At 43.9% G+C, this 72,089-nt stretch overlaps 2 protein-coding genes and 1 long non-coding RNA gene across 8 annotated transcripts in view; all 3 read right to left on the reverse strand.

Annotated features, from left to right (window-relative positions):
* Positions 1-31,445: 31,445 nt before the first annotated feature.
* LOC124035947 (BTB/POZ domain-containing protein 9-like) lies at positions 31,446-44,780 on the reverse strand. 6 transcript variants are annotated; one of them, XM_046349926.1, is made up of 11 exons: positions 44,604-44,780; positions 41,504-41,716; positions 40,451-40,814; positions 39,901-40,171; positions 38,334-38,553; positions 37,862-37,981; positions 37,467-37,576; positions 33,989-34,178; positions 33,722-33,829; positions 32,565-32,670; positions 31,446-31,759 (listed from the first exon to the last, which is right to left on the reverse strand). In XM_046349926.1, the coding sequence occupies exons 2-11, from the start codon at positions 41,686-41,688 to the stop codon at positions 31,586-31,588; spliced, it is 1,848 nt and encodes a 615-aa protein (XP_046205882.1). In that variant the 5' UTR covers positions 41,689-41,716; positions 44,604-44,780; the 3' UTR covers positions 31,446-31,585. The 6 variants fall into 6 exon arrangements, with proteins under 6 accessions (XP_046205882.1, XP_046205880.1, XP_046205884.1 ...); XM_046349924.1 differs by lacking the exon at positions 44,604-44,780 and adding an exon at positions 43,694-44,087; XM_046349928.1 differs by lacking the exon at positions 44,604-44,780 and adding an exon at positions 43,829-44,085.
* Positions 44,781-52,331: 7,551 nt separating this feature from the next.
* On the reverse strand, positions 52,332-55,771 carry LOC124035114. The gene is made up of 3 exons (XR_006838685.1): positions 54,499-55,771; positions 54,167-54,309; positions 52,332-53,813 (listed from the first exon to the last, which is right to left on the reverse strand). It is a non-coding gene; the product is annotated as an uncharacterized LOC124035114 (long non-coding RNA).
* Positions 55,772-61,045: 5,274 nt separating this feature from the next.
* LOC124035949 (lactoylglutathione lyase-like) overlaps positions 61,046-72,089 on the reverse strand; it is a 23,270-nt gene continuing 12,226 nt past the window's right edge. Inside the window, exons 4-6 of the mRNA XM_046349930.1 lie at positions 70,248-70,315; positions 69,747-69,836; positions 61,046-61,488 (exon numbers count right to left, since the gene is read on the reverse strand). Of these exons, the coding sequence (XP_046205886.1) occupies positions 61,397-61,488; positions 69,747-69,836; positions 70,248-70,315 (250 nt within the window). The 3' untranslated portion in view covers positions 61,046-61,396. The remainder of the gene's footprint in view (positions 61,489-69,746; positions 69,837-70,247; positions 70,316-72,089) is intronic.

Raw genomic sequence — 72,089 nt, forward strand, 5'->3', positions numbered from 1 at the left:
TCTGGCATTATTGCATGTCAATTTGCATGTTAATGTACAATCAACGTGTGAAACTTGATGGGAATGAGTCATAAACAGGAAGGAAGCAACTATATTACCTCACTCCTTTTCCCTTACCCTCCTTCCTCAGCCCTCCCTCCTCTTCCTCAGGCTGGATAGGAGTTGGATTTAAGAACTGTTTAGGGCTCTTTCTTAGTTGTCTTTCTTTGAATAATCTAGTCACTTTTTCTTCCTCGCCTCCTTCTCGAAACATATTGGAGGAGAAGATCAAAAGTCCCTCCCCTTCTACTCAATGAGATTTCAGGAGGCAAATAAATAGAATGTAAGTGATGGAGGAAAGATCATTCAGAAATATTTTTAATACTAAAGGGACATAGCCAATTAGGACAACATTGTTATTGTATAAGTAACTGATATACAATACATGACCAAAAGTATGTGGACACATGCTTGTCTAACATCTCATTCCAAAGTCAAGGGGATTAATATAGAGTTGGTCCCCCCTTTACTACTATATAACAGCCTCCACTCTTCTGGGAATGCTTTCAACTAGATGTTGAAACATTGATGCGGTGACTTGCTTCCATTCAGCAACAAGAGCATTAGTGAGGTCGGGCACTGACGTTGTGCAATTACCCCTGGCTCGCAGTTGGCGTTCCAATTCATCCCAAAGGTGTTCGATGGGGGTTGAGGTCAGGGCTCTGTGCAGGTCAGTCAAGTTCTTCTCGACAACCCATTTCTGTATGGACCTTGCTTTGTGCACAGGGGCATTGTCCAAACTGTGCCTTCCCCAAACTGTTGCCACAAAATTGGAAGCACAGAATTGTCTAGACTGTCATTGTATGCTGTAGTGTTAAGATTTCCTTCACTGGAACTAAGGGGCCTAACCCGAACCTTGAAAAACAGCCCCAGACATTATTCCTCCTCCACAAAACTTTACAGTTGGCACAAATAGATTCGGGCAGTTAGCATTCTCCTGGCATCCGCCAAAACCCATATTAGTCTGTCAGACTGCCAGATGGTGAAGCGTGAGTCATCACTCCAGAGAACAGGTTTCAACTGCTCCAGAATCCAATGGTTGCGAGCTTTACTGAAGCTTGGCATTGTGCATGGTGATCTTAGGCTTGTGTGCAGCTGCTCGACCATGGAAAGCCATTGCATGAACCAGAGGCAGTTTGGAACTCGGTAGTGAGTGTTGCAATCAAGGACAGCCGATTTTTATGCTCTTCAGCACTCGGCGGTCCCATTCTGTGAGCTTGTGTGGCCCACTTCGCGGCTGAGCTGTTGTTGCTCCTAGATGTTTTCACTTCACTGTCATGTTTTGTCTTATATTGTCTTGTCATTATGCTTTCCCTTCTGTTCGTTTCCCCCTGCTGGTCTTATTAGGTTCGTTCCCTTTTTCTATCCCTCTCTCTCTCCCTCCCTCTCTCTCCTCTCTCTATCGTTCCGTTCCTGCTCCCAGCTGTTCCTCATTCTCCTACTCACTCATTTAGTCTTTCCACACCTGTTCCATATCTTGCCCTCTGATTAGAGTCCCTATTTCTCCCCTTGTCTTCCGTTTCTGTCCTGTCGGATCCTTGTATATTGTTCGCCGTGCTGTGTCTTGTTTCCCTCAGATGCTGCGTGTGAGCAGGTATCTGAGTCTGCTACGGTCGGTGCCTTCCCGAGGCAACCTACAGTTAATGGTCGAGTCTCCAGTCTGTCCTCGTCACTACAAGTGGATTTTAGTTTTTTATGTTTTGTTTTCTGCTCTGATTGTCCAGGAGTATTGCTTTTATCCTTTACTGGAATAAAGACTCTGTTTTCGCCAAGTCGCTTTTGGGTCCTCATTCACCTGCATAACAGAAGGATCCGACCAAGAATGGACCCAGCGACTATGGATTCTCTCTACTCTACTCTCGAGTTCCAGGGAGCGATGCTCGGCAGACACGAGCAGGAATTGTCTGCTGCTCGGCATGCCGTTGAGACCCTGGCCGCTCAGGTCTCCGACCTCTCAGGACAGTATCAGAGTCTTCGTCTCGTGCCACCAGCTACTTCCGGGTCTTCCGAGCCTCCGGAACCTAGGGTTAATAACCCACCATGTTATTCTGGGCAGCCCACTGAGTGCCGCTCCTTTCTCACCCAGTGTGATATAGTGTTCTCTCTCCAACCCAACACATACTCAAGAGAGAGAGCTCGGATTGCCTACGTCATATCACTCCTTACTGGTCGGGCTCGGCAGTGGGGCACAGCTATCTGGGAGGCAAGCGCTGAGTGTACTAACAATTATCTGAACTTTAAAGAGGAGATGATAAGGGTTTTTGATCGTTCAGTTTTTGGGAAAGAAGCTTCCTGGTCCCTGTCTTCCCTATGTCAAGGTAATCGATCCATAACGGATTACTCTATAGAGTTTCGCACTCTTGCTGCCTCCAGTAACTGGAACGAGCAGGCGTTGCTCGCTCGTTTTCTGGAGGGACTCCACGCTAAGGTTAAGGATGAGATTCTCTCTCGGGAGGTTCCATCCAGCGTGGATTCTTTGATTGAACTCGCTATTCGTATTGAACGACGGGTAGATCTTCGTCACCGAGCTCATAGAAGAGAGCTCGCGTTAACTGTGTCTCCCTCTCTCCGACACTACCATCTTTCCCCACTGACTCAGGTGTTGAGCCCATGCAGCTGGGGGTATTCGCATTTTGACTAAGGAGAGGGAACGGAGAATCACCAACCGCCTCTGTCTCTATTGCGGTTCCGCTGGTCATTTTGTCATTTCATGTCCAGTTAAAGGCCAGAGCTCATCAGTAAGCGGAGGGCGACTGATAAGCGCTACTAGACGGTCCTCTCCGTCAAGTACCTGTACTACCTTACCGGTCCATCTACGCTGGACCGGATCGGCAGCTTCCTGCAGTGCATTAATAGACTCTGGGGCGGAGGGCTGTTTTATGGACGAAGCCTGGGCTCGGGAACATGACATTCCTCTCAGACAGTTAGGGAGCCCACGGTCATGTTTGCCTTGGATGGTAGTCCTCTCCCCAGTATATTATGTGAAACACTACCTTTAACCCTCACTGTATCTGGTAACCATAGTGAGACCATTTCTTTTTTGATTTTTTGTTCACCTTTTACACCTGTTGTTTTGGGTCATCCCTGGCTTGTGTGTCATAATCCTTCTTTTGATTGGTCTAGTAATTCTATCCTTTCCTGGAACGTTTCTTGTCATGTGAAGTGTTTAATGTCTGCTATTTCTCCTGTTTGTTCTGCTCCCTCTTCACAGGAGGAACCTGGTGATTTGACAGGAGTGCCGGAGGAATATCATGGTCTGCGCACGGTCTTCAGTCGGTCCAGAACCAACTCCCTTCCTCCTCACCGGTCGTATGATTGTTGTTCTGATCTCCTCAAGAAGCGTTTTGCATCCGCTCCTATCCTTGTTGCACCTGACGTCACTAAACAGTTTATTGTCGAGGTTGACTCGTCGGGGGTGGGCGTGGGAGCCATTCTGTCCCAGCGCTCCGATACTGACGATGGGGTCCACCCTTGCGCGTATTTTTCTCATCGCCTGTCACCGTCGGAACGTAACTATGATGTGGCTAACCGTGAACTGCTCGCCATCCGTTTAGCCCTAGGCAAATGGCGACAGTGGTTGGAGGGGGCGACCGTTCCTTTTGTCGTTTGGACTGACCAAAGGAACCTTGAGTACATCCGTTCTGCCAAACGACTGAATGCGCGTCATGCTCGTTGGGCGTTGTTTTTCGCTCATTTCGAGTTCGTTATTTCTTATTGCCCGGGTACTAAGAACACCAAGCCTCATGCTTTATCCCGTCTCTTTAGTTCTTCTGTGGCTTCTACTGTTCCCGAGGGGATCCTTCCTGTTGGGCGTGTTGTCGGGTTGACTGTCTGGGGAATTGAGAGACAGGTTAAGCAAGCACTCACGCACACTGCGTCGCCGCGCGCTTGTCCTAGTAACCTTCTTTTCGTTCCTGTTTCTACTCGTCTGGCTGTTCTTCAGTGGGCTCACTCTGCCAAGTTAGCTGGCCATCCCGGCATTCGAGGTACTCTTGCTTCTATTCGCCAGCGCTTTTGGTGGCCTACTCAGGAGCGTGACACGCGCCGTTTCGTGGCTGCGTGTTCGGACTGCGCGCAGAATAAGTCTGGTAATTTTTTTCTGCTTCTGCTCCTGGTCTTGCTGGGTCTCAGTCTGTTCCCTGCCACCGCATCTCTCCTGTTCTTGTTCCTGCCCTTGCTGTGTCTCAGTCTGTCCCTAGTTGTTACTCTCCTGGCCTGTTTGGTCCTGTTTGCTCTAAAGCTTTCAGTTCTCTACCCGTGTCTCATTTTTTTTTTAGAGTAGTACCCTAGTTTCCCTTTTTATCGTTTTCCGTTACGGTCCTGAGGAGAGGAGTTGGGTTCTTTCTCGGGACGTGCTGGACCGTTTGTGATCTATGATTTCCTCCGTTGCCGCCAGTGTTCCTCCTCGAGAGCGCCAGGAGGCGCTCGGTGAGTGGGGGGGTACTGTCATGTTTTGTCTTATATTGTCTTGTCATTATGCTTTCCCTTCTGTTCGTTTCCCCCTGCTGGTCTTATTAGGTTCGTTCCCTTTTTCTATCCCTCTCTCTCCCTCCCTCTCTCTCCTCTCTCTATCGTTCCGTTCCTGCTCCCAGCTGTTCCTCATTCTCCTACTCACTCATTTAGTCTTTCCACACCTGTTCCGTATCTTGCCCTCTGATTAGAGCCCCTATTTCTCCCCTTGTCTTCCGTTTCTGTCCTGTCGGATCCTTGTATATTGTTCGCCGTGCTGTGTCTTGTTTCCCTCAGATGCTGCGTGTGAGCAGGTATCTGAGTCTGCTACGGTCGGTGCCTTCCCGAGGCAACCTACAGTTAATGGTCGAGTCTCCAGTCTGTCCTCGTCACTACGAGTGGATTTTAGTTTTTTATGTTTTGTTTTCTGCTCTGATTGTCCAGGAGTATTGCTTTTATCCTTTACTGGAATAAAGACTCTGTTTTCGCCAAGTCGCTTTTGGGTCCTCATTCACCTGCATAACATTCACAAAAACCAGCACTTACAATTGATCGGGGCAGCTCTAGTTGGGCAGAAATTTGACAAACTGACTTGTTGGAAAGGTGGCATCCTATGAAGGTGCCACATTGAAAGTCACTGAGCTCTTCAGTAAGGCCATTCTACAGTAAAGCCAATATTTGTTTATGGAGATTGCATGACTGGGTGCTTGATTTTATACACCTATCAGCAACGGTTGGTGCTGAAATAGCCAAATACCCTAATTTAAAGGGGTGTTCACATACTTTTGTATATATAGTGTATGTATATACAGTATGTATGCTATAAACAACTGAACACCATGGTTGTGTCATGTTTGTCATTTATTATCATGTCTTGTCCCTGTGCTCCCCATTCTATTCGTTTCCCTCTGCTGGTCTTATTAGGTTCTTTCCCTCTTTCTATCCCTCTCTCTCCCCCTCCCTCTCTCACTCTCTCGCTCTCTCTTCTCTCTATCGTTCCGTTCCTGCTCCCAGCTGTTCCTATTCCCCTAATCATCATTTAGTCTTCCCACACCTGTTCCCGATCCTTTCCCCTGATTAGAGTCCCTATTTCTTCCTTTGTGTTCCGTTCCTGTCCCGTCGGTTCCTTGTTTAGAATTCACCGTGCTGTGATTGTGTATCGCCCTGTCCTGTCGTGTTTTTTGCCTTCATCAGATGCTGCGTGTGAGCAGGTGTCTCTGTCAGCTACGGCCTGCGCCTACCCGAAGCGACCTGCAGTCTGTGGCCGCTTCTCCTGTTATTCCCCTCTACAGACTAGAGGATTTCTGTTATTCCCTGTTTGGACATTTCCTGTTAAGGATTCAGGATTTGTCGTTTTCTGTTTGGACTTGAATAAACTCTGTTTCTGTTAAGTCGCTTTTGGGTCCTCTTTCACCTGCATGACAGAAGGAACCGACCAAGGAATGGACCCAGCGACTTCAGACGCTCGTTACACTGCCGTCAAGATCCAAGGAGCCATGCTCGGCAGACACGAGCAGGAATTGTCTGCTGCTCGCCATGCCGTGGAGAACCTGGCCGCTCAGGTTTCCGACCTCTCTGGACAGTTCCAGAGTCTACGTCTCGTGCCACCTGTTACTTCCTGGCCTGCCGAGCCTCCAGAACCTAGGGTTAATAACCCACCTTGCTACTCCGGGCAGCCCACTGAGTGCCGCTCCTTTCTCACGCAGTGTGAGATTGTGTTCTCTCTCCAACCCAACACATACTCTAGAGAGAGCTCGGGTTGCTTACGTCATTTCACTCCTTACTGGCCGGGCTCGAGAATGGGGCACAGCTATCTGGGAGGCAAGGGCTGATTGCTCTAACAAGTTCCAGAACTTTAAAGAGGAGATGATTCGGGTTTTTGACCGTTCAGTTTTTGGTAGGGAGGCTTCTAGGGCCCTGGCTTCCTTATGCCAAGGTGAACGGTCCATAACGGATTATTCTATTGAGTTTCGCACTCTTGCTGCCTCTAGTGAGTGGAACGAGCCGGCGCTGCTCGCTCGTTTTCTGGAGGGACTCCACGCAGTGGTTAAGGATGAGATTCTCTCCCGGGAGGTTCCTTCAGATGTGGACTCTTTGATTGCTCTCGCCATCCGCATAGAACGACGGGTAGATCTTCGTCACCGGGCTCGTGGAAGAGAGCTCGCATCAACGGTGTTTCCCTGCTCCGCATCGCAACCATCTCCCTCCTCTGGCTTTGAGACTGAGCCCATGCAGCTGGGAGGGATTCGCATCTCGACTAAGGAGAGGGAACGGAGGATCACCAACCGCCTGTGCCTCTATTGCGGAGTTGCTGGACATTTTGTTAATTCATGTCCAGTAAGAGGCCAGAGCCCATCAGTAAGCGGAGGGCTACTGGTGAGCGCTACTACTCAGGTCTCTTCATCTAGATCTTGTACTACTATGTCGGTCCATCTACGCTGGACCGGTTCGGGTGCTACATGCAGTGCCTTGATTGACTCTGGGGCTGAGGGTTGTTTCATGGACGAAGCATGGGTTCGGAAACATAACATTCCTTTCAGACCGTTAGACAAGCCTACGCCCATGTTTGCCTTAGATGGTAGTCATCTTCCCAGTATCAAATTTGAGACACTACCTTTAACTCTCACAGTATCTGGTAACCACAGTGAGACTATTTCTTTTTTGATTTTCCGTTCACCGTTTACACCTGTTGTTTTGGGTCATCCCTGGCTAGTATGTCATAATCCTTCTATTAATTGGTCTAGTAATTCTATCCTATCCTGGAACGTTTCTTGTCATGTGAAGTGTTTAATGTCTGCCATCCCTCCCGTTTCTTCTGTCCCTACTTCTCTGTCATGTTTGTCATTTATTGTCATGTCTTGTCCCTGTGCTCCCCATGCTATTCGTTTCCCTCTGCTGGTCTTGTTTGGTTCTATCCCTCTCTCTCCCCCTCCCTCTCTCACTCTCTCGCTCTCTCTTCTCTCTGTCGTTCCGTTCCTGCTCCCAGCTGTTCCTATTCCCCTAATCATCATTTAGTCTTCCCACACCTGTTCCCGATCCTTTCCCCTGATTAGAGTCCCTATTTATTCCTTTGTGATCCGTTCCTGTTCCGTCGGTTCCTTGTATTGTATTCACCATGCTGTGATTGCGTTTCGCCCTGTCCTGTCGTGTTTTTGCCGTGATTGTGTATCACCCTGTCCTGTCGTGTTTTGTGCCTTCATCAGATGCTGCGTGTGAGCAGGTGTCTCAGTCGACTACGGCCTGCGCCTACCCGAAGCGACCTGCAGTCTGTGGCCGCTTCTCCAGTTGTTTTCCCCTCTACAAATCTAGAGGATTTCTGTTATTCCGTTTTGGACTTTAATAAACTCTGTTTCTGTTAAGTCGCGTTTGGGTCCTCTTTCACCTGCATGACAGAAGGAACCGACCAAGGAATGGACCCAGCGACTTCAGACGCTCGTTACACTGCCGTCGAGATCCAAGGAGCCATGCTCGGCAGACACGAGCAGGAATTGTCTGCTGCTCGCCATGCCGTGGAGAACCTGGCCGCTCAGGTTTCCGACCTCTCTGGACAGTTCCAGAGTCTACGTCTCGTGCCACCTGTTACTCCCTGGCCTGCCGAGCCTCCAGAACCCAGGGTTAATAACCCACCTTGCTACTCCGGGCAGCCCACTGAGTGCCGCTCCTTTCTCACGCAGTGTGAGATTGTGTTCTCTCTCCAACCCCACACATACTCTAGAGAGAGCTCGGGTTGCTTACGTCATTTCACTCCTTACTGGCCGGGCTCGAGAATGGGGCACAGCTATCTGGGAGGCAAGGGCTGATTGCTCTAACAGATTCCAGAACTTTAAAGAGGAGATGATTCGGGTTTTGACCGTTCAGTTTTTGGTGGGGAGGCTTCTAGGGCCCTGGCTTCCTTATGCCAAGGTGAACGGTCCATAACGGATTATTCCATTGAGTTTCGCACTCTTGCTGCCTCTAGTGAGTGGAACGAGCCGGCGCTGCTCGCTCGTTTTCTGGAGGGACTCCACGCAGTGGTTAAGGATGAGATTCTCTCCCGGGAGGTTCCATCAGATGTGGATTCTTTGATTGCTCTCGCCATCCGCATAGAACGACGGGTAGATCTTCGTCACCGGGCTCGTGGAAGAGAGCTCGCATCAACGGTGTTTCCCTGCTCCGCATCGCAACCATCTCCCTCCTCTGGCTTTGAGACTGAGCCCATGCAGCTGGGAGGGATTCGCATCTCGAATAAGGAGAGGGAACGGAGGATCACCAACCGCCTGTGCCTCTATTGCGGAGTTGCTGGACATTTTGTTAATTCATGTCCAGTAAGAGGCCAGAGTCCATCAGTAAGCGGAGGGCTACTGGTGAGCGCTACTACTCAGGTCCCTTCATCTAGATCGTGTACTACTATGTCGGTCCATCTACGCTGGACCGGTTCGGGTGCTACATGCAGTGCTTTGATTGACTCTGGGGCTGAGGGTTGTTTCATGGACGAAGCATGGGTTCGGAAACATAACATTCCTTTCAGACCGTTAGACAGGCCTACGCCCATGTTTGCCTTAGATGGTAGTCATCTTCCCAGTATCAAATTTGAGACACTACCTTTAACTCTCACAGTATCTGGTAACCACAGTGAGACTATTTCTTTTTGATTTTCCGTTCACCGTTTACACCTGTTGTTTTGGGTCATCCCTGGCTAGTATGTCATAATCCTTCTATTAATTGGTCTAGTAATTCTATCCTATCCTGGAACGTTTCTTGTCATGTGAAGTGTTTAATGTCTGCCATCCCTCCCGTTTCTTCTGTTCCTACTTCTCAGGAGGAACCTGGCGATTTGACAGGAGTGCCGGAGGAATATCATGATCTGCGCACGGTCTTCAGTCGGTCCCGAGCCAACTCCCTTCCTCCTCACCGGTCGTATGATTGTAGTATTGATCTCCTTCCGGGGACCACTCCTCCTCGAGGTAGACTATACTCTCTGTCGGCTCCCGAACGTAAGGCTCTCGAGGATTATTTGTCTGTGTCTCTTGACGCCGGTACCATAGTGCCTTCTTCTTCTCCGGCCGGGGCGGGGTTCTTTTTGTTAAAAAGAAGGACGGTACTCTGCGCCCCTGCGTGGATTATCGAGGGCTGAATGACATAACGGTTAAGAATCGTTATCCGCTTCCCCTTATGTCATCAGCCTTCGAGATTCTGCAGGGAGCCAGGTGCTTTACTAAGTTGGACCTTCGTAACGCTTACCATCTCGTGCGCATCAGAGAGGGGGACGAGTGGAAAACGGCGTTTAACACTCCGTTAGGGCATTTTGAGTACCGGGTTCTGCCGTTCGGTCTCGCCAATGCGCCAGCTGTTTTTCAGGCATTAGTTAATGATGTTCTGAGAGACATGCTGAACATTTTTGTTTTTGTCTATCTTGACGATATCCTGATTTTTTCTCCGTCACTCGAGATTCATGTTCAGCACGTTCGACGTGTTCTACAGCGCCTTTTAGAGAATTGTCTCTACGTAAAGGCTGAGAAGTGCTCTTTTCATGTCTCCTCCGTTACTTTTCTCGGTTCCGTTATTTCCGCTGAAGGCATTCAGATGGATTCCGCTAAGGTCCAAGCTGTCAGTGATTGGCCCGTTCCAAGGTCACGTGTCGAGTTGCAGCGCTTTTTAGGTTTCGCTAATTTCTATCGGCGTTTCATTCGTAATTTCGGTCAAGTTGCTGCCCCTCTCACAGCTCTTACTTCTGTTAAGACGTGTTTTAAGTGGTCCGGTTCCGCCCAGGGAGCTTTTGATCTTCTAAAAGAACGTTTTACGTCCGCTCCTATCCTCGTTACTCCTGACGTCACTAGACAATTCATTGTCGAGGTTGACGCTTCAGAGGTAGGCGTGGGAGCCATCCTATCCCAGCGCTTCCAGTCTGACGATAAGGTTCATCCTTGCGCTTATTTTTCTCATCGCCTGTCGCCATCTGAGCGCAACTATGATGTGGGTAACCGTGAACTGCTCGCCATCCGCTTAGCCCTAGGCGAATGGCGACAGTGGTTGGAGGGGGCGACCGTTCCTTTTGTCGTTTGGACAGACCATAAGAACCTTGAGTACATCCGTTCTGCCAAACGACTTAATGCCCGTCAAGCTCGTTGGGCGTTGTTTTTCGCTCGTTTCGAGTTTGTGATTTCTTACCGTCCGGGTAGCAAGAACACCAAGCCTGATGCCTTATCCCGTCTGTTTAGTTCTTCTGTGGCTTCTACTGATCCCGAGGGGATTCTTCCTTATGGGCGTGTTGTCGGGTTAACAGTCTGGGGAATTGAAAGACAGGTTAAGCAAGCACTCACGCACACTGCGTCGCCGCGCGCTTGTCCTAGTAACCTCCTTTTCGTTCCTGTTTCCACTCGTCTGGCTGTTCTTCAGTGGGCTCACTCTGCCAAGTTAGCTGGTCATCCCGGTGTTCGAGGCACTCTTGCGTCTATTCGCCAGCGCTTTTGGTGGCCGACTCAGGAGCGTGACACGCGCCGTTTCGTGGCTGCTTGTTCGGACTGCGCGCAGACTAAGTCGGGTAACTCTCCTCCTGCCGGTCGTCTCAGACCGCTCCCCATTCCTTCTCGACCATGGTCTCACATTGCCTTAGACTTCATTACCGGTCTGCCTTTGTCTGCGGGGAAGACTGTGATTCTGACGGTTGTCGATAGGTTCTCTAAGGCGGCACATTTCATTCCCCTCGCTAAACTTCCTTCCGCTAAGGAGACGGCACAAATCATTATTGAGAATGTATTCAGAATTCATGGCCTCCCGTTAGACGCCGTTTCAGACAGAGGCCCGCAATTCACGTCACAGTTTTGGAGGGAGTTCTGTCGTTTGATTGGTGCGTCCGTCAGTCTCTCTTCCGGGTTTCATCCCCAGTCTAACGGTCAAGCAGAGAGGGCCAATCAGACGATTGGTCGCATACTACGCAGCCTTTCTTTCAGAAACCCTGCGTCTTGGGCAGAACAGCTCCCCTGGGCAGAATACGCTCACAATTCGCTTCCTTCGTCTGCTACCGGGTTATCTCCGTTTCAGAGTAGTCTGGGTTACCAGCCTCCTCTGTTCTCATCCCAGCTTGCCGAGTCCAGCGTTCCCTCCGCTCAAGCGTTTGTCCAACGTTGTGAGCGCACCTGGAGGAGGGTGAGGTCTGCACTTTGCCGTTACAGGGCACAGACGGTGAGAGCCGCCAATAAACGCAGGATTAAGAGTCCAAGGTATTGTTGCGGCCAGAGAGTGTGGCTTTCCACTCGCAACCTTCCTCTTACGACAGCTTCTCGTAAGTTGACTCCGCGGTTCATTGGTCCGTTCCGTGTCTCCCAGGTCGTCAATCCTGTCGCTGTGCGACTGCTTCTTCCGCGACATCTTCGTCGCGTCCATCCTGTCTTCCATGTCTCCTGTGTTAAGCCCTTTCTTCGCACCCCGTTCGTCTTCCCTCCCCCTCCCGTCCTTGTCGAGAGCGCACCTATTTACAAGGTACATAAGATTATGGACATGCGTTCTCGGGGACGGGGTCACCAATACCTAGTGGATTGGGAGGGTTACGGTCCTGAGGAGAGGAGTTGGGTTCCGTCTCGGGACGTGCTGGACCGTTCGCTCATCGATGATTTCCTCCGTTGCCGCCAGGATTCCTCCTCGAGTGCGCCAGGAGGCGCTCGGTGAGTGGGGGGTACTGTCATGTTTGTCATTTATTGTCATGTCTTGTCCCTGTGCTCCCCATGCTATTCGTTTCCCTCTGCTGGTCTTGTTTGGTTCTATCCCTCTCTCTCCCCTCCCTCTCTCACTCTCTCGCTCTCTCTTCTCTCTGTCGTTCCGTTCCTGCTCCCAGCTGTTCCTATTCCCCTAATCATCATTTAGTCTTCCCACACCTGTTCCCGATCCTTTCCCCTGATTAGAGTCCCTATTTATTCCTTTGTGATCCGTTCCTGTTCCGTCGGTTCCTTGTATTGTATTCACCATGCTGTGATTGCGTTTCGCCCTGTCCTGTCGTGTTTTTGCCGTGATTGTGTATCACCCTGTCCTGTCGTGTTTTGTGCCTTCATCAGATGCTGCGTGTGAGCAGGTGTCTCAGTCGACTACGGCCTGCGCCTACCCGGAGCGACCTGCAGTCTGTGGCCGCTTCTCCAGTTGTTTTCCCCTCTACAAATCTAGAGGATTTCTGTTATTCCGTTTTGGACTTTAATAAACTCTGTTTCTGTTAAGTCGCGTTTGGGTCCTCTTTCACCTGCATGACATTCTCAGGAGGAACCTGGCGATTTGACAGGAGTGCCGGAGGAATATCATGATCTGCGCACGGTCTTCAGTCGGTCCCGAGCCAACTCCCTTCCTCCTCACCGGTCGTATGATTGTAGTATTGATCTCCTTCCGGGGACCACTCCTCCTCGAGGTAGACTATACTCTCTGTCGGCTCCCGAACGTAAGGCTCTCGAGGATTATTTGTCTGTGTCTCTTGACGCCGGTACCATAGTGCCTTCTTCTTCTCCGGCCGGGGCGGGGTTCTTTTTTGTTAAGAAGAAGGACGGTACTCTGCACCCCTGCGTGGATTATCGAGGGCTGAATGACATAACGGTTAAGAATCGTTATCCGCTTCCCCTTATGTCATCAGCCTTCGAGATTCTGCAGGGAGCCAGGTGCTTTACTAAGTTGGACCTTCGTAACGCTTACCATCTCGTGCGCATCAGAGAGGGGGACGAGTGGAAAACGGCGTTTAACACTCCGTTAGGGCATTTTGAGTACCGGGTTCTGCCGTTCGGTCTCGCCAATGCGCCAGCTGTTTTTCAGGCATTAGTTAATGATGTTCTGAGAGACATGCTGAACATCTTTGTTTTTGTCTATCTTGACGATATCCTGATTTTTTCTCCGTCACTCGAGATTCATGTTCAGCACGTTCGACGTGTTCTACAGCGCCTTTTAGAGAATTGTCTCTACGTAAAGGCTGAGAAGTGCTCTTTTCATGTCTCCTCCGTTACTTTTCTCGGTTCCGTTATTTCCGCTGAAGGCATTCAGATGGATTCCACTAAGGTCCAAGCTGTCAGTGATTGGCCCGTTCCAAGGTCACGTGTCGAGTTGCAGCGCTTTTTAGGTTTCGCTAATTTCTATCGGCGTTTCATTCGTAATTTCGGTCAAGTTGCTGCCCCTCTCACAGCTCTTACTTCTGTCAAGACGTGTTTTAAGTGGTCCGGTTCCGCCCAGGGAGCTTTTGATCTTCTAAAGGAACGTTTTACGTCCGCTCCTATCCTCGTTACTCCTGACGTCACTAGACAATTCATTGTCGAGGTTGACGCTTCAGAGGTAGGCGTGGGAGCCATTCTATCCCAGCGCTTCCAGTCTGACGATAAGGTTCATCCTTGCGCTTATTTTTCTCATCGCCTGTCGCCATCTGAGCGCAACTATGATGTGGGTAACCGTGAACTGCTCGCCATCCGCTTAGCCCTAGGCGAATGGCGACAGTGGTTGGAGGGGGCGACCGTTCCTTTTGTCGTTTGGACAGACCATAAGAACCTTGAGTACATCCGTTCTGCCAAACGACTTAATGCCCGTCAAGCTCGTTGGGCGTTGTTTTTCGCTCGTTTCGAGTTTGTGATTTCTTACCGTCCGGGTAGCAAGAACACCAAGCCTGATGCCTTATCCCGTCTGTTTAGTTCTTCTGTGGCTTCTACTGATCCCGAGGGGATTCTTCCTTATGGGCGTGTTGTCGGGTTAACAGTCTGGGGAATTGAAAGACAGGTTAAGCAAGCACTCACGCACACTGCGTCGCCGCGCGCTTGTCCTAGTAACCTCCTTTTCGTTCCTGTTTCCACTCGTCTGGCTGTTCTTCAGTGGGCTCACTCTGCCAAGTTAGCTGGTCATCCCGGTGTTCGAGGCACTCTTGCGTCTATTCGCCAGCGCTTTTGGTGGCCGACTCAGGAGCGTGACACGCGCCGTTTCGTGGCTGCTTGTTCGGACTGCGCGCAGACTAAGTCGGGTAACTCTCCTCCTGCCGGTCGTCTCAGACCGCTCCCCATTCCTTCTCGACCATGGTCTCACATCGCCTTAGACTTCATTACCGGTCTGCCTTTGTCTGCGGGGAAGACTATGAGAGCCGCCAATAAACGCAGGATTAAGAGTCCAAGGTATTGTTGCGGCCAGAGAGTGTGGCTTTCCACTCGCAACCTTCCTCTTACGACAGCTTCTCGTAAGTTGACTCCGCGGTTCATTGGTCCGTTCCGTGTCTCCCAGGTCGTCAATCCTGTCGCTGTGCGACTGCTTCTTCCGCGACATCTTCGTCGCGTCCATCCTGTCTTCCATGTCTCCTGTGTTAAGCCCTTTCTTCGCACCCCCGTTCGTCTTCCCTCCCCCTCCCGTCCTTGTCGAGAGCGCACCTATTTACAAGGTACATAAGATCATGGACATGCGTTCTCGGGACGGGGTCACCAATACTTAGTGGATTGGGAGGGTTACGGTCCTGAGGAGAGGAGTTGGGTTCCGTCTCGGGACGTGCTGGACCGTTCACTCATCGATGATTTCCTCCGTTGCCGCCAGGATTCCTCCTCGAGTGCGCCAGGAGGCGCTCGGTGAGTGGGGGGTACTGTCATGTTTGTCATTTATTATCATGTCTTGTCCCTGTGCTCCCCATTCTATTCGTTTCCCTCTGCTGGTCTTATTAGGTTCTTTCCCTCTTTCTATCCCTCTCTCTCCCCCTCCCTCTCTCACTCTCTCGCTCTCTCTTCTCTCTATCGTTCCGTTCCTGCTCCCAGCTGTTCCTATTCCCCTAATCATCATTTAGTCTTCCCACACCTGTTCCCGATCCTTTCCCCTGATTAGAGTCCCTATTTCTTCCTTTGTGTTCCGTTCCTGTCCCGTCGGTTCCTTGTTTAGAATTCACCGTGCTGTGATTGTGTATCGCCCTGTCCTGTCGTGTTTTTTGCCTTCATCAGATGCTGCGTGTGAGCAGGTGTCTCTGTCAGCTACGGCCTGCGCCTACCCGAAGCGACCTGCAGTCTGTGGCCGCTTCTCCTGTTATTCCCCTCTACAGACTAGAGGATTTCTGTTATTCCCTGTTTGGACATTTCCTGTTAAGGATTCAGGATTTGTCGTTTTCTGTTTGGACTTGAATAAACTCTGTTTCTGTTAAGTCGCTTTTGGGTCCTCTTTCACCTGCATGACAGGTTGTGTATGCGAAATAAGAAATTGACTAATAACTGACAAACTGGGCTTACATCCCTGGGTAGATGTTTAATACCACTTGACGAGTGTTATCTGTGAATCATCATGCAGTAATCACCAGTCGAAGATGCGGAAAATACATGGCGTTTATTTTCTTTATTGAAGTATAGAAGGAGAAAAGTGAGGCAAGGGTTTGCTGTAGAGATAGAACAGGCATGGCATCACACTTCTCGGAGAGCTACTAGCTGCCAGATTTTGCTTCAACCCTGTTCTAACATAGATTATTCTACTAATCAGCTGCTCGTCTGTACCTTGATTAGCTAAATCAGGTGTGTTAAAGCAGAGATGGAACAAACCCCTGCAGAACCAGTAGCTAAACAGGAGGTGTGGCCAATGAAATGGCCATCTGGGCCCGTTGTACAACTTAATGCGAAAGACTTTGGTTTTCTGCTCACAACTATTGTCTGAAATAAAGGTACCCATGTATCAGACTCTATCCAGTAGCATCCCCGATTCAAATGGACACAACGCGTCTCAGTGTCAACCAATATACTTGTCAATGACCAAAAGTGCATCAAGATCCTCTCAACATTCCACATGGCAATTGAGACCAAGGAGGAGGACACTGCTAACTCTCTACAGCTGACTGTGTGTGTGTGTGTGTGTGTGTGTGTGTGTGTGTGTGTGTGTGTGTGTGTGTGTGTGTGTGTGTGTGTGTGTGTGTGTGTGTGTGTGTGTGTGTGTGTGTGTGTGTGTGTGTGTGTGTGTGTGTGTGTGTGTGTGTGTGTGTGTGTGTGTGTGTGTGTGTGTGTGTGTGTGTGTGTGTGTGTGTGTGTGTGTGTGTGTGTGTGTGAGAGTGTGAGTGTGTAACTACATTTCTTCAAGTTGGTGTAAAATGGTTGTTCATCATTGGTCCATCAGAAGATTGCATATGGAAAAGTATAGGTCTGTAATTCCATCAGATGCATGACATTGAAAGTGCTACTGAGAGCAAAGTGTGGACCATCGCATTTACCAGTTCTCTCTTGCCGTCTCTCTGTATCAGACCACTACCTGGGGTAACAACTTAGAAACGTTTTCAAACACAGCCTCTCTCTAGCTGCCTCTCAATGCTTATGGCTCCCTTTCCTCCCATGAGTCCCCCCCCCCAACGATAGGTCCCCTGATTACGCTAGCTGTCGGAGACTGGCGGTAATTGCGGCTCTGTGATGGTAGCTGTTTTTGTGTTCTCCTCCATCTTTAATGAAAGTGGCATTATGTTGTCACTCACCAGGCCGCCACGCTTGATTGACGCGCCACCTTATTATTTCCCCCTGGAGATAGGACTTTAATGCCGTGCTCGTTGGTTCCCATCCACTTATAAATCAAAGCTTGTGAAACCGTGGAGATTAAAACTGGTGGGAGACGACCTAAAGTTATGTGTTGTTTTTGATTTCGTGGAGATCTAAAGTTGATTGGGGACTTGAGAAAATGAAAGAGGCTTTAGCTTGTGCACAGCCAGGTGAGAATCTGTTTGTGCCATCTCTTGTTGTCTTGTTGTTGACTTGCTTTGATGATATTGCATGATAATATTGACCGACAAGGTGACAGAAATGGTGATGAGCTGAAGGGGAAGATGTCCTCAACGAAGCTCTATAAGCATTAAAGGGACATTATACTCCAAACTCAAAGTTTTTCAGATATTTTCAGGCTGCAAAAGTAATCTAGATGAGTCAACTGACAGCATCAGTTGTGTAGATCCAGCTATACACCGCAGCTTTGGAAATTATGTCTCGTGGACAGACACAGGTAACTAAATGGATGTGATGACTAATGAGGAACATTGTTCTTGTGAAATGTTTTTCATAACTGATCTGGACCAACATGATTTTGCAGGTGTGTGCATCTTTCGAATTTCGGAAGGGGAGGTGACCTGCTTTCGCTACATCTCTACCCAGAACTTAATTGAGTAGCTGGCGGAAGATTGCAGATCTGGGTTTCCCAGATTTCTTAGTTGTGGAATGACCCTGGGTTTATAAGCGTGGATACCGACTCAGCTGCTCGAGCATGCTTTTGGGGCACAGTCGATAGCGCGCTGGACTTCGGGCTAGAAGGTCGAGGGTTCGAGACCTGCCCCTTGCCTGTTTCATTACATTGGTGTCAGAAGTGATCGGACCTTGCATCCACGACAGTGCGTGTGGTTGGCCAGTGAGCGCGTTCCTATAAGACGTAGTCGCAAGCTAGCGCGAGGACCCGCTCTTTGAAATGACCCTGGGTTTAGCATAGCTAAGGTCGGTCAAAAAATGATCTGTGCTACACCAAACAGTACCTCTCCTATAACTCCCAGTAATGGATAGTAATGGTGAAATCACATTATCTGGTGTAACAATCGGTAGCTAAGAGAACTGGTGATCAGCAGATGATGGGAGAGGTGGTCATTATGAAATTGCCATTCCAAAGAAACAGACAGTAAGTTCAGGGAATACTTGTAAAGCTGTGGGAGGAGTGTTTTGACCAAACTGCCATTTAGCTCCTCATCTTGCTTGAAAACGAGCATAATGTCTAATACTCCGAGAGGGTTACAGTTCAGCTACAATTACACACGCAGAAAGAAATTATATTTTTGTATCCAGAATCCACTCCATGAAGATGTGGATTCTGAACAAAAATTATACTTAGTTTGTACAGTTTGAACAACAGTTGAACCATGCTAGCGAGAGGGATCAACATTAAGTTAGACTAATTGTACATGCATAGAGTGCATTCGGAAAAGTATTCGAGACCCCAGGACTTTTTCAATTTTTTAAGCCATATTCTAAAATTGATTAAATGTATTTTCTTCTCTCATCAATCTACACACAATATTCCATAATGACAAAGTGAAAACAGGTTTACATATAAAAAAAATGTATACCTTATTTACATAATTATTCAGACCCTTTGCTATGAGACTCGAAGTCGAGCTCAGGTGCAGCCGGTTTCCATTGATTGAGACATTTCTAGAACTTGATTGAAGTCCACCTGTGGTAAATTCATTTTTTTTTTACATGATTTGGAAAGGCACACACCTGTCTGTATAAGGTTCTACAGTTGACAGTGCATGTCAGAGCAAACACCAAGCTATAAGGTGGAAGGAATTGTTCCGAGACAGGATTGTGGAAAGGTAGCAAAACATGTATGCAGCATTGAAGGTCCCCAAGAACACAGTGGCCTCCATCATTCTTAAATGGAAGGAGTTTGGAACCACCAAGACTCTTTCTAAAACTGTCCGCCTGGCCAAACTGAGCAATCGAGGGAGAATGACCTTGGTCGGGGAGGTGAGCAAGAACCCGATGGTCACTCTGATAGAGCTCCAAAGTTCCTCTGTGGCGATGGGAGAACCTTCTAGCTGGACAACCATCTCTGCAGCACTCTAACAATTAGGCTTTAATGGTAGAGTGGCCAGACTGAAGCAACTCCTCTGTAAAGGCACATGACAGACTGCTTGGAGTTTGCCAAAATGCACCAAAAGGACTCTCAGACCATGAGAAACAAGATTCTCTTGTATTCTCTTGTATGAAACCAAGCTTTAACTCTTTGGGCTGAATGCCAAGCGTCATGTCTGTAGGAAACCTGGCACCATCCGTACAGTGAAGCATGGTGGTGGCAGCATCATAATGTGGAGATGTTTTTCAGCGGCAGGGACTCAGGATCCTTGATGAAAACCTGCTCCAGAGCACTCAGAACCTTAGACTGGGGGCGAAGATTCACCTTCTAACGGGACAATTAAACTAAGCAACAAAAATGGTTGTGCAGCGACGCTCCCAATCCAACCTGACAGAGCTTGAGAGGATCTGTAGAGAAGAATGGGAGAAACTCCCCAAATACAGGTGTGCCAAGCTTGTAGTGTCATACCCAAGAATGCTGTAATCGCTGCCAAAGGTGCTTCAACAAAGTACTGAGTAAAGGGTCTGAATACTTCTGTAAATGTGATATTTCAGGTTTTTTTTGTTATACAATTGCATCATTATGGGATGTTGTGTGTAGATATAAGTCAGAGAGAAAACAAACATTTAATCAGTTTTAGAATAAGGCTGTAACATAACAAAATGTGGAAAAAGTCAAGAGGTCCAAATGCACTGTACAAGTGCACAGACACAGAGATTACATGTACAACAATATCTAGCCTAATAGAAAGAAATATGGTATAACCCTCGACCTTTGCACAGGGACCAGACCGTACAAATGAGCCTAGGTAGGTACACAGACAGTATCTACCTACAGCCATGTGTCAGGATTTGGCCAGGGTTGTTCCGGATTTTGGTCACTAGATGCCCCCATTGTGCCTTTTGACCTTTTGTTTTCCCTTGATCCCCATTATTATTTGCACCTGTGCCTCGTTTCCCCTGATTGTATTTAAACCCTTTGTTTTCCTCTGTTCTTTGCTCTGTGTTTGTATGTTAGCACCCAGCCCTAGTACTCTTGTTGATCCCGGTGGACTCTCTTGTGGAATTCTGTTTTTTGTTCTTGTTTGTTTGTTTTTTGAGTATCTTTTGAGGCTTTTTGTGCTTTTACCTTCCACCTTGTGGATTTACCTTTTTTGTCTAGGAGGATTACCTTTGTTCTTGTAGGATTCCTTTTGAGGTTGTGGAGTTACATGTTTTCCTGAAGAACTTCACTTTTTACTTCATTAAATACACCGTCTCAAGTACTGCTGTGTCTGCCTCATCTTCTGGGTTCTGCCGACTATTCGTGGCTCAGTTGGTTAAGTGACTGTTTCTCACTCCGGAGACCCGGGTTCGTAACCGGGTCCTGACACCATGTCTATCAGACATGCTTAGGCAAATATTTTTTATAGTAAAACCAGCTCTAATTTTAGAGATTTAGAACAGTAAATTGTTATAGTATTGTTTCACCTCACTATTTGCTAGTAAACTTAGCTAGCTAGCTTGCTGGATATGCAATACTTGTTATTTACATCTGTTTGGAATCTTATCTTGTGTCATGCCTATAATTTTGTGATTGAAATGCATCCAAGTTCATAATCAAAATCAAATCAAATCAAATGTAGTTGTCACATACACAATGGTTAGCAGATGTTAATGCAAGTGTAGCGAAATGCTTGTACTTCTTGTTCCGACCATGCAGTAATATCTAACAAGTAATTTAACCTAACAATTTCACAACAACTACCTCATACACACAAGTGTAAAGGAATGAATACGAATATGTACATAAAAATACATAAATGAGGGATGGCCGAACGGCATAGGCAACTGCAGTAGATGGTATAGAGTACAGTATATACATATGAGATGAGTAATGTAGGGTATGAATACATATAAAGGGGCATTGTTTAAAGTGGCTAGTGATACATTACATCAAGATGGAAAGATGCAGTAGATGTACAGTATATACAGTGCCTTGCGAAAGTATTCGGCCCCCTTGAACTTTGCGACCTTTTGCCACATTTCAGGCTTCAAACATAAAGATATAAAACTGTATTTTTTTGTGAAGAATCATCAACAAGTGGGACACAATCATGAAGTGGAACGACATTTATCAGGATGTATGGTTTCCAGTTTGCATTTACATTTACATTTAAGTCATTTAGCAGACGCTCTTATCCAGAGCGACTTACAAATTGGTGCATTCACCTTATGACATCCAGTGGAACAGTCACTTTACAATAGTGCATCTAAATCTTAAAGGGGGGGGGGGTGAGAGGGATTACTTATCCTATCCTAGGTATTCCTTAAAGAGGTGGGGTTTCAGGTGTCTCCGGAAGGTGGTGATTGACTCCGCTGTCCTGGCATCGTGAGGGAGTTTGTTCCACCATTGGGGGGGCCAGAGCAGCGAACAGTTTTGACTGGGCTGAGCGGGAGCTGTACTTCCTCAGTGGTAGGGAGGCGAGCAGGCCAGAGGTGGATGAACGCAGTGCCCTTGTTTGGGTGTAGGGCCTGATCAGAGCCTGGAGGTACTGAGGTGCCGTTCCCCTCACAGCTCCCGCTCCCCTCACCCCTCACAGTTTGCGTATAGTCCAGTGAAATTCCTTCATGGCCGTCTTGGTGTCTGCTTGAAGGGGACTGTACACAGCTGTGACTATAACTGACGGGAATTCTCGTGGTAGGTAGAATGGCTGACATTTGATTACAAGGAATTCTAGGTTGGGTGAGCAGAAGGACTTTAGTTCTTGTATGTTGTTATTATTACACCAAGAGTTGTTCATCATAAAGCATACACCCCCGCCCTTCCTCTTCCCAGAGAGGTGTTTATCTCTGTGGGCGATGCATGGAGAAGCCCGGTGGCTGAACCGATTCCGACAACACAGCCCGAGGGAGCCATGTTTCCGTGAAACAGAGAATGTTACAATCTCTGATGTCTCTGTGGAAGGAAATCCTTGCTCGAATTTCGTCAACCTTGATGTCAAGAGACTGGACACTGGCGAGAATAATATACTTTGGGAGCAGAGAGCGTGTGCCCGCTTTCGAAGCCTGACCAGAAGACCACTCCGTCTGCCACTTCTGCGTCGCCTTTGTTTTTGGTCAGCTGCTGGGATTAGATCCATTGTCCTGGGTGGTGGTCCGAAGACAGGATTTGCTTCGGGAAAGTTGTATTCCTGGTAGCAATATTCGTTAGTTGCTCTTATATCCAATAGTTCTTCCTGGCTGTATGTAATAAGACTTAAGATTTCCTGGGGTAACAATGTAAGAAATAATACATTAAAAAACTAAATGTTTCCTAAGAACGCGAAGCGAGGCCACCATCTCTGTCGACGCCATCTTTTGACACCTGGGAGACTTGATTAAAAATATTATGTAGAGCAATCATCCTTGAATGTATCAGTCTGAAACGGTTTTATCTTTTACCAGATCTGATGTGTTATATTCTCCTACATTAATTTCACATTTCCACAAACTTCAAAGTGTTTTCTTTCAAATAATATGAAGAATATTCATATTCTTACTTCAGGTCCTGAGCTACAGGCAGTTAGATTTGGGTATGTCATTTTAGGCGGAAATTGAAAAGAAGGGTCCAATTCCTTCCAAAAGAAGGGTCCAATCCTTCATTAAATGCTGCAGAAATGTTTTGGTACTCTTCCCCAGATCAGTGCCTCAACACAATCCTGTCTCGGAGCTCTATGGACAATTCCATTCCTTCTACCTCATGGTTTTTGCTCTCACATGTACTTCTTCTTCTTTGGTATATTGGTGATCGCACAATTGAATGTGCATTCCGCCACCTACTGTGCAGGATGGAAACAGTTTTCCCAAAAAGAGAACAAAATATCAAAACAACTACCAAATTACCAAAATATCAACTAAATCAAACAACTTTTCTGTAAAAAATGTAATAAAACAGATCTCATCAAAAATAGAGGAAGACCAGGACTAAAAACAAACAAAATATAACTATTGTAAAATAGATTGTGTCTGTAAAATATGTATAGTATGTATAAACTGAAGGTAGAAGCCTAAGTGTTATTGTTTATTAGTTTACTCCAATTGGGGGAGGGGTGATAGGGTTTGTGGGGAATAATAAAGTAAGGTATATTCTAGAAAGATGTGTATATATATTTATGTGTATGAGGGATTGGAAATGATTGGAAATGATGCAGACAATTACGTTGATGGAAGCAACAATCTATCAATCTATCTACAATATTAAAGCTGATCCACCCCCTAAAATAAATTGTAGAACATTCTCAAGGATTATCAATGGAAACAGATGCACCTGAGCTCAATTTCGAGTCTCGTAGTAAAGGGTCGGAATACTTATGTAAATAAGATATCCGTTTTTCTTTTGTTTATACATTTTCCAAAAAATCTTCGCTTTGTCATTATGGGGTATTGATGAGAGGAAAAATGTATGTAATCAATTTTAGAATAAGGCTGTAACGTAACAAAATGTGGAAAAAGTGAAGGGGTCTGAATACTTTCCGAATGCACTGTAAGTTCTCAAAGAAGGTGTGGAGTAAGGTAGCATTACCAGTGGATTCTGAAGTGTATAATTGTGAGTAAAAGTTATGAAAGCATGAATTGACCTCTAAATGATCAATACATTTGTTACCCAGCTCAAAATGTATCTCAAGGAATGGTTTGATTTGAGGTTTTCTGACGCAGCTGGTGTGCTAACATTTTCCCTGGTTTCTCGCCATGTTCATCATTTCGGTATCAAGATTTACTAATAAGATTCTCAGCTTGTCGAGTTGAAAGAAGATCAAACTCTGTCTGAAGTGTCAAACGTTGTTTTAGTAGGTCTCCGGATGAAGAGTGTGAATATTCCATATCCAAATCCCAGATTTTATTTGTAAATTCCCCTAGGCGTTGAATACTGCACTTCCTTAATCTTGCACTGTACTAAATAATTTGGCCCCTTAGATAAGCCTTCACTGATTCCCATACTGTTGTAGGAGGCATTCCAGGAGCTTGTTTAAGCTCAAGAAACTGATATAAAAGCAACCAAGGTTTCATCTGATAACAGTAGAGTTAAGCCACCAAGGGTGATAATTAGGCGGTGTATTTGGTATAAGTAGTATCATAGTAAGGGGGAAAGGATCTGAAATTACTATAGCTTGGTAATCACACTCTGTGATAAGTGGTAGAAATCTATTGTCTAGGAAAAAGTAGTCTATGAAATGGCAAGACAAAATAATACTCCCTGGTGGTGGGATTGTGGAAACGAAATAGCTGAATTGCGAGTACCGTCTTTAATGTAGATGATACGCTAAGAGAGCTACGATCCAGATTGGGCGACAGTACACAATTCAGGTGATGTGTATCCATATTTGGCAATTGAGAAAATACATTTGTAAAGAATGAACTGTTATCCTGATTTGGTGCATAAATGTTTGGTGTATTGTACAGTCTTCCTACTGTCACGTTCTGACCTTAGTTCTTTTGTTATGTCTTTGTTTTAGTATGGTCAGGGCGTAAATTGGGTGGGTTGTCTATGTTAGTTTTTCTATGATTTGCTATTTCTGTGTTTGGCCTGGTATGGTTCTCAATCAGAGGCAGCTGTCAATCGGTGTCCCTGATTGAGAACCATATTTAGGTAGCCTGTTTTTCCCACTTGATTTGTGGGTAGTTGTTTTCTGTTTAGTGTATGTTGTCACCTTACAGAACTGGCCCTTCTCTCCGGAGCTGCCGGAGTCTCCCGCCTGTCCGGTGCTGCCGGAGTCTCCCGTCCATTCGGGACCCGTGGCTAGGGTCCCCAGTCCGAGGTCGGTGGCGAGGGTCGCCGCTCTAAAGAGGACACGGAGGCGGGCTAAGAGGCGGACAAGGACTATGGTGGAGTGGGGTCCACGTCCCGCGCCAGAGCCGCCACCGCAGACAGACACCCACCCAGACCCTCCCCTATAGGTTCAGGTTTTGTGGCCGGAGTCCGCACCTTGGGGGGGTTTGCTATTTCTGTGTTTGGACTGGTATGGTTCTCAATCAGAGGCACCTGTCAATCATTGTCCCTGATTGAGAACCATATTTCGGTAGCCTGTTTTTCCCCACTTGATTTGTGGGTAGTTGTTTTCTGTTTTGTGTATGTCACCTTACAGTGATGATCCATGGCCCGGAGCCTCCAGTGACAATCCAAGGCAAGGAGCCTGCAGCGACGGAGTGGGCATAGTAGAATGAAAGGCGTTGCCAGCCCTGACAAAGTGCTTGTTAAAGCTCTCAACCATTCTGACTTTGTCAGAGGTGATAGTGTTCCCACAGTTAAGGGCAGTAGGTAGCTAAGATGATAAGTTTAAATTTTCCAAGGTTTTCATAGTGTTCCAAAACTTCTTAGGGTCAGAACCACAGGCAGCGAATTGTTTTCTCTAATATCTTGATTTTGCTTTCCTGATTGATTGAGTGCACTTGTTTCTTGTTTCCCTAAAGAGTTGACAATCATGGAGGCCTTTGCTTTGCGCCAGAGCAGGTGTTTTAGCTCAGACAGTTCAGTGCTAAACTAGGGGCTGTAGCGATTTTTGGTTCTAACTTTCTTGAGTGGAAATAGGAAAATAGGACCAAGCTAGGCGATAAGGTCAATTCTGGGCCAGTGTACAGATGCCAGGTAGGGTATGAAGGCCTGCTCATTTAAGTGCTTTATGTAATTTGTCAACAAATTGTGACAAATTACATAAAAAAAGTAATGAACATAAACTGTTGTGTTGAGGGTGAAATGTCAGCCAATGGATTATGTTATTATTATAACCAATTTTCAACATAGACAAATCTTGTAAAAAATATGTTGAAATTGTATCTTTAAAACAACATCAAATCTTCAACAGTATATCCACTCATAAAAGCTATAGGCTGGGCCACATTTCCTTCTGGAAAGTTGCTCTATCTACAGCTATCCATTTGGTCTCTCATCCAGGGTTTTAACCAGCCCTGCTTAATGTAAAGTTGTGTTTGGTACTATTCCATTGAATCCATTCCAGCCAATACAATGAGCCCGTCCTCCTATTGCTCCTCCCGCCAGCCTCCTCTGAAACCCATACAGTACGGAGACAAAATTTACGGTGCGTACCGCAGTGCTGCAATGTCGTGGCTCCTTATAATATGCTCCAGCATTCAATGCAGTTTTTTGTTACCTGGAAATTGAGACAAACTGTATCATTCCTTGGAAAAACTTTTTCAACGGAGGTCCCGCCCTGTGTCTACCTCACATCCCTTCTGGTATAATCATAGAAGAGATGGATGTGCTTCTACTTTGCTGATACTGCTATTCTACTTGCAATTCTACTTGCAAGCGTCCTTTTTTGGGCTTTAATTTGAACCTTTGCTACGCACAATTATGTCTATCCAGTTTTAAGGAGCATCTGTGCAAGGAAGTGAGATGATACGATAACCTCTACAATCCTTCGATGTGGTTGTATTCGGACAGGAATGCAAAAGATAATAGCTGGTGGGAGATATAAAAAAAATTGAACACCAATGCCGAAAAGAAAAATGGAGAACAATTCTGGGCCGGTATGGTTGCAATCTGAAAAAGGTGAAGGATACGAGGAGTGCGGCTGCTGCTGATTGTCCAACAACTGGGTCGGCTTTGTGTTTACTTGAAACATTGTCAGACAGACACCAACATTTATTTTGATACTGTTGCAAAACTAACTAAAAGGCAGCATTCCTCAAGTGAGGATGGCCTTCACTTCAGCAGTGATGAATTCATTAACTTCTTCGACGAAAAGATCATGATCATTACAAAACAAATTACTCCTCTTTGAATATGCATATTTCTCCAAAACTCAGTTGTCCTGAGTCTGCACAGAACGGCCAGGACCTCGGATCAATGGAGACACTCAAGTTGTTTTATCCAGTTTCTCTCTAAACATTCAAAAGAAATTGCAATGGACTCTAAACCTTCCAGCTGTCTGTACACTATTCCAACTAAACTACTGAAAGAGCTACTTCCTGTGCTTGGCCCATATTGGTTGAACATAATAAACAGCTCCCTGTAACAAACTCACTAAAAGTGAACATAATAATGCCTCTCCTGAAAAAGCTAAACCTTGACCTGGAAAATAAAAAAGATGACCAGTTTATATCGAATCTCCCATTCCTCTCAATTATTTTTGAAAAAGCTGTTGCTCAGCAACTCACTGCCCTCCTGAAGACAAATAATGTTTACAAAACGCTCCAATCTTGTTTTAGACCCCATCCTAGTACTGACACTGCACTCATGATGGTGGTAGGTGACCTTTTAATGGTGTCAGACCAAAGCTCCGCATCTATCCTCGTGCTCCTAGACCTTAGTGCCGCTTTTGACACCATCGTTCATAATCTTTTGGAGCCATTCGAAACCGTAATTGGTTTACGTGGACAAGTTCTTGCCTGGTTTAGGTCTTATCTGTTGGAACAATATCAGTTTGTCTCTGTGGGTGGTTTGTCCTCTGACAAATCCATGGTAATTTCCTCAAGGTTCCGTTCTAGAACCACTATTGTTTTCACTGTACAGTATATACTACCTCTTGGTGAAGTCATTCGGAAACACAATGTCAACTTTCAATGCTATGAAGACGACACACAGCTGTACATTTCCATGAAACATGGTGAAGCACCAAAATGCCTACCCTGGAAGCCTGTGTTTCAGACATAAGGAAGTGGATGGTGGAAAATGTGTTACTTTTAAACTCTGACAAATCAGAGATGCTAGTTATAGGTCACAAGAAACAAAGAGATCTGTATTAAAAATGTAAAAGACGTATTATTGTTCCAATACACACTGGCAAATGGATTGGGTATTGTCAACGGGGTTGTTGTCTCTATTAGTGTATGGCGGGCTGGTTAAAACCTCTTAGGGACCGCACACGTAAAAAAACAAAAATCACCTAAAATGCCTGTAGCTCAGGACCTGAAGCAAAGATATTCATATTCTTGATACCATTTGAAAGGAAACACTTTGAAGTTTGTGGAAATGTGAAATTAATGTAGGAGAATATAACACATTAGATATTGTAAAAGATAATACAAAGTTAAAAAACATGCAGGTTTTTTTCATCATCTTTGAGATGCAAGAGAAAGGCCAAAATGTAATAGTCCAGATTAGGCGCAATTTAGATTTTGGCCACCACTAGATGGCAGCAGTGTATGTGTAGTTTTAGACAGATTCAATGAACCATTGCATTTCTGTTCAAAATTATGTATCAAGACTGCCCAAATGTGCCTAATTAGTTTATTAATACATTTTCAAGTTCATAACTGTGCACTCTCCTCAAACAATAACATGGTATTTGTCTATTGCATATCAATTATGGTGCTTTTTAAGAGAACTAACCAAATAACATGAAAAACAGTCAGAAAAAATATGAATTACAATGATATATTATATTAATATAAATAATAACAGCACAATATTATAGATTCATGCTCATATTTAGAGGGTCATAGCAAGGCTATAAGCATGTCAGTTCATTGGATCCAATTGTTTGAACATTTTTTTTAAATGAAGAGAAAAATAAATACAAATATTGCACATCCAGTTCTTTATGTCCATTACATGCAAGACATATTTCATGTAGTCCTCATTATATCCTGTTTTATTCCGACAAAAAGGAAGGAAAAAGGAACATAGATTCTAACACACTACTGACTGCCAGTAAAAAATGTGTCTTTGGCATCACACTACCCATAAAGGAATACCTAAGTTTAACTTACAATCGACCCTGACACACCAAACTGTGTCAATCGACCCTGAGAAACCAAACTGCCACGAATGACTTATCATCGAATAGATATGTGAAAAACACCTTGAGGATTGATTCTAAACAACGTTTGCCATGTTTCTGTCGATATGGAGTTAATTTGGAAAAAAAGTTTGGCGTTTTGATGACTGAATTTTCTGGGGGTTTTCTTAGCCAAGCGTGATGAACAAAACGGAGCGATTTCTCCTCCACAAATAATCTTTTTGGAAAAACTGAACATTTGCTATCTAACTGAGAGTCTCCTCATTGAAAACATTTGAAGTTCTTCAAAGGTAAATGATTTTATTTGAATGCTTTTCTTGTTTTTGTGAAAATGTTGCCTGTTGAATGCTAGGCTTAATGCTATGCTAGCTATCAATACTCTTACACAAATGCTTGTTTTGCTATGGTTGAAAAGCATATTTTGAAAATCTGAGATGACGGTGTTGTTAACAAAAGGCTAAGCTTGAGAGCCAATATATTTATTTCATTTCATTTGCGATTTTCATGAATAGTTAACGTTGCGTTATGGTAATGAGCTTGAGGCTATAATTACGATCTCGGATTCGGGATTGCTCGTCGCAACATGTTAACTTTAATCAGTTTAACCTCCGATCTACAGGATTGGTAAGGCTAATGTGATTAGCATAAGGTTGTAAGTAAACAAGAACATTTCCCAGGACATAGACATATCATATAGACATATCTGATATGGGCAGAAAGCTTAAATTCTTGTTAATCTAACTGCACTGTCCAATTTACAATAGCTATTACAGTGAAAGTTAGACCTATGGGGCTTTGAATGTTTGAGTGAAGGGTGGCAGAATCGAATTATGTTATCATGGGACTGCCCATATCTCCCTTTGCCTTAGGATGCAAAGGTGCATCATGAGTCAGGTAGATGGTCTTAGTGAACAGAGACCTAGATATGGTGGGAGGATTTAGTGGGTGGAATATTAGGACAATTAGAGGTTTACACAGTTGCAGTTACACTATGCTTAACAGTGCAAATATTATGGTGCAGCTATAGGGACACTTAATCATCATGGTGCTTTTTTTAAACCACTTTTTCTACACAATTTCGTGATGTCCAATTATTAGTTAGTCTTGTCCCATCGCTGCAACTCCCGTACGGACTCGGGAGAGATGAAGGTCAAGATCCATGCATCCTCGGAAACATGGCCCTGCTAAGCCTGCTTCTTGACACACTGCTCGCTTAACCCGGAAGCCAGGAGCACCAATGTGTCGGAGGAAACTGGATGCCTCTTACACTTCAACGTTGTGATGCGAAGATCCTGGTGAAATGCATAGTGCATAGAATAAAAAAAGTTTTACCATATATTTTTCATCCTGATCAGACAGGCTTTTTACATGGAAGATATATTGGAGGTAATATACGACAATTACTTGAAACAATTGAACATTATGGAACATCAAAGATACCAGATCTGGTCTTTATAGAATATTTTGAAAAGGCATTTGATAAAGTATATCTAGAATGTATATATAAAGGTCTGGAGTACTTTAATTTCAGTGAATCTCTTATACAATGGGTTAAAGTTATGTACCTCAACCCCAGATGTAAAATAGTAAATAACGGTTACTTCTCAGAAAGCATTGAGCATTTAAGAGGAGTAAAACAAGGCTGCCTGTTGTCTCCATATCTATTTATTATGGCCATTGAAATGCTAGCTATTAAAATGAGATCCAACAAGAACATCAAGGGGTTAGAAATCCAGCAGATAATTCATTTTTTAAAGTGTCAACGATGACTCAAGTTTTTTTTCATCAATCTGCAAACCCTGCAGTCTCATTGAATATCTTGATCACTTTACCAGCATCTCAAGGACTAAACCCCAATTATGATAAGTGTACCATATTAAGTATTGGATCGTTAAAATGAAATGTTTACACTACCTTGTAGTTTACCAATAAATGTGCGGATGGTGAAGTAGACATACTTGGTATTCACATCTCAGAAAATATGAACACATTAGCCGCTGATAAGCATTTCATTTTGGGGGGGGGGGGGGGGGGGGTAAATACAAGCAAATATATTGATAAGTCACAATTTCCTAGATATTTAAACGGTTATCAAAACTGCACACCAGGGTAAGCCTACACTAAAGCACATTTGAAGTGTTTCTAAAATCCCCCATGGGAAAAATTAATGGTGGAAAAACTATTGGAACAATTTCATTGTTTGACCACTAGGTTAAGACTCATACTGTGGTACTCTACTGCACCGTTCAACTTCTATCACATCTCCACAAGCATAGAGTTGCCGAATCAAAGTAATTTAGTCGGATGTCCATAAGTGCATTTGGCATAGCGTCTAGGGGTCCATTCCAGATTGGCCCAAAGCTCACCACCTCAATCTCTATACCTACCATTTAGGGTTCATCATTTGATCTAAAGTCTAGCCTAGTTTGTGAATCTGATTCCATGAAATGTACATTTGATTGCATAAATGCTTTATTAATTCATGCTTGTTATTGAATTCTGTCTTGTCATCAAATCTGAAAGAACAATTGTAGCTTTAGTCTCCAAACACATGGAGAAAGCACTGTAAATGGAGTGAATATGGATGGGATGGTTAAATTGGTCATTAAAATGAAGAATCAGCTGCTTCTTGAAAAGTAAAAAGAAATGTTGAACTTTCCCTTGTCAGGCACAACATCAACTTAAACATCACATTCAACAGCAAGGGTTTAATTTCATATAAATATATATTTATTTCATTTGAGCAGCATATTATGTCGAGTAACATCACAAAAGAAGCTTGTGTGGATTGAGATGCCTAAGGTAGTGTCTGTGGTTTTCTCCTGGAGTCTAAGGTTGGCAAACCCCTTAGAGGGGGTGGGAGTGTGAGGACGAGGAGGCAGAGGAAGGCCGGGTGGGGAGTTGGAGCTGGGAGGGTGATTGGGGCTGTAGCGGAGGCTGCTGGGACTTAGAGTTCGGGCTGCCCTCTTTGACCTCTGTGTCGAGCTGGGCGGGGCACTCGAAGTGGACGCAGTGGAACACCTGAGAGAAAGAGAGAGGTTATAATACAGATTCAAATAATAAATACAGTGCAAGTGCTGTGATTTTCATTATTTTAGAAAGTATGTTTACATTTGGTTACTTTTACAGCTATGCATGTCTAAGAATATTCAAAGATAAATACACAACGCAGAGGACTTAAGGTCAAGAGGGAATTAATGATCAATGGAAATAGTTGTTTTTCTGTAATGGGGAACTGAAGAGTAATGGGTCAGAGACACGGGAGGAATTTCAGTCCGGGACACATGTGGCAAGTTCTTATTGGTTCAAATTGTCTATACATTGAGACTGAAACAGGATACTTGGTATTGGCCCCATTTTATTGCAATACATTCTAATTGGTCAACCACAGGCTAGGGTTGGGTTATAAATTATATCCTGTCACTTTGTTCTGTGGAGGAGAATCGCTGAGGACTTGGAAGAATTACCTACTTTGCAGCATAACTAAGATTTGTTCTCTTTGAATAAACCTGTTTTATTCACCCGGTTTGCTTTGGGATCTGTTTTATTGAAGAACACCATCAACTGCTTACACATGTTAGATTGTTAAAAATGCTTTTCTACATGGTTGTGGTCAGACATCATATTCAAATGACCCGAGAAAGAAAGGCAGGTGTGTTACTTTGGATGGATGAAAAATGAGGTAGCATGTAGAAGGGAGAAAGGGTGAGCGAGAAAGAGGGGGAGGAATGGAAGAAGGAAAAAGGGATGGAAGACAGAAAATAAGGAAAGAGTGACAGCTTTGGGACACCATTAGGGGTGTGTGACTCATCGAGGTTCAGCTCACTTCCCGAGCCTGCTCATCTCTCCCCACCTCGTTGGATGTGTTGTGGGTCCCCACGATGCGCACAAAGGAGGCGGGGTGCTTGTCAAACACCAGCGTCTGCCAAGACCTTCAACACCAAGACAAACAATGTTGATATACTTTTGTCCTCCAAGGAGGATGGGCCAATTACTAAATAAAAAGTTGATATTTCTATGGTTGTACAGGACCGGTTGGAGGACCGGTTGGAAATAGGAAGCCATTTGGGATGCAATCCATCATATTGTATTTGACAGTGTCCAATAAATTAGAGCAGAGTTGTTCAATCAATGTAAACCAAAAGCTTAGTCCTTAAATATATAGCGAGTCAGTGAGTGACGCATTGTTGTCTTTTCTTGTTAAATTCTAGAGTTATTTTATTTTTAATTTAACTAGGCAAGTCAGTTAAGAACAAATTCTTAATTTCAAAGTCGGCCTAGGAACAGTGGGTTGTTCAGGGGCAGTGGGTTGTCAGCACGGGGATTCGATCTTGCAACCTTCCGGTTACTAGTCCAACGCTCTAACCACTAGGCTACCTGCAGCCCCGATCTGACCAACAGATCTTTAGTTTGATCGATATGGTCATCAGCTTAAGTGGCTGTCTTTTCTTTTTTTTACGGCCAATCTAAAATTGTTAGATAAAATGCTACTCCTGCAACATTTAAGTAGTTGTAGAGCAGCCAAAACCTTGACAACCAAAAAGTAGGCTTGTGACAAGTATCATGATACTCAGAAAAAGTGTGGCAAGGAAACCAAACATGAAGAGGTCATAGATTATTTTTAAACATGAAGCAGATTAAAAATGTCTAGTTTCTAATGTTGGAAACTAACATTATGTTGAGTCACATGTGTTTACTGTCTAAGCTATAGCACATACCATTTGACATAAAGCCAGTTTTTAAAGGACCAAATAGTTGGTCTGCTTAGAGTTCTTTTTTTGTCACAAAAACAGGGATTTTCACAACCCTATTAAAAAAAGGCTCCATTCTTTTTCCTTGTCCATGTTTCCCTACAGTGGAAACTTACAATTTACAGTTGTCCACAAAAATAAAAAATAAATAAACAGTAAACAAATAAGAGAGACCAGCAGAGAAGAGGGACAAGAGAAGAATACATTGAAACAGGGGGATTCACATTCTCACCTGCAAGCCACTTTGGTACGGTCCACCACCTTGGTCCACTGCTGCTGGTTGGTGGACAGCTCGATGTAGTAACTGTAACTGCGGTTATCACAGTCCCAGAGCAGCAGTCTGTCCAGAAACACACACAAACCATTGGACTGATGCTGAGGGCAGGGTCTTGGTCACTCCCCCAACCTGAGCTGGATGACAATGGCATCAACTCTGGCTAAAGTTGTGCACTGTATTAGTGCACTATATAGGGTGCCATTTCAGGCACAGCCCCCTTACCTGAGTGAGCCCAACATGTAGGGCTGGGCCAGTTGGATGACGATGGCCCCTGAGCCCAGCTGGTGGCAGGTGTAGCCCGAGTCCCAGTCGTAGTTGGAGGTGTCCCCGTTGAGCAGGGCGTTGCGGCTCCGGCTCACACCCTCGATCACACTGGCCCCGCATGCGATGGTTGCCACGTTACGGTCGGGGACTTGAATAGGGGGTGTTGAGGGAGAGGTGAGTGAGGGATTTGGCTAGTAGCTTAATCACATTGGGCTGTTAAGGCCCAAAAGAGGTTTCTTACAAGAAAATCAACTGGGGTCTGGAAAACTGGGACTAAGTCAAGTACTGGAAATTCCCAAAGTAACCATATGAGTGGTGATATTGAATCTATTTTAGCCTTGTAAGGAATAAGATATAGACAAGGAGGACCAGATCCTTGAGCACTCCAACGGAGACCTTTTGAATACATGTGCTGACTAGAAACATGCTTCAGTATTTGTGCTTTTTAATCCAGGAATAAAGTCAAAATATACAGAATAAAGATATAAATGCAACATGTAAAGAGTTGTTCCCATGGTTTCATGAGCTGAAATAAAAGATCACAGAAATCTTTCATTCGCACAAGCTCAGCTCACACAAATTTGTTCACATCCCTGATCATGACATTGGCCCGTGGGTAAGGTTAATGATCCCGCCCCCATAAATACCTTTCTCCCTTCCCTCTCTCTTGACTCTACAGAGGGACTCTTGAATAGCCTTTGTTAAACAGAGTCTGGGAACATCAAACAAGTGGAGGGAAAGGAACCATATTTCAGTAATAGAACCAGTTGAAAATATGCATTGGTACTTAATGAATATGATGTCAGTTCGGTTGTCATCTGAGACATTATGACTGATGACAGGACGACCTAAACTGTACCTGGGAAAGTCTACACATTATAGTTATCAGATTCTCATGGAATTGTTGTGCAATTCAAATGTTTAAATATAACATTATTGGTGAAAAGATTAAATGTAATTTTAGCTTCCAAATGAGAGATTGGGTCTTCACAAGGTTACTGCTCTGCTCAATCAGTGGCCCACCCCTGTGAAGAGACATGGGCTATAAACTATGAAACACACCCTTCTCCCGCCATTATATAAAGCCTTGACGAAAATGTAACCTCCTGTTCCAGGTACATTAGGACGACGGTCCGATGTCAGAAGGATTCAGATAGTAACTACAGAATGAAGCCAACCTCAGCGTGAGCATTGGTTGCGAATGGTATGAACTTTGAACTCTTATTCGCTACAGAAGTGATACCTCCTAGCCGTTGAGTTAGCAGCGGCCGCTGTAAACGTGGGCTAGGAGAGGACAGACAGAGTATCCCGTGTACCACACAACGACGACACTACAACGTATCCTGATCCCCACCAGGGACGCTCTTCAAAGGACTCTGTTGGGCAACACCGCCTTCCATCTACCGCCAAACTATTGAAGCGTAGCTCAGAGTAAATATTTCTTGCATTTTCCTTTTCCAAATGGGCAGTAATTTAGAATGCATAAGATACTGTATTTACGATAGCATGGCTTCTTCCTTTGTTCCTCAAGTCTTCCCGCTCTTTCACTCAAACACAGCCCCCTTTTCTTTGTGTAGCCAGCTGTCATTTCTGTTCCATCCGCTAGGGACGTTTACATTCATTAAATAATTTGTAATCGAGGTAAAATTCATTCTGTGTATATGAAATTGTGTGATAGTTAGGTATTTAGTAAATAAATAATTAAACCCAATTTGTATTGCTGATTCAACTTGTTAGCCAGGGTTCGTGAAGATAACCAAGAATTTACAACTTTCAGATGAGACTGAAATAAGGTGATGATTAATATTGACTGCTATTGATGTAAAATATTACTAGGTCTTTAAGAGTTTATTCGGAAGATAACAGCTCTATAAATATTATTTTGTGGTGCCCCGACTTTAGTTAATTACATTTACATGATTAGCTCAATCAGGTAACATTAATTACAGAAAAAGGATTTTATAAAATAGCATGTCATATCACTTAATCCGGCATAGCCAAAGACACGACACCTGCTATTGAGCATTTCTCCTTTGCCAAGATAATCCATCCACCTGACTGGTGTGGCATATCAAGAAGCTGATTAAACAGCATGATCAACAGGTGCACCTTGTGCTGGGACAATAAAAGGCCACTAAAATGTGCAGTTGTGTCACAATGACAAAGATGCCTCGAGTTGAGGGAGTGTGCAATTGACATGCTGACTGGGGGAATGTCCACCAAAGCTGTTGCCAGAGAACTGAATGTTGATTTTGCTACCATACGCCACCACCAATGTTGTTTTAGAGAATTTGTCAGTACATTCAACCAACCTCACAACAGTAGACCACGTGTAACCACACCAGTCCAGGACATCCACATCAGGCTTCTTCACCTGTGGAATCGTCTGAAAACAGCCACCCGGACAGCTAATGAAAATGTGGGTTTGCACAACCGAAGACGTTCTTCCCAAGTTGTCAGAAAGTGTCAGGGAAGTTTATCAGCGTGCTCGTCGTTCTTCACCAGGGTCTTGACCTGACTGCAGTTCGGCGTGGTGACTGACTTCAGAGGGCAAATGCTCACCTTCGATGGCCACTGGCATGCTGGAGAAGTGTGCCCTTCATAGATGAATCCCGGTTTCAACTGTACCAGGCAGATGGCAGAAAGCGTGTAAGGCGTTGGTGTTGGAGATCGGTTTGCTGATGTCAACATTGTGAACAGACAACCAACGGACGGACAACGAACACAATTTAATTTTAGCGATGGCAATTTGAATTCGCAGAGATACTGTGATGAGATCCTGAGGCCCATTGTTGTGCCAGTCATCAGCCGTCATCACCTCATGTTACAGCACAATAATGCATGGCCCCATGTTGCAAGGATCTATACACAATTCCTGGAAGCTGAAAATATCCCAGTTCTTCCATGGCCTGCATTCTCACCAGACATGTCACCCATTGAGCATGTTTGGGATGCTCTGGATCGACGTGTACGACAGCGTGTTCCAGATCCTGACAATATCCAGCAACGTCATGCAGCCATTGAAGAGGAGTGAGACAACATTCCACAATCAACAGCCTGATCAACTCTATGCGAAGGAGATGTGTCGTGCTGCATGAGGCACATGGTGGTCACACCAGATATTGACTGGCTTTCTGATCCACACCCCTACCTTTTTTCTGGTATCTATGACCAAAATATACATATCTGTATTCCCAGTCAACTGATATCCATAGATTAAGGCCTAATTTATTTATTTCAATTAACTGATTTTATGAACTGTTGCGTTTATATTTTTGTTTCCATATAGGTTCAGTAAACCAGCCTTTAGTATCTCTATGGACATTCAGTATTGGCATACTAAACAAAGAAAACTGATCTGGGGACATATTTCACCCAATCCCTAATAGAAAAGCTATGAAAATATCCCCAAGAACTGACAGAAAAACATCCTTACCCAGGAGTCCTTTCTCCAGAATGTATCGTCGCTGTGTGAACATGCACTCAAAGGCCACCAGGTGGAACACCTTGTTCACGGTGTTGTGTGTCCCCACAATGCGTACATACCTGTGAGACAAAACAGCTCATGAGACAAGTAGCCGAATTGTATGAATGTAAAGATACCATATCACACTAGTCTATAGGTGCATGATTATGCTAGACCGTCATATTTAACCAAATACATCCACAGTTGTCATTTTACCCCCATTGAAAAATGTCAACTTCATTAATTTGACCAGGCAATTCCCTTCAATACCAATTCTTATTTACAATGATTTTCAAAATTCTCATTTATAATAGAGGGGGAAGCAAGTTTTTGCTTTGCGGTTTGGTCTCTGTGTGTTAGTTTACCTGCAGACACGCGCTGTGAAGAATAGACTCTGCCAGGAACGACAGAGAAACTTGGAGTGGTCCACTACACGCACCCAGTCCAGCTCATCCATAGACACCTCCACATAGTAAGAGTACGACCTAGATAGAGAGAAAGAGTGATGTACAGTATCACAAATCCATGATTAGGGTCATACTAATTTCTTGACACAATCAAACAAATGCCTTAATATTTGGAAACAGAATCTATCAAAATCTATTATTTCAAAAAAGAAAATGCAAGCAGAAGTGAACATTCAGACTGCCTAACATGAATGAAGAATTTCACCCAGGTTTGAAAGGTGTTACGGGGTTCTCTTTTGCAGTTGCAATGCAAAGATCAGATCTCAAATTGGCTGAAGTATTTGTCTAAGGAACCCCAATAATATCATGGAGATGTGCAATTACAAGAAGAAAGAAACCGTCACCACCAACAATTTGTCAATGGTGTTACCTGCTGTCACGGTCCCACAGCAGCAGGCGTACGTGGTTGACAATGTAGGGTTGGCCCAGCTTGACTTGGATGCCTGCTCGCCCGTCCTCCTCGATGGGGTGCCGGGAGAAGCCGTGGTCTAGGTCATAGTTCTGCGTGTCTCCGTCCAGCAGCGCCGACTTCAGCTCACCCTTCACCACCTGGGCGCCGTGCTTCATGGTGGCAATGTTCTCCTCAGGGACTGGTGGGGGGTCAAGGAGCACTGTTTAGGTCACTTTTGGTATCAGCTAGTGGTGTATTCAAAAGCATTAGAAAGAGGTGAAAGGGGAAGCATAACCCGATCCTCACAGAAGTTACCATCAGTTACCATTACTATTTGCTCAAAAAATGCTACCCAGTTAATGCTCTTCACATTTACTAATCATGCTCTATCTATACTGAACATGGTCCAATGTTTCATAAGCTGAAATAACAGATCCCATAAATTTCCTATACACACACAAAAAGCTTTTTGCAAATATTTTTCCCCTACAAAATTGTTTATGTCCCTGTTAGTGAGCACTTCTCCTTTGCCAAGATAAACCATCCACCTTACTGGTGTGGTATATCAAGAAGCTGATTAAACAGCATGATCATTACAGGTAAACCTTGTGCTTGGGGACAATAAAAGGACACTAGAAATGTGCAGTTTTGTCATCCAACAACACCACAGATGTCTCAAGTTAAGCGAGGACGAAAATTGGCATGGTGACTGCAGGAATATCCACCAGAGCCATTGCCAAATAATTGAATGTTTATTTCCCTTCCGTAAGCCCCCACCAACATCACTGTAGAGAATTTGGCCGTACGGTCAACCGGCCTCACAACCTCAGACCACGTGTAACCGCACCAGCCCAGGACCACATTCGGCTTCTTCACCTGCGGGATCATCTGAGACAAGCCACCCAGACAGCTGATGAAACTGTGGGTTTGCACAACCGAAGGGCAAATGCTCACTGTCGATGGCCACTGGAGAAGTGTGCTCTTCACGGATGAATCCCAGTTTCCACTGTACCGGGCAGATGGCGTGTATGGTGTTGTGTGGGCGAGTGGTTTGCTGATGTCAACATTGTAAACAAAGTGCCCCATGGTGGCAGTGGTGTTATAGCATGGGCAGGCATAAGCTACAGACAACGAACACAATTGCATTGGGAGTGGGACAACATTCCACAACCACCAAACCACCTGAGCAACTCTACGGGAAGGAGATGCATCGTGCTGCATGAGGTAAATGGTGGTCACACCAGATACCAACTGGTGTACTGATCTACGCCCCTACCTTTTTTTAAGGCATCTGTGACCAACAGATGTATATCTGTATTCCCAGTCATGTGAAATCCATAGATTAGGGCCTAATGAATTTATTTCAAATGGACTGATTTCCTAATATGAACTGTAACTCAATATAATCTTTGAAATTGTTACATGTTACATTTAAATTTTTGTTCAGTGTAATTTCAACAAGTAGACACACCACCACAGTTTTGGAAAAGACTGATGTCCACGTTTAATAGTGTTATTATGGCTGGATAGTTGACCAGTTACTCACTGAGCATGCCTCGGTAGTTAAGGTCCATGTCGCGGCTCTCCGAGCGCGTCTGAATGGCGTCGAGCAAGTTGTCGGGACTGAGGAGGCCAGAGGGCCGCACCACATTTAGCATCTCCATCAGGCTCATGAGGGGCAGGCGCACTGCCGACATCACTTCCTGCGCTGCCACCTCGTTGTTACAGTTGTGCCGGCACCAGCGGCACAGCGCCTGGAAGATCTCCCGCTCGGTGGCGGCAAACGAGTCCCGCTGCACCACAGCCAGAAGAGCAGTCTGCAGAGGAAGAGAAAGGACATGGACCCTTTTCATCTAAATCCATCAAAATATGCTTTCATCCATCCACCATAACATAGTGTCAACTTTTATCCATCCATGCAACATACTTTCATCCATCCAACCATACCGTCATCATAACTTCTTTCAACTGTTCGTTTGTCCAGCCATCCATCTCATCATACCTTTTCAAGTTCTTTCATACAGTTTTACCTTTTATCCATCTATCCATACACAGCACTTTATTACTAGGTATTTCCACGTTTGCCACTGTCTCACCTTAGAAAGAGTGAGGAAGCAGTCTGATGCCAGCACCTCGGGCGCCTGCCGGTCCATGTAGGCGCAGCACGCCTGCGCCAGGCCCCCCAGGCAGTAGAGGCTGGCCACATCGTACACCAAGCATACATTCTGAGTGTGCAGCACTGTGCGCAGAAACTCACAGGTGCTGTCCTCTAGTGGCTGGAGGCCGTAGCGGTGCGCCAGACCCAGGAAGTCCAGTAAAACTTCCTCGCGGGCCGTACTCAGGCTTGCCCGGCCCGTGTACAGGTACTGCAGGAGCATGGAGAATGCCTCGACCTGCGTGTCCTCCAGAGGCACCTCGGCCTGGGGCTGGGACTCCTTCATGCCATTAAAGAGCATGGCTCTGTGGAGGGATGGAGGGATGCTTGTCAGGTTTGTGTAAAAAAGGGGTTGGGAGCACCTTCATCCTGAAGACTTATGGGAGGATTTCAACCCAGCACTGCAGCACCGATTCAAATAGGCTAGTTGGGTCAATCTCAAATGGATACATTGGTTATGATACAAAGACCAGTGTCATGTTCCTTAGGCACCAAACAAACAGGGAGGGATAACCTTGACCAATTGGCTAGAATGCGCTAATCTTCGTGCCCTAAATGAACACGACCCAGCCTTGCCAACTCATGGTTCAGAGACAGTGACTAAAGTAACCTGTAGTCACTAGTAGGGTTGGCACAATTACCATATAACTGTGTTACTAAGGATTATGGATGAAGACCGTCATGAAAACAAAATAAGCCTCATAACAGCTGACAGCTGTGATTTGTGTGGTTGAGTCAGTTTCTGCTGTAACATGGTCTCTACACTAACATGGACATGAAACGTTGTTCTTCCTAGCTGAAACATGCCAGATGTTGTAGCCAACAAGTCTTTGGTTGCCTAGGCATCGCCCCTCTCCTGCAGCAGCACATGCAGTCATGAACAGAGGAAAGGATAAAATGTGAGTCTTTAAAAAAATAACTCTTTAAAAACATATTACGGTATCCGCAGTAATATGGCTGACCAATAACAGTCCCAGCCGTAGTTACTAGTTACCTGAAATATTGGCACCGTGACGCCAAGATGACCCGGTGGGCAGGGAAGCGCTTCCCCTCGACAACAAAGGTGACATCACTGTACTCCTCGCCAGACACCAGAGCGCCCAGGTGCTCCGACAGCAGGTGCAGGTGGTCTATCTCTGACACCGAGGTCAGTGACCGCAGGGGGTGGCTGTTACTCATGGCACACAGCAAGATGGCACCGTCACATCTGGAGGGAGAGGGAGGAGTAATTTTACATTCACTGCTTATTTTTCAATGAATTTCAGTTTAAATCGAAGCCAAGTCACGTGACTAAGTGGGTTAGAGAATGTTATTGAACACATTCTTGGCATTGGTATCCGAGATATGCCTACAGGCTACAAAGCGATCAGAATTCTTGAATAAGTCACTGATTAAGCAGAACCACAACTGCAATTTGGATTTCATGCACAGTATGGCCATTTCCTGAAAAGTAACAATTAGGTTAGGTTAATCTAGGCCTATAAGACACCACCTTTACTAATTAAAGTGTGTCAAGGGCTCCAAAAGGTCTGTCGCAAGACAAGAAAGTAACCTTGTTATTGAGGAAGTAGCTGCCATTAATAAAATTCACTTGTCAAACGTACAGAAGGTCATGCTATTCGTGCAGTCCAAGTTCTGATCATTTGGCAATGAAACTAAGGGTGTGAGATGGCAATGATGACATAGCTATCTGATGGAGAACATACAGTAAACCTATCACAGCCATACCACAGAAAGAGCAATGAGAGACATTTCACAGGATCTATAACTGAAGCATCCGGTTGGAGTTTCCACTCACTACCAAATATGGTGATGCAAAGAAGCCCAGTGGGCAGCAAGTGGGAGAAGATGGAGAAAGATAGATTTCGGCCAACATTCTGCCATTTTTCTCATCGATTAAACATTTAATCTCCATACAGTTTTCTGTTTCCCAAAACCAAAATCTATAACAGAGTGGACAGCGTTTTGTAAACTTTACCCATTGCCAAAGTTTTTTTTTTAAATGGAGTTTAGAAGGAGTGCATGGCTAATTGAGTTATTGCACACGTGCACTTCAGAGTAGGCGTTCCCTAACAGAAATATGCAAATAAATGCAAGAACACACCAATAGGATCCCATTAGCTCGTGCTTGGCTCTGCCCACTATGATTAATTTGCTACCATTGGAAACAACAGGCTATGGTCTATCACTTTGACCTTACCAACTGTTAGCTAACTCGATATCAAATTGTTGACATCAACATTACATTAGCTACCCGACACTGTACTAATAACTTGTACTAGCTAGCTGTTTTTTTTTGTATTGAGTCACACGAACATTGTGCAAAACACCACCCAACAAAAGCATAAAACCAGACATACAAAAAAAAGCATTTTACACTATAGACAAATTACATTGAAAAACACTAGATACTTTGATAATTTGCTATTTATACCTATTAGGAATGTTATATAATATATTAAAATCAATGAGAAAAATATATATTTTTTTCACCCATTAAGTTAATTCTATGCATGAAAAGATTAGGAGACAGATTAAAGAAGGATTTTTAAGAATCAAGACAATTGAGACATGGATTATGTGTGTGCCATTCAGAGGGTGAAAAATATTTAAGTGCTTTTGAAAGGGGTGTGGTAGTAGGTGCCAGGCACACAGGTTTGTGTCAAGAACTGCGACACTGCTGGATTTTTCATTCTCAACAGTTTCCGTGTGTATCAAGAATGGTCCACCACCCAAAGGACATCCAGCCAAGTTGACACAACTGTGGCGTCAACATGGGCCAGCATCCCTGTGAAGTGCTTTTGACACTTCAGTCCACAGCCCATCGAATTTAGACCGTTCTGAGGGCAAAAGGGAAGGTAATTATTTATGTTTTGTACACTCAGTGTATTACACATTGTCTATCAGGAATATCAATAACCACTGTCCTTTAGTATCTGCTTTAGACACTAAAACGTTGCCTTTAAAATTGTGGGCTAGAATGGCAACCCCCGCTGAATCAAGAGAGTCGTTCGCTAACCATGTCATTGACATTTCCAAAAAGTATATTCTTCCGAGCATGAATGCGTCTCTTGTACAAAAATAAGATCCGCATCGCAGTCTTTCCAAAATAGAAAACAGTAACCAGCTTCAAATCAAGTCAAATAAAATAGAAAGTAATAACTTCTCTGTGAACAAAACTCACGAAACGGGATGCAAAACAAGATTATCACCGAGCGGGACCATTTGTTTTATTGACCTCCAAGGAGATGGGCAACATCCACAGCATTATCCATGTACTTCTTTCAACGCTCAGGTGCCACATTCAGGCTGATATCACCTTTACATTTTCGTTGGTCTCTTCTGGAACCCCGTTTGTTGATAACTTGAATCTCGCTAAATGCAACATTCACAGACGCATAATGAGTTCTCCCTCAACATCTTCTCCAGGTTGTCAGCCCTCTCGTCGATTTTAACCGCGTAATTCATTGGATGATGTTCGCATGCAGATCATAAAGGGCGATATCATTTCCCTTCATCTTGTGGGCAGGGCTTTATTTGGGTCTGCGATATCCGAGTCACTCAAAACCCCTTCCGCATCAGTAAGCATGTCGTCCTCATGAGTCAGAGCCAAGGGGATGTTTGTCGAGTAATCATGTTCAGTAACTAGCTAACGTTTATATTCTTCACAGCATCCTTGTGGCTAGCTTAGCCTTCTTTACATTATCCTCTTGCGACATGTTAGAAGGTTCTTTCGACTAATGGATAAATTATTTTATAGTCCTAGTTAAAGTTTTTTCATGGCTTCTAAAAAAAAAAGTTTGAAGGATATTAAAGTTTAAATTAGGCGGACACGGTTGTAGCGACCGCACTTGTCGCCATCTTGACGTTAGTCACCCCATAGTTAGTACAACTGAGGTCGCTTCCAGCTAACGTTAATTGGCCAGTTTATTTATCTCACTGACATTTGCATGTAGTTCAATCGCTGACACTATTAAATAGCCATACGCTGCGGGAGGCTTATCGACGTAAATAAGTTCCCAGCGTTAGCCAGCTAGCTCTGGTTAGCTAGCTTGCTCTGCTAACGTAACTAGCAAATACATCGATTTCCTTACCTGAGCTGAAGTCGTTATATTGTCTTCCCCTTTCAAGTAACAGCACCTTCTTTTAGCAAACCTGAACACTGTCAGTGGCAAAAGTAAAATAGCATAGATGCAATATCAAGCACAGGGATTTCAGTTGCAAACAAGTAGCTATGGATGCTAACCGGATGTTGTTAAGTAATGAAATGCGGCAGTTACGTAAACAGTCATTTATGAGCGCCTCTGTGGCGAGGATACATACATATCCTACCGACCAGCAAAATGTGTGCTTGTAAAAAAATATTTCTAGCAATAAAATGTATGCATTTTTATATTGGACTATAAAGCATTTGGAAATTGAATCAGCTAAAATATTGTACATAATTTATGTACAATGATGGTCAGATTGGGAATTTAACCAACACTGGGGTTAAGATATCCCTCTAGTGGTGTAGGGGCTCTGCTTTGGCAAAGTGGGTGGGGTCATATCCTACCTGTTTGGCCCTGTCCGGGGGTATCATCGGATGGGGCCACAGTGTCTCCTGACCCCTCCCGTCTCAGCCTCCAGTATTTATGCTGCAGTAGTTTATGTGTCGGGGGGCTAGGGTTAGTCTGTTATATCTGGAGTATTTGTCCTGTTTTTTCTGGTGTCCTGTGTGAATTTAAGTATGTTCTCTAATTCTCTCTTTCTTAATCTCTCGCGGAGGACCTGAGCCCTAGGACTACCTGGCATGATGACTCCTTGCTGTCCCCAGTCCACCTGGTTGTGCTGCTGCTCCAGTTTCAACTGTTCTGCCTGTGGCTATGGAATCCTGACCTGTTCACCGGACGTGCTACCTGTCCCAGACCTGCTGTTTTTAACTCTCTAGAGACAGCAGGAGCGGTAGAGATACTCGGAATAATCGGCTATGAAAAGCCAACTGACATTTACACCTGAGGTGCTGACATGTTGCACCCTCGACAACTACTGTGATTATTATTTGACCATGCTGGTCATTTATGAACATTTGAACATCTTGGCCATGTTCTGTTATCTCCACCCGGCACAGCCAGAAGAGGACTGGCCACCCCTCATAGCCTGGTTCCTCGTTAGGTTTCTTCCTAGGTTTTGGCCTTTCTTGGGAGTTTTTCCTAGCCCCCGTGCTTCCTGCATTGCTTGCTGTTTGGCGTTTTAGGCTGAGTTTCTGTACAGCATTTTGATATATCAGCTGATGTAAGAAGGGCTATATAAATACATTTGATTTGTTTAACACCCCTACTCTTACAATAAGTGACCACAGATAGTCAGGACACCCTTTTAATGTCCATCCAAAAGACAGAACCCCACAAAGGATAATGTCCCCAATAACTGGCCTGGAATCAGAGGAAAGAGTGCCTCCTACTCACACACCAACACAACTTCAAGAAGCATCTGGCCTCCCATCCAGGTACCAACCCTGCTTAGCGTCAGTGGTAATCCAGCAGTGGAATGCAGGGTGGTATGCTGGTTGCTGCAAATTCTCTGCAGATTCTATGAAATCCTACTACACTTCAAACACAAGTGTTGAAAGTCTTCAGAAATGGTGGTTTCTTTACCAGATAGATTCCAGGGCCCGTATCCACAAAGAATCTTAGAAAAGGTTCTAGGAATCCTGTTAAACCTGTTTTAAGAAGAAGAAAAATCCCAGTTCGGAGAAGGTTGTAGGATGATGTTAAGACACTGCCCAGACAAAGTCTAAACCAGCAGTAAAATCAACCAGAGATTTGGTTATAATAATAATTGGATTTAATGGCAGTTGGAATCCAATACATGTTGCATTACCGCCACCAATTAGACTGGGGTCCCTTATACTTAGCAAGGAATAAAGGGAAAGGGAACATATAAATAGAAAATGCCCTGCCATCTAATCCTACATTAATTGAAAACCCACCACCCTATTCCACTATTTAAACCTATCTGGTCCTACCTCAGGCCAACGGCCTGGGAGGACGGGACTCCACCACTCAACACACCCTCTAAATCTTCTGACGTCAGATCTCGTACACCCGCCACAACCTTTATTTTCTGTGACTAACGTTCCATCTCTGTGGTACAGTTGATAACCATCGCTATGCACGCTAAAAAGCCTATCTTACAGAAGCATATACAATACTTGACTAAAAGTATGTGGACACCTGCTCTTCGAACATCATTCCAAAATCATGGGCATTAATATGGAGTTGGTCCCCCTTTGCTGCTATTACAGCCTCCACTCATCTGGGAAGACTTTCTGTTAGATGTTGGAACATTGGAAGCAAGTCCCTGCAGTATTCAACCACAAAAGCATTAGTGACATCGTGCACTGATGTTGGGTGATTAGGCCTGACTCGCAGTCACCTGAAATGCATTTAATGAACAGGTGTGCCTGGTTAAAAAGTGCATTTGTGCTAGCTGTGCCACAAGAGATCCTGGTTCGAGTCCAGGCTCTGTGGCAGCTGGTCGTGGCCAGGAGACCCATGGGGCGGCGCACAATTGGCCCAGCGTCGTCTGGGTTAGGGGAGGGTTTGGCCGGCAGGGATGTCCTTGTCCCATCGCGCTCTAGCGACTCCTGTGGCAGGCCGGGCACATGCACGCTGACACGGTCACCAGGTGTACGTGGTTTCCTCCAACACACTGGTGTGACTGGCTTTCGGGTTAAGCAGGCATTGTGTCAAGAAGCGGTGCGGCTTGGCTGGGTTGTGTTTAGGCCTATACTAGTTAGGATCAGTTTAATCACACCCTTTAAATAAAGAACGAACTGTGGCTGCCTTCCAAGCAATGGGAACCTCTCCAGAAATGAGAGAGGTTAAAAAGGTTGGAGATAGACTTTGCAATGATAGAGCAGGATCCTTAAAGAAGACGGGGTCTAAACCATCTGACCCAGATGTTTTTTGGGGTTCAAATTTAAGGAGCTCCATTAGCACCTCAGACTCAGTGAGTGCCAGCAGGAGGAAACTTTGTAGAGGGAAAAGGAGGGAGAGGCATCAGGGATAGTCTCGTTTGAAGGGGTGGGAGATGAGAAAATGTTGGACGGGCAAGGAGGAATGGCTGAGTCAAATAGGAATCCTGACTTAATGAAGTGGTGATTAAAGAGCTCACCAATGTGCTTCTTGTCAATAACAACCACATCATCAACATTAAGGGACATGGGCAGCTGTGATGAGGAGGGTTTATTCTCCAGGTCTTTAACCGTTTTCCAGAACTTCTTGGGGTTAGACCCACAGAGAGAGAACTGCTCCTTAAAGTAACGAACTTTGGCCCTCCGGATAGCCTGAGTGCACTTGTTTCTCATTTGCCTGAATGAGAGCCAGTCAGCCTGAGTATGCGTGTGCCGATCCTTTTGCCAAATGCAATTCTTGAGATGGAGTAACTCTGCAAGATCACAGTCGAACCAGGGGCTGAACCTGTTTTTAATTCTCATTTTCTTTATGGGAGGCGTTTGTTAACAATACCACTGAAAATATCAAAAAAGAAGGTCCAAGCATCTTTGACAGAGGGGATCAAGCTGATTCTATACCATTTTAGAGAGGTCAGTTCATGAAGGAAGGCTTGCTCAATAAAGTTTTTTTAGCAACTGTCTATGACAAATCAGAACAGGTCGTTTCACTGAGCAGCCATTACAAATACAGGCTGTAAAACAGTGATCAGTAAGGTCATTACAGAAAACACCAGACTGATACCTATCAGGATCATTTGTGAGGATAACGTTGGGGAGAGTAGCCTTTTCTGAGTGTTTGGAGTCATACCTTGTGGGATTGGTGATAATCTGAAAAATATTTAGGGAGTTCCATTGCTTTAGGACTTGGTCAGGTGGTTTAAGCATGTCGCAGTTTAGGTCACCTAGCAGGACAAATTCAGACTTAGTGTAAGGGGCCAGGAGAGAGCTTAGGGCAGGTAGTGTACAGGCCGGTGCTGATGGACGACGATAGCACCCAGCAACAGTCAACAAAGAGCTATTTAAAAGTTTAATGCTTAAAACCAGCAAATCAAATTGTTTGGGGACAGACTTGGTAGAGACAACTGAGCACGGAAGGTGATCCTTGGTAAAGATTGCCACCTTTGGAAGATCTGTCTTGCCAAAATCCTCTGAGGATCCTTCCCCCTTGAACCATCTTCCTCCACTTTTCTTTTCTCAGCATAGGACACCCTCTGCACTACTCTAACCCTGGCAACCTCAACCTGCCTCTCTCGCACCGGACACTTCTGATCGCCAGCCCCATGAGCACCCCTACAATTAGCACATACTGCTTCTTTCCCCAATACTACAGATTCCTTTGAATCAAGCCCTTCTGCACACTTCTCACACCTAGGAATCTCCCTCCTACACACTGCTGCCACATGCCCATAAGCTTGATACCTGTAACAACGTAATGGATTTGGCACATAAGCCCGTACGGGATAACTGAAATATCCAAACATCACTTTGTCAAGGCAAAGACTCAACTCAAAAGGAACAGACTATGACTCTTCTCTTTCACCACTCATGCCATCCTGTCTGTGTCGCACTGTTAGGTTCTAAATATCAGAGTAAGAAATTGAAGGATGCTATGAAAGCTCCAACCAAGTTTATTCGCCCAAAAGATTGAACAACTGAACAGACAAAGACATATGTGACCCGATTCAGGAAACTAGGCGTATGTCGCAAGTCACAACTTCACAGGTGAGCTGTTTGAAAGTCAAAAATGTTTTTTTTTCAAAATGCATTTGTCAGAAATGCCTTATTGAACATGTGAACTTTCATGTGCCTTAATATCAAACTTGTATGCCATCTGTAAATATGAATACAATTGTTAAATGACAAACCTAGTTGGTTTAGCCACAGAAAAAGTGAGCAACCTTCCCGCTAACCATGATTGGCTGCGATAATGAGTGGGCTGGACATTCCGAGAGATGAGTTTGGATTGGTAGACCATATAGCATGTGTCTATTGGAGCTGGTCAGTGTGTTTAGGTAATCGTGTCGAACGCAGCTTTAACTTTTTTTAAAATTGCGTAGTAAAACTGCATAAACCTAATGTCAAGTTAAAGTGTACTGTTACCTAGCTAATGTTATGTGTATGCTCTGCACTTTCTGGAGGACCAAGTTTTGAAATCAGTAGAATTCAAGTTTGATAGCTAAGGAGATGGAGAAAACACCAGTCTGGATTACATCGTCAACCTAATGCAGCCATGCATGGCATCTGACAGGAGATGCGTCCAACCATGATGTGTCCTGGTAAGATTCAGATATTACACATTTATAATTTTGACAAGAGTGGTTTCATTTCAAGTGTACTGTTAGCTAGTGTTAGCTGGCTGGGACGCTAACTAACGTTATGTGTATGATCTTATTCTTCATATCTCAGACACATTTGCTTGACTAGCTATAGCCATAGAACCTGGTTGGATTGTTACCTGCAGATTAATGAAGGGTAGTAGCGTCATGACTTGTGATTATGGTCTATTGTTAAAGTGTACTGCTAGCTAGCTTGCTAATGTTAGCTGCCTGGCTCGCTAACGTTCCATCATGCGTTGGGATCCATTGTTTACCTAGCTAGCCATCTAGCTACAGTGGGGCAAAAAAGTATTTAGTCAGCCACCAATTGTGCAAGTTCCCCCACTTAAAAAGACAAGGCCTATAATTTTCATCATAGGTACACTTCAACTATGACAGACAAAATGAGGGGAAAAAAATCCAGAAAATCACATTGTAGGATTTTTTATGAATTTATTTGCAAATTATGGTGGAAAATAAGTATTTGGTCACCTACAAACAAGCAAGATTTCTGGCTCTCACAGACCTGTAACTTCTTCTTTAAGAGGCTCCTCTGTCCTCCACTCGTTGCCTGTATTAAATGGCACCAGTTTGAACTTGTTATCAGTATTAAAGACACCTGTCCACAACCTCAAACAGTCACACTCCAAACTCCACTATGGCCAAGACCAAAGAGCTGTCAAAGGACACCAGAAACAAAATTGTAGACCTGCACCAGGCTGGGAAGACTGAATCTGCAATAGATAAACTGTTCCTTCTCCTTTAATGTGACCTGACCTCGACCCCCTTCCTTACTAATCCACATAACTCCATCCTTATCAGTTCCTGCCACATGTGATTCTTTCCCTCACTCAGTACATTCCAAGCTTAACTGCATCCGCCATATACATTCCTCCTACAGATAACCATTCACTTCTGGTGTAGAAACCAGACTATGGCACCCTTCATGTCTCTATTATAACTAATGATTAATAATATTTAAAGTAAAAAAATCTGAACCCATCAGCACCAAATGAAAAGCATCACAAACACCGGGAATCTTCCCCTTCAGTTGGTCTACTTTCACATTCACAGCTACCCTAGTAGCATTTCTTGAGAAAAAATAAGTAACAGCTCTTGTCCCCATTCGCGCAGCACCCGCTCCCCTCTGATGTTATTTTAATGGACAAAAAAAAGTGCTTTTCTTTCAAAAACAAGGACATTTCTAAGTGACCCCAAACTTTTGAACGGTAGTGTATGTCTCCACCCTAACAATGAGATTTGTTGTCCAAAGAGCAGAACAGCAGGGTGTCAAGCTTCCACCTATTACTCACTTAGGATTGGTGGATACATCTCGTTATTTTAGTACCTTATTGAATATGGTGTTGAACAGCAAGTATTCAATGGAGAGAGACGCTATGTTACTAGCCACATGTCATGAATATGGATAGCCATCTCGAAACAACTCCAATGAAGCGGTGTTGATGTCAACTGCTTGTATTCAATGGAGAGAAACGATGCTACTAGCCACATGTCATGAATATGCATAGCCATCTTGAGTCAACTCTGATATAAAGTGTACAAAACGTCTATGAGATCAAATAAATCTCACATAGCAAATAAGCCATTACATTTTTTGTGAACCAAATTCGACACCCTTTCATTGACCTCCATACAAAAACTCCTTGCTTGGTGAGTGAAAGAAACTAAACAACGCCACCTGCTATAGAAGACAGCATTTTTGTCCCATTGAGCTATAATAAGAACTAGAGACAGCCTCCAAGATACCCGACCAAAATCTACTTGCGTACGCTGATTCGTGGAGGCTGACATCTTACTAGTTCAAGTTTCAGGATCCCATTAGTACATGTGCACTAGCACTGGAGCCCAGCCGAGAACAGTGTGTGCACCAACTTGCACATGCATTCCAGCGCGAGCTAAGAGCGGGGTCGTGGATCAGTGGGGGAGGGGAAATCTGCAGGCATTAAGCACCACCACACAACCCCGTCACAACCACAGGAAACATGAAGAACATTTTGTGTTTTCAGGACTATGAGGACAGTGCTTCTAGCTTGCTCTATACAGTTGAAGTCGGAAGTTTACATACACCTTAGCCAAATAAATTTCAACTCCATTTTTCACAATTCCTGACATTAAATTCTAGTAAAAATTCCCTGTCTTTGGTCAGTTTGGATCACCACTTTATTTTAAGAATGGGAAATGTCAGAATAATAGTAGAGAGAATGATTTATTTCAGCTTTTATTTCTTTCATCACATTCCCAGTGGTCAGAAGTTTACATACACAATTAGTATTTGGTAACATTGCCTTTAAATTGTTTAACTTGGGTCAAACGTTTTGGGTAGCCTTCCACAAGCTTCCCACAATAAATTGGGTGAATTTTGGCCCATTCCTCCTGACAGAGCTGTTGTAACTGAGTCAGCTTGCAAGCCTCCCCCTTTTTCCTCCAAACATAATGATGGTCATTATGGCCAAACAGTTCTATTTTCGTTTCATCAGACCAGAGCCCATTTCTTTCTCCCCATGTGCAGTTGCAAACCGTAGTCTGGATTTTCTATGGTGGTTTTGGAGCAGTGGCTTCTTCCTTGCTGAGCGGCCTTTCAGGTTATGTCGATATAGGAGTCGTTTTACACGCCCAAATTTTTAGTATTTGATTTGTTTAAAAAGTTTGAAATATCCAATAAATGTCGTTCCACTTCACGATTGTGTCCCACTTGTTGTTGATTCTTCACAAAAAAATACAGTTTTATATCTTTATGATTGAAGCCTGAAATGTGGCAAAAGGTCGCAAAATTCAAGTGGGCCGAATACTTTTGCAAGGCACTGTATATTATGACAACATTTTGTGATCGTTTTGGACTTCGTTAAGTTTTTTCCCGGCTGTTCGGGCACAACATTTTTGCCGAGGAGATCATAGTCGCACAATTCTGCATCTGACTAGGATGTTTGGTGCAGTATTTCTCGAGTCGTCTCTCATTGAACAATATCAGGCACTTCATTAAAGAGTCTCTATTGTTGACCAATCGCCGATGAGGTGGCGTGTTTTGGCTGGGAAGCATGCGAACCTTACCCAGTGCCCTCCCAAACCCTGAACAAATGAAGACAAGGGAGCTTCAGTGGGCACTCCTAATGGGCGAGTAGGACATACAGGAGGAGGAGTGGTATTGGGATGAGGGAGCTCCCTGGCGTTGGCCAGGGATATGGTCACGTTCATGTTGTTGTAAACTATAGGCTGATCTGGTCCTACTTATATGTATTATTTTATATATGTTACCTGTAAATAGTTCCCAAAAGCTTTGTGCTTTCACTGAGTGCCTACTTGTTTTCTTTCTTGTTCACAAATACCATCAAGACCTCCAGTGGTGTCAGGTTACAAACTGACTGCTGCTGGTCCACTGTACATCAGTTCACTTCAGTGTATAAGGGAATGGAGTCTGACTTTTAACATTGTAGCCCTGAGGGACACGATTACAGAATATGATTACACATTTGCTGTGAGTTGCAAAGAAATAACAACCTGCAAGCTTGTATGAAATACACACAAAATGTTAAGCTAAATGATTCATGCATTAGTCCATTTGGCTGGGTGGCACATGGGCCGAGTCAAGCACAGATTTGAGAAATGTCTGTTGTCCACTCCAGAGATTGGACAGTTTGAGCTGGTGATCCCGCTTCCCGTGGCATAGTGTCTATCAACAGGGCACATATACATTATCTTCAGTATGAGGAAGGAGGAGAACTTGATCAGATGGAGAGTTACTGGGTGATAAGGAGTTTCTCTAGCCATGTGTGTCAAAATATATTGGATTAGAATTATTGTGACCAGACTACGTCATTGCAAGTCGAAGACTTGTTCAAATAGAGAGATAACATGCATACATTCACTATGTTTACATTCTGAGCTGCCATGTGGAGCAGGTTGAAGGCTAACTACTTGTCTGTGGCATTCATACGGACATGGTACTTGATCAGGAGGGCCGCAATGTGCATGTGCTGTAGAGGAGAGAAGAGGACAGAAGAAAAAAAGCAAGAGAGACAGAGGACATGATTTAACATCCCCATGACATGCCTAAAGACTGACATTCACACTAATACATATGTAGGCTTTCCACTGTGTCTCATCACAGAATGGGTGATATTTTATGTGATGGAAGGGATGGTTTTCTGAACTAAACAATGCATACAATGTCTTCTAAAACCTGATGACATCCAAGCTGTTACATAGGCCACAATGTCAGAGTATGTGTTTTGTATGAGTCATCTATGTCTATGTAAAAACCTTATAGCAAACCGTACAGCATGTAAAACGTCTTCAAGGGCCTGATGTATTCTTTGTAGTGACTCACCCCATATCAGGCTGTGTTGCACAGGGAGGTGAGCCTCCTTTGACCTGAGCGTTGTCGTCAGCCCTGTGCTCAAGGAGAGCAGCATCTCCTTCCAGCTTGTCCTGGATGCCCGTGTCTCCCTCCTTCACCATTCCTTCACAGTTCTTATTTGTGGGGATACACACAGACAGGTAAGTCATTCAAATGTATGAAAATCATCTCAAGTAAAAGGATATCATTATATATATATAGCATGGTAATGACAATTTTTTTAAAGCATGCAAGTAGCCTTCAGTCAATCAAACAATTATTTTTGAAGATCCAATAGGAAAGGCACAGGAACGAAGACTAACCTTGAGCATCAGCAGATCTCTTAGCTATTTTCCCTTGGCTGCAGCCTCAGAGGGGTGAAATTCCACAGGTCAGCTACGTTGACCGATGCCCTGTTTCTCACCAACAGCTCAGCGACCTCAGTGACAGTGGGAGCAGACACACAGGGACACCATAATACAGAACTTTTCAAATGTACTGTATGTATGTAGTGCTAAAACTAAACTCGATGATAAAGATGTGTTCAGTCAATGCAGAACTAAAGCCAACTGAAAGACAGTAGGGAGTACTAGTCAGACAAAACATAACCAAATGTAGAGAGTAAAATATAAAAAACAGAATCTTTGCATTTAATAAATATGCTATACTAATGTACCACTGATTTTCTGCTAAGTTTGTCCATCTCGGATCCTCTCTGCTAAGAAAGTGTGGGAACTTAGCCTGGTGATAACAGCGGCCTGCAGCTTCACTGTAGTCAGTTAAGCAAAGTCTCCGGAGCTCCGGCAACAGGCAGCATGGAACACACAAGTGGAAGTAGGATAAATGGCATGTGATTAACAACGTAAGTGGTCACACTCTAATGAAGGAATTTGAAATGTCCATCCTTGTTTACGTGAGACGCTAGCGGAGTATAACGTTTTGTCTGGGCTGAAGGTGCAGCAGTGGTGGCAGCGTTGCTTCAGGGGTTAGGAGACTGGAACACACAGGAGGACCTCCGGTAAGTGGCATGTGAACCTAAACCGTAAATGACACTCACGCGCCAATAAGGAAGTATGGAAAAAAAGATTAGCTCTTTGCAGGACATCCTCCCATTGTCTCTGTTGCCACCATTCTTATTATAGCCAATTACAGGCCACCAGATGGGTAAAGCTGCCACACTGTGTCTGAGTCAGGTCCCCTGAGTATAACGAAAGCTACCAAAACACGGCACACCCAATGCCACACCATAACATTAACACTGGAGCAGTATTCATAGTTCAAAGAAACACTCAACGTCCAATAACTACTCAGTCTATTATGTTGAATAGTTATGTTGCAGCTGTGACAGTCACCTGGATGAATACAGAAGGTAGTCCTGCAGAATTGAGAGGGAAAGGACACACACACACAGGTGGTTATCTGAACATTTTAAAGAAATGATAAAGGAATGGCCTGTCTTGGTTTGAAGCCAACTCACGATCTTGTCTCATCGCTACATCTCCCATATGGCCTCGGGAGAGACGAAGGTCGAAAGCTATACGTCCTCCGAAACACAACCCAACCAAGCCGCACTGCTTAACACAGCGCGCATCCAACCCGGAAGCCAGCCGCACCAATGTGTCGGAGGAAACACTGTGCACCTGGCGACCTGGTTAGCGTGCACTGTGCCCGGCCCGCCACAGGAGTTGCTAGTGCGTGATGAGACAAAGATATCCCTACCTGGCCAAACCCTCCCTAACCCGGACGACGCTAGGCCAATTGTGCGTCGCCCCATGGACCTCCCGGTCGCGGCCGGATAATCAATCATTTTGCTCTTTATTTAACCATCTTACATATAAAACATTTGTTCAACAAAAATTGTGAATAACCCACCACGGGTTAATGAGAAGGGTGTGCCTGAGAGGATGCAGCACATAGTGTATTCATCCCCCTTGGAGTTAACTTTTTTGTTGCATTACTACCTGTAGTTTAAATAGATTTTTATTTGGATTTCATGTAATACACACACACAGGATTGTCCAAATTCGTGAAGCGAAAAAACATAAAAATAATAATTGTTTTAAAATAATTCTATAAAAATGGAAAAGTTGTGCATGCATATATATTCACCGCCTTTGCTATGAAGCCCCTAAATAAGATCTGGTGCAGCCAATTACCTTCAGAAGTCACATAATTAGTTAGGTGGGCACAGGTTGATTTTATTTAAGTGTCACGTGATCTGTCACATGATCTCAGTAGATATAGACCTGTTCTGAAAGGCCCCAGAGTCTGCAACACCACTAAGCAATGAGCACCACCAAGAAAGCGCCACTATGAAGACCAAGGAGCGCTCCAAACAGGTCAGGGACAAAGTCGTGGAGAAATAAAAAAATATATCCGAAACTTTTAACATCCCACGGAGGACCATTAAATCCATTATTTAAAAAAATGGAAACCTGCCAAGAGAGGGCCGGCCATCAAAATGCATGGACCAGGCAAGGAGGGCATTAATCAGAGAGGCAACAAAGAGACCAAATGTAACCCTAAAGGCGCTGCAAAGCTCCACAGGACCACTTTAAGCCATACACTCCACAGAGCTGGGCTTTACGGAAGAGTGGCCAGAAAAATTCCAATTACTTAAAGATAAAAAATAAGCAAACACGTTTGGTGTTTGGAAAAGGCATGTGGAAAACTCCTCAAACATACAGAAGAAGGTACTCTGGTCAGATGAGACTAAAATGTAGCTTTTTGGCCATCAAGGAAAACGCTTTGTCTGGCGCAAACCCAACACCTCATCACCCCGAGAACACCATCCACGCAGTGAAGCATGGTGGTGGCAGCATCATGCTAAGGGGATGTTTTTATATATAATATATATATAATATATATATATAATATATATATATATAATATATATCGGCAGGGACTGGGAAACTGGTCAGAATTGAAGGAATGATGAATGGTGCTAAATAAAGGGAAATTCTTGAGGGATACCTTTTTCAGTCTTCCAGAGATTTGAGACTGGGACAGAGGTTCACCTTTCTGCAGGAAAATTAAGCTAACCATACTGCTAAAGCAAAACTTGAGTGGTTTAAGGGGAAACATTTATATGTCTTGGAATGGCCTAGTCAAAGCCCAGACCTCAATCCAATTTAGAATCTGTGGTATGACAAAGATTGCTGTACACCAGCGGAACCCATCCAACTTGAAGGAGCTGGAGCAGTTTTACCTTGAAGAATGAGCAAAAATCCCAGTGGCTAGATGTGCCAAGCTTATAGTGGCATACCCCAAAAGACTTGCAGCTGTAATTGCTGCAAAAGGTGGCTCTACAAAGTATTACCTTTGGGGGGGGGGGGGGGTAAATAGTTATGCACGCTCAAGTTCTGTGTCTTATTTCTTGTTTGTTTAACAATAAATATTTTGCATCTCCAACGTGGTAGGCATGTTGTGTAAATCAAATGATACAAACCTACAATTTTTTTAAATTCCAGGTTGTAGGGCAACAAAATAGGAAAAATGCCAAGTGGGTGAGTACTTTCACAAGCCACTGTACAGTCTGGGCTTTTCAGTTATTGAACCATTGTATAAACCAACAATAGAATCAATGTATAAATGTACACCAAGGTAATTCTTTGTCATGCCTCATTTTAGAGGATCAGATGGTGACAGGGGTCTCAGCAGGGTCAGGCAGCCAGGGAAGACCAGACTGACAGAGGTGAGGTGAATTTTTGCAGACAACACTTGATTCTCTGTCAGCAAACACTGGACAAGACGGACGCTATTTTCAAACCGTATCAAGGGTTGATAGAGGCTTTATTGATGATGAATGGATACAGATATGTTAGAATGCCCAGTCATGTTCATATCATCTAGGACATAAATTACTGCAGTTTAAGACTGAATATCATGCACTCAGAAATTGTATTATTCTGCTGGAGGTGTAAAGCACAAAAGGGGACACATTTGCATATGTTGTGGTCTTTTGAAGGCTGGCTGAATTCTGACAAAGGCTGAGATACTCTGTCTACAGATTCTCCCTGTTTTTGTTTGCTTGGAAATGTTGATACAGGACATTTATCAGAAGAAACTGTGTAACCTAGCATTTGTGGTGGCTAATAAATGCCATTAATTGGAAAGTTGGTTTTCATCCCACAATGTATGGAAGAAATGTTATGTTCAGTATCACTAGATTTGTTTTAAGATTAAGGGTATACTGTGCAACTTTCATAAGGTCTGGATGCCTTCCACGCCAATCTAGAAGCCAGCCACGCCAATGTGTCGGAGGAAACGCCGCACACCTAGCGACCATATCAGCGAACATGCGCCTTCTAGATGGGCGTCTAACGCTTTAACCGAAGACGGCTGGGGTGTAGACAGTCATAACAGCACAGGCAAATATATTAAAGTGTGCATCTAAAAACGAAACTAGACTCACCCAGGTACTAGATGCACAGAGCAATAAAAGAGGTAATGTGGTTAGTTAAGAATGCCCCTCCTCCCACAGGCATTCTTACTACCTCTGACGGTTTAGAGCTTGAGGTAGTCACCGCATACAAGTATTTGGGAGTATGGCTAGAAGGTGCACTGTCCTTCTCTCAGCACATATCAAAGCTGCAGGCTAAAGTTAAATCTAGACTTGGTTTCCTCAATTGTAATCACTCCTCTTTCACCACAGCAGCCAAACTAACCCTGATTCAGATGGCCATCCTACCCATGCTAGATTACGGAGACATAATTTATAGATCGGCAGGTAAGGGTGCTCTCGAGCAGCTAGATTTTCTTTACCATTTGGCCATCAGATTGGCCACCAATGCTCCTTATAGGACACATCACTGCACTCTATACTCCTCTGTCAACTGGTCATCTCTGTATACCCGTCGCAAGACCCACTGGTTGATGCTCATTTATAAAACCCTCAGATATCTACTGCAGCCCTCATCCTTCACATACAACACCCATTCTGCCAGTCACATTCTGTTACAAGGTCCCCAAGGCACACACATCCCTGGGTCGCTCCTCTTTTCAGTTCGCTGCACCTAGAACGAGCTGCAACAAACAACTCAAACTGGACAGTTTTATCTCAATCTCTTCATTCAGAGTCAATCATGGTCACTGACAGTTGTGGCTGCTTTGTGTGATGTATTGTCTCTACCTTCTTGACCTTTGTGCTGTTGACTGTTCCCAATAATGTTTGTACCATGCTGTGTTGCTGCCTTGCTATGTTGTTATCTTAGGTCTCTCTTTATGTGGTGTTGTGTCTCTTGTGATGTGTTTGGTCCTATATTCTATTGTATTTATTTAAATCCCAGGCAGTCATTGTAAATCAGGATTTCTTCTTAACTGACTTGCCTAATTAAATAACATCTATGTTGAGAGGTAGACATCGATTTTGGACTTGTCAGTTGTATGTTCTCACCCTTTCTCTCTTACACACTCACACGTGTGTCCGTACAGGTGGCAGTAAATCCAGAAGCAGGCAGGGACGTAATTTACAATATGTATAATCTATGAGAATAAAGAGATTCTGAACTTGTGAAACATCACAGCACAGTTGAAAAAAATTGATGGCAATGGTGTTCAGATATGGGAGGGCTCGAGTGGAGCTGAAGGATGGAACTAAAAACAAAACTATCGTCAAATATACTGTGTCCGTGAAATGTATATAGTACGTATAAGCTGGAAGTAGAAGCCTAAGTGTCCATTAGTTTACTTCAATTAGTGGAGGAATGGTAGGGTTAAAAGGAAAATATATATTCACAAAAAAAAATGGGGGGGGGGGGGGGGGGGGGGTTGGAAATGCAGACAATTACATTGCTGTAAACCGCAGTCTGCAATATAAAAGCTGATCTACCCCTGAATTTTTTTTTTTTTTAAATGATGCCCCCCCCCCACTTCTAAAACTAAAGTTGCAGCCGTTAGTTATATCAACAAACTACCGCTGGCATCATTTCCCTTGCCAATAATGTTGAATTTAATTTTTCATCTTACAGAATCAAAGTTAAAGGCCCAATTTAGGCACTTTTTAAAAACATGTTATTGCACTACAAATGGATATTTGACATAAGGATAAGGTTAATTAAATAACCAAAATAAGTGTTCATTTATTAACCTGCAGATATAGGGCAGCAGTTAGCCTAGCGGTTATAGTGTTGTGCCAGCAACTGAAAGGTCACTGGTTCGAATACCTAAACTGTCAAGGTGAAAAATGTCAGTGTCCTTGAACAAGGCACATAACCCTAATTTGCTCCAGGGTCTCCATACTATTATGGCTGACCCTGTAAATTAGCACATTTCACAGCACTTCTCTGGTGTAGGTGACAAAACAATTAAGGACTATCATATGAAATCATTTTCAAAAGCATGTAGATCCAGATTATTCATACAGAAATATCAAAACATTCTTTCAACTAAACTAAAACTCCTCATGAGATGTCCTACATGTCGACTAGGTAGGACCCCTATGACTAGAGGCTAAATGCATTGCTTTTAGCATAAGATTAGGTGTAAAAACGTCTCTTCTCAGCACTTACGACCAAATTTTCCATCTCCGAGACGCTTTGTGGATACAGTCCCTGGGCCCGGTTTCCCAAAAGCATCTTCAGGCAAAGCTCATCGTTAGAACAATAGAACTATGGGATCTTAACAATAAACTCAGCCTTCTTTAAGATGCTTTTGGGAAACCGGGCCCAGGACAAGTAAAAACCAAGACAGGTTTGCTGATTGCATAAGTCTACAGTAAAAAGGTAGACTCCACAATTTGACATTTCAGACAGCATTGTGGCGGGGTCCACAGCAGAATTCCAATCTGCCAAGACTACCACTAATGTTATATTGCTCACTCAAACTCTGTTTTACATGAAGGTAAAGTAAAGAAAAAACGACAACAGTAACTGTAGCTTTGAACAGTGATGTTTAGCTTTACTGCACATTAGAAGGTTAAGTCAGGCATCGCTGTATACTCAAAACAAAATGTCCGCCAAACCGGTGCTCAGCCATTAAACTCAATGAGAAATACAACCCTAATTCTTTACGATGGGCCCTTTTCCCAATGCCGGGTTGCATTTCATTGCCACGAGCTCTCAAGACAATAGAAGAGTGTGCCTTGTCCTTATGTCGTGTCACTGCTACTCCCATAAGTATCCTTCATGGAACTGGGGGGGGTTTTCCTAAATTGTTGGCAAAATCTACATCCCAAATAACGCCACTATCCCGTTGGGGGGGGTGGGGATCCTTGTTGCCTCTTTAAGAGGTGATTGAGACCATGTTGTTGGGGCTGAGAATCTCGATCCAGTAGCCATCAGGGTCCTGTACAAACGCCAACCCCTTCATTTTACCTGAGAGAAGAGCAGAGGGTGATAGAGAGACGAGAATAGAGTAGAAGACAAAACACCATGAGATAGATAGAAATGCTCCTGATTAAAATTGTCAGGATACACATTGGCGCAAGAAAAGAATAAACATCCAAAGAGCACATGAGCTGAGTTAAAGTATTTCCAGACTAAGAAATATCCTAAATTAACTGTTGCGTCTAAGAAAAGATATTTATAGAATTGCATTATCCATTTAGTTTATTGAATTTACAAAAACTTTTCTGTAAGCTCCAAACAGTAAATGGACTCCTGGTTTCATACATAACCATACAAACACCAGGATGATTTCCCTGTGACTGAAGCAACACACATTGAAAAGGTGTTAATCATACCCACCAACAGTAACACCTGGGCCACGCTCAACAGGGCCCAACGCTGTTAACTTTGATATGTCATATAGAACATGCCTCAATGTGGCCATGAAGTGGTAATGTTATTGACCAAAACTGCCTCACTTTTATGTGAAATCAATGATGTCATGTTGCCAAGACAGTTCTCGTAATGTAACCCAATCCTATGTTTTAACTACAGAGAACTCTAGACAAATATGATGATTCCCTCACCCATTTGGCAAAATGCTAAGCTATGAAAACTAACACCATTGAGGAATGCCAGCACAACAATCCTCAAGTCTGTTTATACATCTGGCATAAATAGAATACAGTACCAGTCAAAAGTTAACACCTACTCATTTAAGGGTTTTTATTTGTACTATTTTCTACATTTGCAGAGGATAAGTGCATTCGAGTTACCAGCCTCAGAAATTGCAGCTCAAGTAACAAACACATCAACATCAAGTGTTCAGAGGAGACTGCGTGAGTCAGGCCTTCATGGTCAAATTGCTGCAAAGAAACCACTACTAAAGGACACCAATAAGAAGACTTGCTTGGACCAAGGAACATGACCAATGGACATTAGACCGGTGGAAATCTGTCCTTTGGATGAGTCCAAATTATTATTTATTTTTTCCCAAATGAAATTTGGTCTTAAATTGTGAGACACAGAGTAGGTTAACGGATGATCTCCACATGTGTGGTTCCCACCGTGAAGCATGGAGGTGGTGTGATGGTGCATTCCTGGTGACACGGTCAGTGATTTATTTAGAATTCAAGGCACACTTAACAAGCATGGCTACCACAGCATTCTGCAGCGATACGCCATCCCATCTGGTTTGCGCTTAGTGGGACTATAATTTGTTTTTCAACAGGACAATAACCCAAAACACACTTCCAGGTTGTGCAAGGGATACTTGACAAAGACTGAGTGATGGAATGCTGCATCAGATGACTTGGCCTCCAAATTACCCGACCTCAACCCAGTTGAAACGTAGGACTAGGTACTGCAGGCACTGCATACCTAGGAGGGTTTAGCCCCCTAATATATTAGACACACTAATGGTAAAAAATATTTAAAAATTCAAGCAAGAAGATAAAACATTGTGTATTAGCAGTAGCAATAAGGAGAGAGGTTTAATTATTTATGCCCCATTAGGGCAAGGAACTGTGACAGATTATGTGGAGACAACTAAATAATTTTGGTAATGTGGGTTGTCAACAACAGTGATATTTGACACTGGAAGAAGACATTAGGTCACCTGTATCCTCCATACATTTGCAGATGTTTTGGTTCGAATAAGGTATCAGGTGACCAAATGATTAGGCACCTATACCATAACTACTCCGGGAAGTGGATATCACAACATGAAAAATAGTTCAAATTGGCGCGTATTAGAGCAGATGTAAACACCCTGGACACCGTCCGGAGAGGTGTCAGAATAACTATTGAAATGGAGACCGACAGCTGGGATTCTCCTTTTAAAGCAGGGCTAGAAGGAAAGTTTAATAAAGCCATTGATGCACTAAACCAAGCGCACAAGGAATCTACTAATCGGGCTCAAATATGGATAACATTTTTTGCAAATTGGTCAGCATTTCCCTACGGAGCGAAAATTCCAATCAAATAAAGAACTCAGAGGTGCTGTTGTAATATGGTACAATGACATGAATGAGAAGTCGCAAGCTCAATACACCAGCGTTTTGAAGTCAGCATTCTATCAACAAAGAAGAAACCGATAAACCCAAAATTAGTAGATGTACTCAGCTGCAAAAAGACTGAGTACGTGAGTACATTGACAGAATTTGAACGTCTACTTTGATGGCAGGTTTGACAAAACTGCAGTTGCGGGGGTAGTGGATGAAATGGAGCAGGATGCTTTGAGAGTGGAATCTAACTCTGCTCACTTCGTAGTCGTGCGAGGGGTTAACACCACTTCTGAAAAGGTCACTAACAGTGTTTCAATGGCCAAGAGAAGACAAAGAATCAGGGAGTGAAAAGTAGGGTAGGGCGACAGATCCCCGTTTTAGATGTGGGGCCATTGGAAAAACGGGTGCAGAATGGTATTGAGACGACTGCACCGGCTGCATTCGGAGGGAATGCTGCGATGTGAGCGTTTACATTTGTGACAGAAGAACCAGCAGCAAACACTCTTGAAAGCAGCGGGGCAGGAAACTCAAACAGCGGTGTATGGCCTTCGCCCAATCAATAGTGGTTCATAGAGATGAGTTACTATGTGAAGGGAGACAGAGGCCACGTCTCACAACTTTCTAATAGATGCCTGGGATCAAATATAGCCGATTCCTTACAATGAGGAATGTGCTAAATTTACGACAGGGAACTTTTGCATTCAGCAAGGTAACCGGGGAAGAATCGAAAGCGATCCAGCTACTACCCATGTCTCTGATCATAGGACCAGCAACAATACACAGATCATTTTACATGGGAAAAAGTAGAGTTGATTTTGGGGTTGGAGAATCTATGCGAAATTCCAGGCGAATAGATTCTAAAAAGACGCTGCTCTGAAAGCAATGATTGGAGGGCGGACTGAACTTTAAATGTTTAGTTTCATTAAAACGTTTGGGTTTCTGATTAAGATGCAGCATAGTGAATGCTAACGAAATGTACACAATCTCTTCCATGAGAGGGGGTGTCATTATCTCTTTGGAATGTTCCGAGACTGTGGTCTTGGGAGAGCAGTTAGTGAAATTCTGCAGTTTTAAGTATAAAAGTATCCGGATTAGTCCGTAAAAGGGAGCTCCCAGATAAGTAAGGCCTGGCTATTTGTGTGTTTTAGCGCTAGGGTGTACCATACACACAACCCTCTCATCGGTTATGAATATGTGTTAGTGGTGTTAATATCATGTTTGAATTATTGTTTGTGGTCTTAAATTGGTTGTGAACTGGGTTTGCAGAATGATGGAAAATGTTTGAAATGTTGTTAAACGGTTATTGAAGAAGTACAGGGAAAGAAAACACTTAATGGTGTTGAATGACCTTTGTCCTGACTTTCTGGTGAGGCCTGATCAACCTCAAAAGAAATATGAATGAGTGACATCTGTCTATAGTCTATTTTACCATTACCTTTTGGGATACAATTATTTCCTTATGGAGTTAGAGAGCTGTAATTCTAATGGGTTTATTTTTGATTTAACAGGCAGTGTTTTTTTTAAATCATGATGAAAGTCAAGGGCTCAAGGGGAAATAACCAGTTCCCTGGGAACCAGCCGATTGGTATATATGCAAATGTATTTGGTTCAGTCTGCATATAAAAAGGAAAATATATATGTTAGTAATGGTTGACAGTTACTCCAAATGGATTGTGATGTGTATTGCTGTTGTTCTTGTCTTTGTTTCGATACAAATCTCACCAGATTGGGTCTGCTGTATTTTTGGGATTTCTCCCGAAGGGTTAGAGCTCCAACTCCCTGACCCGGTAACTGCGAGATGGCAAAGGTGACCAGATGTTATCTTGATGCATGGGGTGGATAATTTGACCAAGAACATTGTGAACCTCAACCCTCCCTAACCGGCTGAAGAATAGCGACAAAGGCGTTCACTACGACCTTGTTTCTCACCACTCCTACCTGTGACCCGAGTCTGAGCCAGCAACTTGAGTACGAGCAGCAGGAGTATGGCATGAGGCTGTGCATGTGGAGTGAGATCAAGGTCAAACTCCTCTCATACTGCTGATGTACTGGTGGGAAAAATAACCAGACAGAATAGACTGTACAGAATGGTGGTAGCAGCTCAGGTGAGAGACTCGTGTACTTGGAAAAATCAGAACATTTCCTCAGATATTGAGAATCGGGACATTATAATGGCATCAACTGTGACGGGCATGAGTTACCCATGTGCCGTTGGGAAGATAAACTAACGCTATCTGAAGAACCATTGAAGAACCATTAAAAGGATGAGTGCTGGAGAAGGGGGTGGATCAACCGTGCCCGTAATACTTTATTTGGGGTATGACTGACCATCTCGAATCCCACCGTACCTTCTTCGCTGTGCAATCTGGTTTTCCGAACCGGTCACGGGTGCACCTCAGCCACGCTCAAGGTACTAAACGATATCATAACCGCCATCGATAAAAGACAGTACTGAACAGCAGTCTTCATCGACCTTGCCAAGGCTTTCAACTGTCAATCACCATATTCTTATCGGCAGACTCAGTAGCCTCGGTTTTTTGGACGACTACCTTGCCTGGTTCACCAATTACTTTGCAGACAGAGTTCAGTGTGTCAAATCGGAGGGCATGCTGTCCGGTCCTCTGGCAGTCTCTATGGGGGTAGACTTTGATCTGAAGCCATTCTTGTGATTATTGTGACTTTGCCATTGTAATTGTGTGTAAACTTGTATAGTCAAATTAATCTATGATCGTATGCTATCCATTTGTTTGTATGCTGTTCTTTGTATGACATTTTAATATTTGATTATTAACCAATGATATTAGGCCACTCCTGGCCATGATTACAGACACCTGTGTCTTTTGACACTATATAAACGAGTCATCCCGCAGTGTTTGTGATTATACCCTGATGAAGACAGCTTGGCTGTCGAAACGTTGGTATTACATTTTTGCATCTGAGCTCCAAGAGTGTGCGGCTTTCTTTTATTTTCAAGTCTCTATGGGGGTGCCATAGGGTTCAATTCTCAGGCCGGCTCTTTTCTCTGTATATATCAATGATGTTGCTCTTGCTGCAGGCGATTCCCGGATCCACCTCTACGCAGACTACACTATTCTACATACTTCCGGCCCGTCCTTGGACACTGTGCCATCTAACCTCAGTTGGTAGAGCATGGCGCTTGTAACGCCAGGGTAGTGGGTTCATCCCCGGGACCACCCATGCACATGACTGTAACATAAAAGCTCTGCTAAATGGCATATATTATTATTATATTATTATTATTATTATAACCTCCAAACGAGCTTCAATGCCATACAACACTCCTTCCGTGGCCTCTAACTGCTCTTAAACGCTAGTAAAACCAAATGCATGCTTTTCAACCGTTCGCTGCACCCGCACGCCTGACCAGCATCACCACCCTGGATGGTTCCGACCTTGAATATGTGGACATCTATAAGTACCTAGGTGTCTGGCTAGACTAAACTCTCCTTCCAGACTCATATCAAACATCTCCAATCGAAAATCAAATCAAGAGTCGGCTTTCTATTCCGCAACAAAGCCTCCTTCACTCACGCCGCCAAACTTACCCTAGTAAAACTGACTATCCTACCGATCCTCGACTTCGGCGATGCCATCTACAAAATTGCTTCCAACACTCTACTCAGCAAACTGGATGCAGTTTCACAGTGCCATCCGTTTTGTCACTAAAGCATCTTATACCACCCACCACTCCGACCTGTATGCTCTAGTCGGCTGGCCCTCGCTACATATTCGTCGCCAGACCCACTGGCTCCAGGTCATCTACAAGTCCATGCTAGGTAAAGCTCCGCCTTATCTCAGTTCACGATAGCAACACCCACCCGTAACACGCGCTCCAGCAGGTGTATCTCACTGATCATCCCTAAAGCCAACACCTCATTTGGCCGCCTTTCGTTCCAGTTCTCTGCTGCCTGTGACTGGAACGAATTGCAAAAAATAAAAATAAATAGCTGAAGTTGGAGACTTATCTCCCTCACCAACTTCAAACATCTGCTATCTAAGCAGCTAACCAATCGCTGCCGCTGTACATAGTCTATCGGTAAATAGCCCACCCATTTTTACCTACCTCATCCCCATACTGTTTTTCTTTTATTTTCTGCTCTTTTGCACACCAATATCTCTACCTGTACATGACCATCTGATCATTTATCACTCCAGTGTTAATCTGCAAAATTGTAATTATTTGCCTACCTCATGCCTTTTGCACACAATGTATATAGACTCTCCTTTTTTCTACTGTATTATTGACTTGTTAATTGTTTACTCCATGTGTAACTCTGTTGTCTGTCCACACTGCTATGCCTTATCTTGGCCAGGTCGCAGTTGCAAATGAGAACTTGTTCTCAACTAGCCTACCTGGTTAAATAAAGGTGAAATTTAAAATACATTTAAAAAAATAAGTATAAGGTTTGTAAATGTACTTTCTAACCGTGATGGTGTGCTAGGTTGAGGGGCTTGAATTCCTGTGATGAGCTGTGAGCTGTGAGGAGAGCACAATGTGAGGGGAGGATTCGCTGCTCTAAATTATTGGGTCGAGGGAGGGTTTTTCTCCTTGTGAAACCTTATCGTTAATAACCTCCCTCTCGGAGGACACTGAGAGAAGCCACTAGATGATAGCTTGGACCAACCATGAGGGGGTACTGGATGAAGGGGTTTTGTTTTACCAGATGTTTTGTCATCTGAAACCTAATGTTAAAGCGCATCAATACATATGGATTAATGGATACAGCACAATTAATTACATACAAGGCTCATAGTCGGTCTTGCGTTAACACCCGAGGATGAGGAAGGAGACTGGCTTGGAGACTAGCATTCCATGGACATAGAACAGAACAAATGGTTCTTTCCCCAGTCTTAGTAGCATCAAGGGTAGTGTGAAATTATTAAACATGTATTGTCTTTCTTCCATGTTCAAGTCAATATGTTTCTAGGTGTCGTGGAATATAAAAGAGTGATCATTGTTCCAGAGGAAGGATTGGTGGAAATGAACTATTTGACTTGAATGTTTTATTATGTTTATAACTATAAAAGTGGATTAGTAGTAGTGACTAATGTGTTATGGGTGAGATGGAGTGATTTATGTACAAATGTATTTGTAGCAGGTGGTGAGGTACATGCGGGGCTTGTGTTTGAGACAATGTTTGCATAAGGCTGTTATAATTGCAGAGTCTGGCAGGACCGACAGTGTATTCTGTGGAGTCCCAAAAACCAAGGCATTAATTAACATTACAGGGAAGTGGGGGTCATAAATTAAGGAAGTGGGTAAGAGAGTCTCTGGGAAACTATACCACTTTATGTATATTGTTACAGGGGATGCTTGTAGGAGAGGAAGGACAGCTAACTGTGCACAAGAGACTACTATGAATTTAATTGAATGTCACACATACCCAGATCATGGTGAGTAGCAGAGATAATGTTGTCATTTCAGACACTATTCAACTTTTAGTGATGGGTTTGTCAAAGAAGGTACAACGCTTAAAATAATAGCCACAGATCCCTGTATACAGGAGGCCACATCACCGAAGGGGAAGTTTGCTGTAATAATAGCATCACATCTCCTGCAGTGTGAGATGACTCAGTGCTGAATTAATAAACTTGACCTCATCTTAAAGTAAAAATGATTAAGGCCAACGCACGTGTATATCGATCGGGTGGCTATGGCGGAAGGAGATCGGGAGCAAAGTGAAAATGACAAAATGGCTTGGGAACACCTCTGGGAGCCTGGGGTCTGACGGGGAAGACTGGGTGAAAGCATGAGGTGGTTTTGTAGGGCCTTCATTTTTATGGAACCCAGCAGGAAAGTATCCAGAAGGCATAGTCAAGCAAATAATGGGAATTGTCATGTTATCAAACTTCTTTGACTTGTACTGCATATATACAGTACAAGTCAAAAGTTTGAAGACGCCTACTTATTCCAAGTGTGCAAAGCGGTCAAAGGCAAAGGGTGGCTACTTTGAAGAATCTAAAATAGATTTTGATTTGTTGAACACTTTTTTGGTTACTACACAATTCCATGTGATATTTCATAGTTTTGATATCTTCAATAGTATCTACAAAAATAAAAAACCCTTGAATGAGTAGGTGTCCAAACACACGCACACTTTTTAACCCACTTTTTCAATCTTGTCTCAAATATTTTATGACACCAAGCAAATGTTTCACACCCAAATTTTGCTTACAAAAAAAAGCCAAGTGTGCGTACTACTGTGGGGCTACTCTTACCATCATCAGGCTTCTTGACAAAGGTGACTGCTTGCTCTTCAAACAGCTTGCAGGCAGCATAGACGTCAGGCACCGCAATTCCAATGTGCCCTATGATGCGCGAGAATGAACATAACACATTGCTGACTAACTAGTTTACGCCACGTATGCAGTTAATCAACTCAACGACTTGGAGAACAGCTGAGGGTGTATATAAGTCTCGAACAAAAACTATCCATTAGGAAGAATAACAATCCAAAACATAAATGGCAGGGTGGGTAACAATAAAGCCTGCAGATATAATGCTTTATAACTGGTTATAAGCATGCATGGGCCTTTTAAAAAGTGTCCTTCTTACAGATATAAAATAAGACAAAAGTGGGTCAAACATGTCAATGAGAAGTCTTACAATGCATTATAACTGAAAAAAAATTATTGATTATTCCAGCAGACTTTACGTACAGTGGTACGGCAAGGTACTATGGGATGATTACTGAGCTTCAGTGTAGAGTAGAGACTCACCAAAGCCACGAGGGTCCGAGTTGCCATTGTGGTAAGACTGGCTAGCGTCACTCTCAGAGCCCCAGTTACTAGGAGGCACAGAAAAAAAACAATGCAAAACTATCAAATTATAGGAATGTAAAGATAACACATCCGTGTTTTAAAAAATAAATGACCTTTTAATGTGGCATGAACACAACCCATCATGACATTTATCTGATTGTCAAACAAATTACTTTAAAAAGTAGGCATGTACGTCCATTTCAAAACAATTCCAGCATCCAAACTGCATGTCTACTCATGCCATTTGATGAATGGTAATAGAAGTGTGTCTTGCTGACAAATTGAAAATGTAGCCTGAGAAGTTGAGACACCTGAAATGAGGCTGAAACCATTCTAGGAAAACAGAAAGGTCACCCTAAACACAAGGTCAACTTATTAGGCTAGGCTACAATGTGTATTACTGTGAACTTCAAATAGGCCTACCAGAAGCCAGTGATGTAGTGTTAACTGATTCGCCGGTCGCGGTCAAAAAAGTAACGCTCACCATGCTTTCAATGGCTTTTTAAGTTAAATTTAAAAGTGGGCTATACCAGTGCCGGTAGCCTACCCTCTCAGCCAAGGCAAACAGGAACACATGCAGAATTAGGTAGCCCACATTCAATATAATACAGGAATTGATTCAAAACATGTTTTACACCATAGTTCATGAGTTGTCCATAATTCATGAGTTAATGCGTGGAGTCTTCACAGATTGTGACATAACACTAGCTTTCCTTATCGACAATGTCATTATTAAGCATTCAGCAATTTAAAGAGAACTTAAACCCTGTACGAATCATATCTTGGAGGTTTCAAAAATGCACTGTAAGCTTAACTATGTAACATTTAATTACATTTTGCCGTAAAAACAATTCTCATGGGCACACAAATCCAAAATAATGTATGCCAATGCCATTACAAAATGTAATGCTTCTGACCGAAAGAGTAAACAATCGGCCTAATGTCATTAACATATACTTGGATGCAGTTGTCTAGCTGTAGCTAGTTGATCGACAATATTAGACATCAGGTATTGCAAGTAAAAAAATCATTTTAAAAAGTTAAAAACCTGCACGCAACTGAAAAACAAAGCAATGAGTGCTATAAACAGCTGATTTAACAATGATAAATCAACAGAGTGAATTCAGAAAGTATTCAGACCCCTTCGCCACATTATAACCTTATTCTAAAACGGATTAAATACATTTTTTCCTCAATCTAAACACAATAGCCCATATTGACAAAGCAAACAGCTTTTTAGAAAGGGAAGGGATTCTCTGGTCTGGCGAAACCAAGATTGAACTCTTTGGCCTGAATTTCCAAGCGTCACGTCTGGAGGAAACCTGGCAACAACCCTACGGTAAAGCATGGTGGTGGCAACATGTTGTGGGGTTGTTTTTCAGCAGCAGGAACTGGGTGACGTGTCAGGATCGAGGGAAAAATAAACGAAGCAAAGTACAGAGAGATCCTCGATGAAAATCTGCTCATAGAGTGCGCGCATAACCTCAGAATGGGGGGGGGGGGGGGGGGGGAGGTTCACCTTCCAACAACACAATGACCCTAAGCACACAGTCAAGACAACGCAGGAGTGGCTTCGGGATGAGTCTAAATGTTCTTGAGTGACCCAGCCAGAGCCCGGACTTGAACCCAATCAAATATCTCTGGAGACCTGAAAATAGCTGTGCAGCGACGCTCCCCATCCAACCTGACAGAGCTTGAGGGGATCTGCAGAGAAGAACGGGACAAACTCCCCAAATTCAGGTGTGCCAAGCTTGTAGCGTCATACCCAAGAAGACTCTAGCTGTAATTGCTGTCAAAAGG

The sequence above is a fragment of the Oncorhynchus gorbuscha genome, linkage group LG05 (genome assembly GCF_021184085.1).
Source record: "Oncorhynchus gorbuscha isolate QuinsamMale2020 ecotype Even-year linkage group LG05, OgorEven_v1.0, whole genome shotgun sequence".
NCBI classification, from domain to species: domain Eukaryota; kingdom Metazoa; phylum Chordata; class Actinopteri; order Salmoniformes; family Salmonidae; genus Oncorhynchus; species Oncorhynchus gorbuscha.

What these genes read in the sequence shown, in the direction of transcription:
- LOC124035947 (XM_046349924.1), bottom strand. Translation starts at nt 43,734, where the DNA reads ATGGTCCCGCTCGGTGATAATCTTGTTTTGCATCCCGTTTC. An exon ending in TCACGGTGCCAATATTTCAG is followed by an intron (nt 40,815 to 41,503) that starts GTAACTAGTAAC and finishes ATCCCTCCACAG; the next exon opens with AGCCATGCTCTTTAATGGCA. An exon ending in TTCACAGCGCGTGTCTGCAG is followed by an intron (nt 37,577 to 37,861) that starts GTAAACTAACAC and finishes TTTGTCTCACAG; the next exon opens with GTATGTACGCATTGTGGGGA.